This window comes from Oncorhynchus nerka, linkage group LG18 (assembly GCF_034236695.1).
Source record: "Oncorhynchus nerka isolate Pitt River linkage group LG18, Oner_Uvic_2.0, whole genome shotgun sequence".
NCBI lineage: Eukaryota > Metazoa > Chordata > Actinopteri > Salmoniformes > Salmonidae > Oncorhynchus > Oncorhynchus nerka.
In genome coordinates this window covers 26,212,539-26,284,627 of record NC_088413.1, presented here as the reverse complement: position 1 = coordinate 26,284,627, position 72,089 = coordinate 26,212,539, and the positions used below count along the sequence as shown (strand labels likewise).

The 72,089-nt window shown below is 44.4% G+C and overlaps 3 protein-coding genes across 3 annotated transcripts in view; 1 reads left to right on the top strand and 2 right to left on the bottom strand.

The window, feature by feature from the left end:
• The window catches only part of znf827 (zinc finger protein 827), a 110,004-nt gene extending 97,209 nt beyond the window's left edge, over positions 1 to 12,795 (top strand). Inside the window, exons 12-14 of the mRNA XM_065003325.1 lie at positions 4,701 to 4,910; positions 5,813 to 5,990; positions 8,404 to 12,795. Of these exons, the coding sequence (XP_064859397.1) occupies positions 4,701 to 4,910; positions 5,813 to 5,990; positions 8,404 to 9,364 (1,349 nt within the window). The 3' untranslated portion in view covers positions 9,365 to 12,795. The remainder of the gene's footprint in view (positions 1 to 4,700; positions 4,911 to 5,812; positions 5,991 to 8,403) is intronic.
• Positions 12,796 to 30,242: 17,447 nt separating this feature from the next.
• Positions 30,243 to 39,897, bottom strand: LOC115145585 (methylmalonic aciduria type A homolog, mitochondrial). The gene is made up of 7 exons (XM_029687075.2): positions 39,497 to 39,897; positions 38,767 to 39,216; positions 38,380 to 38,502; positions 36,609 to 36,779; positions 36,232 to 36,317; positions 32,689 to 32,838; positions 30,243 to 30,863 (listed from the first exon to the last, which is right to left on the bottom strand). The coding sequence occupies exons 2-7, from the start codon at positions 39,176 to 39,178 to the stop codon at positions 30,558 to 30,560; spliced, it is 1,248 nt and encodes a 415-aa protein (XP_029542935.1). The 5' UTR covers positions 39,179 to 39,216; positions 39,497 to 39,897; the 3' UTR covers positions 30,243 to 30,557.
• A 3,386-nt stretch (positions 39,898 to 43,283) lies between these two features.
• On the bottom strand, positions 43,284 to 70,164 carry LOC115145583 (mothers against decapentaplegic homolog 1). The gene is given in 8 exon segments (XM_065003904.1): positions 43,284 to 45,792; positions 45,795 to 45,909; positions 46,092 to 46,348; positions 47,038 to 47,259; positions 49,397 to 49,513; positions 50,602 to 50,907; positions 53,418 to 54,033; positions 70,064 to 70,164. Coding segments are annotated over 7 exon segments (1,443 nt in total). The 5' UTR covers positions 53,818 to 54,033; positions 70,064 to 70,164; the 3' UTR covers positions 43,284 to 45,766.
• Positions 70,165 to 72,089: the final 1,925 nt, after the last annotated feature.

Sequence of the window (72,089 nt, the reverse complement as noted above, 5' to 3'; positions counted from 1 at the left end):
ACAGAGATACTGTGTGTGTGGTGGTACAGTAGGAACAGGACAGAGATACTGTGGTGGTACAGTAGGAACAGGACAGATACTGTGGTGGCACAGTAGGAACAGGACAGATACTGTGGTGGCACAGTAGGAACAGGACAGAGATACTGTGGTGGTACAGTAGGAACAGGACAGAGATACTGTGTGTGTGGTGGTACAGTAGGAACAGGACAGAGATACTGTGTGTGTGGTGGTACAGTAGGAACAGGACAGATACTGTGGTGGCACAGTAGGAACAGGACAGAGATACTGTGGTGGCACAGTAGGAACAGGACAGAGATACTGTGGTGGCACAGTAGGAACAGGACAGAGATACTGTGGTGGTACAGTAGGAACAGGACAGAGATACTGTGTGTGTGGTCGTACAGTAGGAACAGGACAGAGATACTGTGTGTGTGGTGGTATAGTAGGAACAGGACAGAGATACTGTGTGGTGGTATAGTAGGAACAGGACAGAGATACTGTGTGGTGGTATAGTAGGAACAGGACAGAGATACTGTGTGGTGGCACAGTAGGAACAGGACAGAGATACTGTGGTGGCACAGTAGGAACAGGACAGAGATACTGTGGTGGTACAGTAGGAACAGGACAGAGATACTGTGGTGGTACAGTAGGAACAGGACAGATACTGTGGTGGCACAGTAAGAACAGGACAGAGATGCTGTGTGTGTGGTGGTACAGTAGGAACAGGACAGAGATACTGTGGTGGCACAGTAGGAACAGGACAGAGATACTGTGGTGGCACAGTAGGAACAGGACAGAGATACTGTGGTGGTACAGTAGGAACAGGACAGAGATACTGTGGTGGCACAGTAGGAACAGGACAGAGATACTGTGGTGGCACAGTAGGAACAGGACAGAGATAACTGTGGTGGCACAGTAGGAACAGGACAGAGATACTGTGTGCGGTGGTACAGTAGGAACAGGACAGAGATACTGTGTGCGGTGGTACAGTAGGAACAGGACAGAGATACTGTGTGTGTGGTGGTATAGTAGGGACAGGGCAGAGATACTGTGTGTGTGGTGGTATAGTAGGGACAGGGCATAGATACTGTGGTGGTACAGTAGGAACAGGACAGAGATACTGTGTGGTGGTATAGTAGGAACAGGACAGAGATACTGTGTGTTGTGGTACAGTAGGAACAGGACAGAGATACTGTGTGTGTGGTGGTACAGTAGGAACAGGACAGAGATACTGTGTGTGTGGTGGTACAGTAGGAACAGGACAGAGATACTGTGTGTGTGGTGGTACAGTAGGAACAGGACAGAGATACTGTGTGTGTGGTGGTACAGTAGGAACAGGACAGAGATACTGTGGTGGTACAGTAGGAACAGGACAGAGATACTGTGTGGTGGTACAGTAGGGACAGGACAGAGATACTGTGTGGTGGTACAGTAGGGACAGGACAGAGATACTGTGTGTGGTGGTACAGTATGAACAGGACAGAGATACTGTGTGTGTGGTGGTATAGTAGGAACAGGACAGAGATACTGTGTGTGTGGTGGTATAGTAGGAACAGGACAGAGATACTGTGTGTGGTGGTACAGTAGGAACAGGGCAGAGATACTGTGTGGTGGTATAGTAGGAACAGGACAGAGATACTGTGTGGTGGCACAGTAGGAACAGGACAGAGATACTGTGGTGGCACAGTAGGAACAGGACAGAGATACTGTGGTGGTACAGTAGGAACAGGACAGAGATACTGTGGTGGTACAGTAGGAACAGGACAGATACTGTGGTGGCACAGTAAGAACAGGACAGAGATGCTGTGTGTGTGGTGGTACAGTAGGAACAGGACAGATACTGTGGTGGCACAGTAGGAACAGGACAGAGATACTGTGGTTGCACAGTAGGAACAGGACAGAGATACTGTGGTGGTACAGTAGGAACAGGACAGAGATACTGTGGTGGTACAGTAGGAACAGGACAGAGATACTGTGGTGGCACAGTAGGAACAGGACAGAGATACTGTGGTGGCACAGTAGGAAAAGGACAGAGATACTGTGGTGGCACAGTAGGAACAGGACAGAGATACTGTGGTGGCACAGTAGGAACAGGACAGAGATACTGTGGTGGCACAGTAGGAACAGGACAGAGATACTGTGGTGGTACAGTAGGAACAGGACAGAGATACTGTGTGCGGTGGTACAGTAGGAACAGGACAGAGATACTGTGTGCGGTGGTACAGTAGGAACAGGACAGAGATACTGTGTGCGGTGGTACAGTAGGAACAGGACAGAGATACTGTGTGTGTGGTGGTATAGTAGGGACAGGGCAGAGATACTGTGTGTGTGGTGGTATAGTAGGGACAGGGCAGAGATACTGTGGTGGTACAGTAGGAACAGGACAGAGATACTGTGTGGTGGTATAGTAGGAACAGGACAGAGATACTGTGTGTTGTGGTACAGTAGGAACAGGACAGAGATACTGTGTGTGTGGTGGTACAGTAGGAACAGGACAGAGATACTGTGTGTGTGGTGGTACAGTAGGAACAGGACAGAGATACTGTGTGTGTGGTGGTACAGTAGGAACAGGACAGAGATACTGTGTGTGTGGTGGTACAGTAGGAACAGGACAGAGATACTGTGGTGGTACAGTAGGAACAGGACAGAGATACTGTGTGGTGGTACAGTAGGGACAGGACAGAGATACTGTGTGTGGTGGTACAGTATGAACAGGACAGAGATACTGTGTGTGTGGTGGTATAGTAGGAACAGGACAGAGATACTGTGTGTGTGGTGGTATAGTAGGAACAGGACAGAGATACTGTGTGTGGTGGTACAGTAGGAACAGGACAGAGATACTGTGTGGTGGTATAGTAGGAACAGGACAGAGATACTGTGTGGTGGTATAGTAGGAACAGGACAGAGATACTGTGGTGGTACAGTAGGAACAGGACAGAGATACTGTGTGGTGGTACAGTAGGGACAGGACAGAGATACTGTGTGTGGTGGTACAGTATGAACAGGACAGAGATACTGTGTGTGTGGTGGTACAGTAGGAACAGGACAGAGATACTGTGTGTGTGGTGGTACAGTAGGAACAGGGCAGAGATCCATTCAATCTCCCAGATTCTCCCAGATATTTATGCATATGTAACTTTTGTCATTCATCATTTTTCATGATTCGTTCATGATTATCTGTAATTATAGGGTCCACATTAATGTAGAAGTGTTCAGAAACATATTCTTTTTCTTCTTTTTTTTTTACAATAAAACTGCCTCTAATGACACAATATATTATGTACCATTCATTTTTATTGGGCACAACAATCTTATACACAAACAAAACAATCTGCAAATACACCCAACAAGTTTCTAGAGTCACCTGTAGTCATTGCATGCTAGGAATATGGGACCAAATACTAAACTTTGAACTACTTTAATACACGTAAGTGAATTTGTCCAAATACATATGACTGCTTCAAATTGGGAGACTAGATACATTAGGTGCTTTCATTTCTGAACGGTGAAACATGTATAAAATACCCTCAAATATGAGGTGACATTCTGTACTGTCACATCATATTAAACACATTTAAATCCATTACGGTGGAGTATAGAGCCACCTTTTAAAGTTTTCACTTCACTGTCCAATCCGTAGGGGAGTGTAACACAGGTTTACAACGTTTTCAATAGCTTCAATAGCATCTTGGACCTTGTAAAAAGTGCTAACAAGGAATATGCCAACAGGGATGATAAATGATGTGGTTTCCCACATGGGACAAGTACTCTTTGAATGTTTACTCTATAGCTCCCTTAGATAGTGGAGTGGTGAGCCTCGTTTGGTCTTTAATCTACCTCTAGAGGTCTTCGGCGTTGAGAGAGATGGATACAATGGTATTTCACTCTCTGCTTTCTGCGTTTCTATACCTGTATTCTATACCTGCATTTCTATACCTCTCATTCTCAAGGATGAAAGTGTGTATGCCATGCACAATATGTGTCTTTGTGTGTGTGTGTGTGTGTGTGTGTGTGTGTGTGTGTGTGTGTGTGCGCACATACAAATGTGTGTGAGGTAGCTGGCGTCGGCCATTTCACAATCCATGGCAGCCAGCAGCCCTATACTCCTTCACCTCCCTCCCTCCCTCTCCTTCTCTGAATGCCCTTTGTTGAGCTGTGCCCTGAGTTGCTCCCGCCATCTTAGCTCCCTTAGCCGTGACCCTCCTCCTCCCCTCTTTTCTCTCTCTCTCTCATACTCTCTCTCTCTATCCCAGAGAAGTTCAGTCAAACAGAGAGGGGGAAAAAAAGAGAGAGATCAATAAAAGCATACTGGCTGTTGATTGGACTGGCAGCAGGGCTCCAGTCAGAGGACATGGCCCTGAAGCTGAGTCTGCCTGCCTGCAGTGTGTGTGATTTTCATTTTGTATTCGTATGTGTGTGTGTGTGTGTGTGTGTGTGTGTGTGGTTTTGACTGTACTGTAGTTTAGTGCTTTTCCTCCTTTTATTGGGTTGAGGTACCCTGTCTAATGTTGAGAAAGCACTTATGATGACGGTGGCAGTGCTGGTAGTGACAGAATTGGGGTGTATTACTTAATCATTCAGGAAGTAAAGTGAAATGTAATTTCAATGGTACATTTTCTGAGTTCGATGATGATGATGGTCACGATAATGACTGCTGATGATGTTGATGATGATTGACTCTTGACCCCTCTTCTTCATAGGTCTGAACTCGCGGAGCCCCCTCAGTGAGACGAAGAGCACCTCCTCCTCCCTGTCGGCCCTCAGCGATTCACTGAACAGCTCAGAGGGTGGAGAACTTACCCATGCCAATGAGGAGCTCAAGAACCTGCTGGCCCCTCCCTCCTCTGCAGGCAGCCAATCCAGCTCCAGCAGCCACTCGGGATCAGGAACTGAAGAGAAGTCTGAGAAAGGCAAGGAGTTCTGGGATGTATAGGCTGGAACATTATGTAGAACTACAGTTAATTTAATCTACTTACAATTCTGTATCCTTAAAGGCCCAATGCAGCCGTTTTTATCTCAATATCAAATCATTTCTGGGTAACAATAAGTACCTTATGATGAAATAACACTAACATTTTTTCACACTTTTACAGTGTTAGATTCCATTAAAAATGTGCAAAAAACTACTTCTCAAGCAAGATTTTTGCTAGGACTGTCTGGGAGGGGTCTGAGTGGAGAGGGGAAAACTGAAAACTAGCTGTTATTGGCAGAGAGGTTCGGAACTCTATTTGTTATTGGTCTATTAACTAATTTACCGCCTGGTGATGTCACCATGAAAATCTGAAACTCCCGCTCATGCAAACCTGATGATTAGAAGGTCCTGTGTAGGTTGTATTTTCAACCAGCAGCTATCAGGAAATAACACTGATCACATTTACAGTGTTAGTTTCATCAGCTGTTGTACAATATGATATTAAACACAGAAAACAGAATTTTGACTGCACTGGGCTTTTAAAGAGAGAGTGTGAGCCCACCCCTTAATCTACTTCCCCAGAGTCAGATGAACTCATGGATACCATGTTTATGTCTCTGTGTCCATTATGCAGGAAGTTAGATGTAGTTTTGCACGCTATTGCTAACTAGCGTAAGCGCAATGACTGAATATCTCCTCGAACAGCTAGCATGCAAAAGCACAGACTTTTTTCACGTAAATTATGCAGTGACGTAAATGTGTGTGTGATGTGTCCACAATATGCGAGGTAAAATACGAGCAGTAATTTGAGCCACACACAAGGATTTTACGGGGGTGATGTTTAATTAAGAGGACGAGGAGCACTGCAGTCATGCTAACTCCCTCTCTCCCCCCCACCAGGCTTCGAGTGCGTCTTCTGCAACTTTGTGTGCAAGACGCGGACCATGTACGAGCGCCACCTCCAGATCCACCTGATCACGCGCATGTTCGAGTGCGACGTGTGCCACAAGTTCCTGAAGACGCCCGAGCAGCTGCTGGAGCACAAGAAGTGCCACACCGTCCCCACCGGAGGGCTCAAGTAAGGAAAGCAAGTACAGACAGAGGTTCCTACTCCACCACCCTCCCACCCTACCCTACCCCGACTCCTCCCTCACACAGGCAGAGGGTAACCCACTGACCGACTGACTATAGCATGCACATTAAGTCGAAAACATGCGTGTAAGACCACATGCATAAACATAATACACACGCAGTCTGAACTGTAAATGTGTGCATGCATTCAGCCACACTTTCAAACTAGATGACGTCAACACACAGACACTGTCCAACATACACATTTACGTGCATAGGACATCTAGCTCACTGAAGCTATTAAGACATTCACAGAGTATATATAAACCGTGTTACACTCACAGCCCTTGATACCAAACACTGTCCCCCGCTGACCCAACACTCCTATACCCCTATAGGAGCCTCTGTTGTACTGTGTGATGTACACACACACAGTAAACCATACATAGCCATTTAGCCCGTCTGTTCATGTTAAATCAACGCTGCCAGTACATGAAGCTCCTTCAACACACACGCAACAACATGCTAATGACATTAGCCTAGCCATGAAGCTCCTCCAACACACACGCAACAACATGCTAATGACATTAGCCTAGCCATGAAGCTTCTCCAACACACATGCAACAACATGCTAATGACATTAGCCTAGCCATGAAGATCCTCCAACACACACGCAACAACATGCTAATGACATTAGCCTAGCGCTATGCTTTTAAAGCCTGCACACACAGATGCATATTTTATACCAGATAGATGTTCTATTTTCCCAGATTGCATTTGAAACCATCTGGAATGAAAGTAGTACCTGCATTCACATGCAATCACTAAACAGGAAATCTGAACAGAAAATATTTAAGCGCAGTAGGAACAGATTGTTAACACACAACAGTCACTGTCATTTTTATGTTTCTTTTTTTTGTTTGTATCTATTTGTCAAACTTGTTTGCCATGATACGCAGTCAGTCAATGCACGTGTAGAGCCATCGATATCAATCAGACGCCATTGAACTCATCTCGCCATTAACTGATCGGCCGACACGGTCACTTGACCATGTTTAATGTCAAGCTGTCACCACTATTCACCACTAGCCATCGGTAGCATTAGATCAGTAGTTGGTTTGGTGTTTGGAGTGAGAGAGTCAGGGTCGTAGTTTACTGAGGTATCTGTTAGTGTCTCGTCTTGTTACAAGGAGTAGAGGCACGGTTAAGGTCTCAATACACCACCACCAATTCTCTCCACGTTCATTGGTCAGTACAGGAACACACACACACACACACACCATCAACACTGCTAACAGTACTAGTCCATTTTAGGTACATGGGCATGTATTTATTTCACATTTCAAATGTTCAAGGGTGCAATTAGTTCAGTCATTATAGTAGAGTGTTTTAATGTTTGTTAGAAATCCATCCTCTATCCTGACTTTAAAACCAGACAGACAGTCCACATTAGCTGTGCAGGTAAGGTTTGAGAGGTCAGAATTAAAAGCAGGTTGCCCAAACACAGCTGCCCCCTCAGTCCAGTTCAAGAGGGTATCTCTAGTCTAGACTCTAGAGTAGTGTGTCCAGGCAGGGTTGTGTACTAAGTAGTGTGTGCTCAGCAGTGGACGGTGGGGTGACGGAGTGGTGGTTATCCACTGCAATGGAGAACACTTTCAAATCAAACTGAATAAGCTGATCAAAAGACAGACGAGAAGTTGTAGACAATGGAGAAAAAAGACTTTTTATAAGAGAGAGAGACGAGGCTGTAGTGTGTACCGAAGAGGAGAGTGTACTGAAGACTGTGCACTCTGAGTGTGGCGTGAGGCGTGTCTAGGACAGAGAAGGGCCTCCCCAGTGCATCCTTAGTGTACTCAGAAGTGTTCATTCAGGAGTGTATGTCCAGGAGTGTATGGGAGAGAGAAGGTGTGTGTTGGGTCTTCACCACGTGGCTGGTTGTATTCTGAGGTGATTCTGTTCTGCAGGGTTTGTGAAGCGCTTTGGGGCCCAGAGCAGATGAATGGTGCTATTTAAATGTAAGTGCCACATTTCCATTTATTTCAGTTATCCTTCCATTCCTAATTCCGTCCAATCCTGTTCTCTTCCCACAACCTGTCTCTGCCCAGTTCTACATGCCCCACCCACCTACCACCAACTCACTCCAAACACACTTTCAACCCCAACCCACCCTACACACTTTAAAATTTCAACAACACACACACACACACCAATCATTCCTTTAGGGTCAAATATTCAGGACACATCACACACACCTTTCCTCCTTCACCTTCCCCCTCTTCATCCTCCCTTGTGTTGTAGTCTTAAGGTGTGTGTTTTGGTCATTGTGTATTTAAGTCCTCTCTTCGTTAAACCTCCCCTCGCTATTGTGTGTGTATTTCCCATGTCCTGCCCCCTTCCACTTCCTCCTTCCTGTTTCCCAGGTGCCCCGTCTGCATTTATTCCACCAATCGACCGGTGGCCATGGAGTGCCACCTGAAGACCCATTACAAGATGGAGTACAAGTGTCGCATCTGCCAGTCGGTGTGGTGCGACCAGCCCGCGCTGGAGAGGCACATGCGCGAGCATCGCCTCGGCAACCACTACAAGTGTGAGCAGTGTGGCTACCTGTCCAAGACGGCCAACAAGCTGATCGAGCACGTGCGCGTGCACACGGGCGAGCGGCCCTTCCACTGCGACCGCTGCGGCTACAGCTGCAAGCGCAAGGACAACCTGAACCTGCACAAGAAGCTGAAGCACGCCCCGCGCCAGACCTTCGGCTGCACGGAGTGCCCCTTCACCACCACCCACCCCTTCATCTTCAGCCGCCACCTCAAGAAGCACCAGGGTGGAGGGGAAGGGGAGGAGGCCGGCGAGGAGGAGTTCCAGGCCCAGCTAGGGGGCTCTCTGGTGGGGTCTCTGCGGGGCGGGGAGCCCTTCCTCCTGGGGGTAGGTGGAGGTGGGAGTAGCGGGGGGAGCGGTAGCAGCAGCCCCCTCATGATTCTCTCTGCCTCCCAGGCCCTGCAGTCTGTCGCCCTGTCACTCATCACAGGGAAACAACACCACCGTCAACAGGAGCTCCCGCCCCCAGCCCAGCGTTACCTGACAGCGACCACAACCAATGGCGGAGGCCCCTCCCTCTTCTTCCCCTCCCCACGCCATGTCTACGAGCAGTTGGGAAACTGCGAGCGGGCGCACCTGATCCCCCTCACAACCCTGTTCACCCACCGCCACCGCTCCACATTCCACTCGCCCCTCTCCAGACTCCAGAGGCCGCCCTCCTCCGCCCCCCTTTTCCTCTCCTCCACCGCCTCCTCCCCCTCTCCTCCCTCGCCCACCTCACTCAAACACTCCTTCCTGGCTTACCTAGGACTGGGACTGACGGAGAGAGCCAAGACTGTGTGACTGTTCTCCTCTCCTCCTTCTCATCCCTATCTCTTCCCTCCTCCCTCTCGTTCCCCTTTCTCTCCATCCCTCTCTCCCTGGACAGTGGTGTGAATGATCGTTATCCACTGCGATGGGGAAAACTTTCCAATCAAGCCAGCTGAATAAGCTGGACAGAGACAGACAAGTAGTTATTGTAGACAATGAAAAGAAAAAAAGAATTTATCAGAGAAAAGGCTGTATGTGCTAAAAAATGCATTTATATCAAAAGCTGCTTTTCTTATCTGTTATATCGATTGAATTATTACTCTCTCTCTCTACTTTTTATTTTCTAATGTTTGTTTTTTGGACTTTTGAATGACCAGGACCCAACTGCATTACCTGTAAAAACGGATCCGTGTTTTCTTTTTGTTTTTGTTAGAAAAGTCGAAAAAGAAGAAGAAACAAAACAATTGCTCTGACATTTTTTGTGCATTTTTGTCTTTTGGCTACTACGCATCAGAATAGCATGCCTGCCTCTTTGTTTCTGCTCGCTTTGATGCACGTCATTTAATAGGGTATGATGAACCAATCCCCAGGTTGTTAAATTGTGATGCGCCGCGAACAAGAACCAATGAAACGGAACGCTTTTTCTCAAGTCTCGTTTCCAAAGCAACGCCTCAAACCACGCACTTAATGAATTATTTAACAAATGTGTACTGTACATAGTTTTGTATCTCCCCCACAACTAAGCTTTGACTTTATCTGTTTGGCTTTGTGTAATGCTGAAACCATATGCATCAAACGTCGACTTGAACTCACCTTTGTCTCAGGTGGCGGTCGTCTTGGCAACCCATACACACCGGTGACATCTTGTACGTTGTTTGAAGTTGTGCGGTGGGGTGGACAGAACAAGTGACATTCTCTACTCAAGGCCCTTTGCCAATTCAAACGGTTTTCAAATCAATGTATCACACGTTATAGCCTCATGCTATATTCTTTGCTTTCCCCAACTTAGCCCTTGTGTAACCGTAGCCTAGTCCCAGGTCTGTTTGTGCTGTCGTGACAATGACCGTAGGAATTGGCAAGACACCACAAACAGATCTGGGACCAGATTGGTTTTACCCCACCAGCCCACATCAAAGGATCCATGAGGACACCTGTAACCCCTGAGACCAGGGTCCTATTCATTAGGCACCAAACGGAAGAAAAAGGACTGAATCACCAGAACTTGTCGTTATGCTACGTTGTGCCCTAATGAATACGACCCAGGTGTTGTTCGGTCCAGCATCGTGTGTAGAACTATGTATGGACTGGCGCACCATTACGTTAGATAAGCTGTAAGAGAGAACTGTTTTGTGGAGGCGACCAGCTAACGGGGTGTTAAAACCCCCAGCGGCTCCGGTCACCACAGGCCGATTCAATGGTGCTTTTTCGAGCTCTTTTGTAATTTTGTGTAAAAGAAAAAACAGAAAGAAACTGTTCCAAAATGACTTGAATGAATGTATTTTTCTTTGTTGATGTACGTGATGCGAACATGATGCAGATGTCCGGTGTAGTTGCAGGCAGGGACTGTTGGGTACCATTGCCTATATGACAGAAAGCAAGGGGTTTTGGTTTTTGTAGGTCCGTGGCCTTCTGTGTCTTTTTAGGTTGTTCATTCGGTTTTTTTCCCTCTCTCTTTCTCTTTTTTACTGAGCCTTTTAAACGTAGGACGATGAGCGTTTTCTACTAACGTGCATCGCTATTATGAAGCCATTTTGATGAAGGCTCCGATAGGTCCAATGTTGTTGACGAGGAAGCAGCCATTGGTTTGGTTTTGGTGGTGTCGCTTCTATCTCAGTGAGAAGACATGGTACTGCTTTCTATTCCCCCTTCGCTCCATCTCTCAGTTGTAATTGCACTTAGCTTAGTCCCATTTCAAAACCAAAAGCACTTAGCTAGTTCATATTGTTATAGTGTAAACGTTTGAGCGGTCGGTCCAATAGGATATCACCGGAAACAGACTTATTACCTTTTTAAGATGTTTGCTGTGAACGATCTGAATCAAACCGTGATTTCCTGATTTTTGTTGTGTAGACATTTTGTGGTTTTAGTGCGGAGGGTTTTTCCCTCTGTAAAATTGCAGAGTGCAGATGAACAACAAATTGCATGAATTAGGCAGTCGAGGTTGAACTATACTACGCTGGGAGACCCAAAGGGCCCAGGCTAAATTGTCAAAGCCAATTTTGCACAGTGCTGCACTTTTTGAACATGAAAAATGTATTTATCTGTACAGACGGAGATGCTCAACATGGAGAGTGTACATTTTGGTTTCTTTTATGCAAAAGCATTACCCATTTAATTGACCTTGCTCCCATTCCCAAGTGGTCTTTAAGCCAAAATGGTTTCTTATTTGTAAAGGGATTTTTTTTTTTACCTTAATTGTTTTGCTTGTTTATTGTACTTTTCATTTTCTTGTGATTTTTTTTTTTATATATATATATTTTATTTCTTTGTAATGACAACAACAAAAATTGAGAGAACAATGCATTGTTAAGACCAAATGAAACTTAAAAACGAGGTTGTGATGCTAGGATTAAATCCGTCACTTCCTGGTAACAGAGGGGTGTAACAGTTAAATCTCTCTCCCGTGGTTGGCTTTCTTTTAGTTCCCTTTGACAACATAGCAATGTTCAGCATGCTGTCCGCTGGTCGCTGCTACATTATAGGAGTACAAGGAGCCCCCACCCCTGCCACACACACACTCCTAGGTCAGCTCCAGCTCCTTATCTATCCTCTAATATGTAATACTCTAGTGCCACTTGGTGGAAGGGAACCGCCTGAGACCACTGAGAATGAGTCAAACTGATTTTCAGGGTCCAAATCTAAAAACAAAAAATAAGAGGAACAAAAAAAAGAATGTGCCCGTCTTTTTACGACTGACTGTATGCCTTTTTTATATATATATATATAGCTACCGCATAATCATTATGTAATCAAGAATGGCTGCAGTTGTTTCTTCTTATAGAACGGCCCCTTGGTCTGGTTGGTGTGTCTAAGGAGAAGAAAAGGCCGACAGGGATCGCTTCTCTGTCCTTTCCAAACCCAGTATTTTTAAGCACTTATCGTTTGCTTATCATTTTTTGCCGAAAGGTGTTTTTTTTTTTTTAAATGGTATGTTGAGTGACTTCGGAGTATGCATGACATCTCTCTCTCTCTATTTTATGACTCGACAAGACAACTATCTTCTTTTTTGTGTGTTTTCGTTCATATTTTTGGCACTCAGTAAAAATTGGTATGTGCTGTATAAAGCTTTCTGATTAGTTCATTGTTAAGGCTGTACAGGGTTGTTTGTGACAATAACTGGTAAATAGATCATTTGTACTTTTTTGGTTTTTGTATTCGTTTTTTCTTTGTTTTGGCATTATTTTATGTTCAAAAGTTGCCAGATCTAAATGTAACAGGATTTGAAAGTAAAGCTTACAACAAGATGTTCCACCTCAGGTCTGGTTTTTCTTTCGACTCTATAATGTCATTTTCAATGTCAGGTTGTCTTGATTGTATATAGTTGATACGGCCTCTCTCCAGGTACAGCTGCTACACCGGTGGAGACGTTGACAACGGGAAAGAAAACAGCAGCAACGGATCCTCCCAAAAGTCTAATTATGGAATACCTCCAACCGGCCAACACTCAAGCCTTATGAGAGACGGCGGAGGACTGATGCGACGCAGCTCTCTATAAGTTTCATAGGCTGTGACATCTGAAATGGCACCCTATTTCCTATATAGTGCACTACTTTTGACCCCTGTTCCCTATAAAGTGAACAACTTTTGACCAGGGCCCGACAGGGTTAACTGACAACGACGAAAACGGTGCATGCGCTCCAATGGGGCAGAAGGCCGTGAGTTGTTATGATTCTGGACGGCCAGATAGCTAGCAACAGTAACAACAAGCTGCCATGTAGTGAATCGCAAGTGGCTCATTTCAGCTAGTTTGTTCTTGATACCATGTCTTGTTTTGACTCATGTCACGTCTTATGCTAATATGGCTAAAATTAGCTAGCTAGCTAACCAACAACAGTAACCATGTATTTGAGAAACAAGTACTCATTGTGAAAATGTATTTATTATTTATGATTTCAAAAAACATTAGAGACTAAGTATAGTTTACATGTTGTCAACAATCTAAGGCAACACCGTCCGTTTTGCCCCATAGTTGCGCACGCCTCGGTTTTGTTGCTAAACAACCAACCTGTCTTGGGGCCCTGGTCAAAAGCAGTGCGCTACATAGGGAATAGGGTGCGATTTGGGGCGTGTCCACAGTGCTGTAATGGAGGCAGCAGACAGCAGCAGCACGTTCTCACCCAGCCAGAGGTTGGGGCCAGCCTAATGAAAACAGATGAAGCAGAGATAAAGTGTTTGCAGAAATTAAGGGACTCGTTTATCACCGTTAGGCCCCGAGCTATAGAACACCTTGGTCTAAAGTTCTCCTTTAACAGGCCTATAGTCAGTATCCCAAACACACACACTCTCTCCCTCTGTCTACCACCCTTCTCTCTTTCCCCCTCTCTCCTTCTCTCTTTCCCCCTCTCTCCTTCTCTCTTCCCCCCTCTCTCCTTCTCTCTTTCCCCCTCTCTCCTTCTCTCTTTCCCCCTCTCTCCTTCTCTCTTCCCCCTCTCTCCTTCTCTCTTTCCCCCTCTCTCCTTCTCTCTTTCCCCCTCTCTCCTTCTCTCTTCCCCCTCTCTCCTTCTCTCTTTCCCCCTCTCTCCTCTCTTTCCCCCTCTCTCCTTCTCTTTCCCCCTCTATCCTTCTCTCTTTCCCCCTCTCTCCTTATCTCTTCCCCCTCTCTCCTTCTCTCTTCCCCCTCTCTCCTTCTCTCTTCCCCCTCTCTCCTTCTCTCTTTCCCCCTCTCTCCTTCTCTCTTCCCCCCTCTCTCTCCTTCTCTCTTCCCCCTCTCTCCTTCTCTCTTCTCTCCTTCTCTCTTCCCCCTCTCTCCTTCTCTCTTCCCCCTCTCTCCTTCTCTCTTCCCCCTCTCTCCTTCTCTCTTTCCCCCTCTCTCCTTCTCTCTTCCCCCTCTCTCCTTCTCTCTTTCCCCCTCTCTCCTTCTCTCTTCCCCCTCTCTCCTTCTCTCTTTCCCCCTCTCTCCTTCTCTCTTCCCCCTCTCTCCTTCTCTCTTTCCCCCCTCTCTCTTTCCCCCTCTCTCCTTCTCTCTCCCCCTCTCTTCCTCCCTCAATTCAATGGCTTTATTGGAATGGGAAACATATGTTTATATAAAGTAGATAATAAACAAAAGGAAAATAAACAAAGACATGTCTAATTCAAACTGAAATAGTGCATATTGTATAAACAGCCAATACTTTGAAGGGGTGAGAGAGAGAGATCTCCCTCCCCCCTTAAGTATTGACAGTTGCATATGGCTGTTTATATGATATGCACTATTTCAGTGTGTATTATGCAGTAATGTTATCTGTTCATATTAGCCAATGATCTGTATATACAGTACCTCATCCACAGGATTTCAGTGTTGCTCAGAGTAAAGTATGGAGCTTCGGCGATGCTAGACCAAATGGTCACCTCACTGCCCTGGACCTTAACCTTTACAGAGTTCACCCGTGTTCAAGTCTGAAACTCCTCTCCTTCTCTATGTAGTTCAGATGTTGGCGTCTAGATCCGGTCTGGCCGTTTGCCATACCGTGGTATTAATGAGTCTCCTCTCCAGTGTGTTGAAAGCGGCTTAATTAAGTTCAAAGCAGTGCCAGGGTCACTAGAGGCCTGCTCAGCTGACCTCCCTATGAGTGGAAGTGTTGATTAGGAAGTGGAGATGGAGACACTCGCGCGGGTACATACACACTAGTGGAGACACACTCCTACACACACACACACACACGGCAGGACCTGTATTGATTTGAGGGTATATAGACGTCTAAAGATTGACTTCCATTCATATTTAGCTCATGCCAATAACACCTTAATTACTATACAATGCTATTGTCCAAAATGGAGAATTTCTCCCTCACAAAAAAGGTGTATATATATTTATAATAATATCCCTCCACCCCTGGGCTCAAGCTGTCTGCACAGCGAAGACCTTTCGACACCACCTCGTGAAAGTTGGCCGGCACCGATCGATAGCGTGTTAGCTTTTTGTTTGTAGGTTCAGGCTGCCTTGGCTTTATTACAGCTGGTTCGAGTCACGGGGGAGTCGCAGCGGCGCGGATTTGCAGGCCGAGGGAGAGAGAAAGAGCGGGAAAGAGACAGAGAGGGAGAGCGAGAGGAGCTCCCTCTTGTTTGCCAAAAGTGTAATCCCACTGTGACCTGGGCTGACCCCGCCCTGAGAGGAAAGCTGCTTAGACAGAAGTGTGTCGGCAGGAGGGAGCTGCCACCCAGCGGCCTGCCTCCCTCTGTCTTTCCACTTCTCCCTCTCTTTCCCTAGTATGGTGATTCTCTCCGTCTACTCTTTTTCTTTCTCACTCTACCCCTCTACCTTTCTCTCTCTCTCCACTCCTTTCTCTCTTCCCCTTTTATTTCTACCGCTCACTTCCTCCCCTGCCCTCTTCTCTCACTTCCTCCCCTACCCTCTTCTCTCATGCCTCCCCTACCCTCCTTTTCTCTCCCTCCACCTCGCTCTCCCTCCATCTCTCTCCACCTCCCTCTTATTCCCCCTTTCTCTCCTCCTTCTACTCTCATGTCTTCCCTGAAGCATCAATACTTACCAGGATCCTTCTCTTCACCCGTCTGTCCATGGTGGGTTTGAGGTCTTAGCATGTGAAGGAGGAGGAGCTGAGGCAGAGCTAAGTAAAGACAGATCCTCTCTCCCCTCCATAGAGAAAACAAACTGAAGGGGGCAAAAAAAGAGTCCAAAATGGCACCCTATTCCCTATATATATATATATATAGTGCACTGCTTTTGACCAGGGTCCATAGTGCTTTGGTCAAAAGTAGTGTGCACTATAAAGGAGATAGGGGTGCCATTTCGTACGTAACCAGAGAGACAAAGAGAAGGCCTGCAACAGGGGATCGTTGGTGCAGAGAACAATAAGGGGGAAACTAACTGTGGAATTTATTTAGCATGGGGTATACCAGCACTAATGCAACTTTTCAGAAATGACTAGTTTCCAGACCAAACTTATTTTATAAAATTCATGTAATTTCAGAACGAGTTCAATGAAATCCAAAGTGCTACAACCTTATCCATTTGTTGATAATCGCATCCTTCTATTACGTCTGGACAGCTTCCACCTCAGGTGAGAAAAACACCTCTTATCCAATCAAGAGCTGGGATCTAGCCAAATAAAAAATGGACAGGGGGACGATCTGTAGTCTGGGTTAGGTCCCAAGTGCACTACTTTCGACCAGAGCTCTATGGATCCTGGTATAAAGTAGTGCACTTCATAGAGAACAGGGTTCCATGTGGGAGCCCTGCAGTCTCCTGTGGTGTATCACTCATTTGCCCATCCAGAATAGGCAACAGAGAGGACATGCATTTACTTGCTTGTCCTTCTGCAGCCAATCCCACCAACCAGGACCAGACGCCACCATCACTAGCCAACCACCCCATGCGGTGTGAGCTCCTAATCGCAGGGGTGAGACATCGCTCGGCAGAGGCGGGGGGGTCCGCGACAATCTGATTCAGGAAGCTCCACAGGAGGTACCTTCGCCACCGAGGAAGAGGGATTACCAAGAAGCCACCGGGCTCTGGCGTATCCAGACTTGGGGCCGCCCCGGAACATTATAGGGGGATGGATCGTATAGCCACACACACACTGCCTCACTACAACAACCTCAAACATAAGCTGGGTGATTTTGATTGGACAAGGAAGGCATGTTTACTGTACTGTATATGAGGAGGAGGGATATACTGTAACTTGGGGGGGGGGGGGGGGGTCATACCCCTTAGCCTGGAAGAGTCATCTGAAATGGAGACCCCAGTAAATCTCACGACTGTTGTCAGGGCTAGACTGTTACCATGGCACTACGGGACACTGACTTGGTTTCTATGGATATGAGCTCTTCGAACATAACACAATTGCATGAATAGGTCTTTTCATTTTCCTATTGGACATCACGCTCAGTGATACTGGCATCATCTTCTGTTTTGTTTTTGTTGACATTTAGAACATGATAGTATGTGCAGTCTTTTAAAATGTGGTAATTTACAGCATCTTGCCAGCATCAATCAGTTGCCATCAAATGCCATCTAAAATGTATCTCTTCTAATTATGTCATTCTACTCTATTCTATCTCTACATGTATTACTGCTTTATATTTATATTCCTCACCATTTCTGTCTTTTACAAGACCAGCACTGATTTCAATGATTCAGGTCCGTAGAGGTCTGAGGCTGGCAGGTTTTTGTGTGTCTGGCTTTTTAAGAGCAGATCCAAGGTCAGAGACAAGCTAATCCTGCTCCTCGTTCCCCTGGTGAAGTAATGAAGTGTAACACTGACCCCAGTCTCACCCCCAACGATCTGCTCCGGCTGGCCAGGTGAAAAACTGATGTGGAGACAGTTGTACTTTATTCTTGGTTTGGAAATACAGTAAAACCAGGTACAGTGGTTGTTTACTGAGGAAACCACACAGAGAAACATAAGGATATCGTTCTCGTTTTCAAATCCACCACAATATCCAATGTGACATTGAACCAGTGGCGTGTATTCATGGATGCCAAGGGAAACCAGTCTTTCTCAAAACATTTCTAAGTAAAAAACACAAAATAATGTTTCATAATTGTCCTTCGCAAGAGGTTGAATGTATCTAACCGGAGAAAGCACTCGAGCAAGCGAAACAGCACCCATCTATCTGATGCTGTCTGGTCTAAAAGAGTATGACATCGTGCCGCCCATAGCATTGAATGCATGGGAAGCCAGTGAACATTTGGGCTCCCTTGATTTAAAAAAAGCATCAAATAATAGCCAATCAGCATTGAGCTAAACTGAGTGAGCTCAACTGTGAATGGTCTTGGCACACCAAAACAAAAAGTGTCATGGGAAGCCCGTTTGGATTTGTCGTCTCTCCTGTCAAATCGCATTGAGAGCACATGTCATTGACAGGATGTTTTTCTACTTACACCAACACGCACACACAGACACAAATCAGAACCACGAACAGCCGCATTTTATTTAGCTTACGTAGATTGGACTAAATAGCTTTTGGTATCTTTTAGTTGTCATTGTATTAGACTAAGCAGAGGTGATTAGATGATTTTGAAATGTTGAAGTTGAAGCAAACAACACAATTATCACAACACACAGGTTGTAATGTGGCTTTTTCTTCTGGATTGGCTTCCCCTGTGATTTTACCCACGTACCACTACTGACACCCAGGGGTCCCCACGTACCACTACTGACACCCAGGGGTCCCCACGTACCACTACTGACACCCAGGGGTCCCCACGTACCACTACTGACACCCAGGGGTCCCCACGTACCACTACTGACACCCAGGGGTCCCCACGTACCACTACTGACACCCAGGGGTCCCCACGAACCACTACTGACACCCAGGGGTCCCCACGTACCACTACTGACACCCAGGGGTCCCCACGTACCACTACTGACACCCAGGGGTCCCCACGTACCACTACTGACACCCAGGGGTCCCCACGTACCACTACTGACACCCAGGGGTCCCCACGTACCACTACTGACACCCAGGGGTCCCCACGTACCACTACTGACACCCAGGGGTCCCCACGTACCACTACTGACACCCAGGGGTCCCCACGTACCACTACTGACACCCAGGGGTCCCCACGAACCACTACTGACACCCAGGGGTCCCCACGTACCACTACTGACACCCAGGGGTCCCCACGTACCACTACTGACACCCAGGGGTCCCCACGTACCACTACTGACACCCAGGGGTCCCCACGTACCACTACTGACACCCAGGGGTCCCCACGTACCACTACTGACACCCAGGGGTCCCCACGTACCACTACTGATACCCAGGGGTCCCCACGTACCACTACTGACACCCAGGGGTCCCCACGTACCACTACTGACACCCAGGGGTCCCCACGTACCACTACTGACACCCAGGGGTCCCCACGTACCACTACTGACACCCAGGGGTCCCCACGTACCACTACTGACACCCAGGGGTCCCCACGTACCACTACTGACACCCAGGGGTCCCCACGAACCACTACTGACACCCAGGGGTCCCCACGTACCACTACTGACACCCAGGGGTCCCCACGTACCACTACTGACACCCAGGGGTCCCCACGTACCACTACTGCGTTGAACAGACATGTTTAGAAACAGAAACCACCATCTTTAATAGAATCCTTCCTATTTGTGTTGAGACCTGATCACTGCCTGGTTAGTAGTGTTTTAAATGATTCCATGTACTTGAGCATCTAACGATTTCTACAATGCATTTCAATTAGCCTAATCCAATTGCGGTCTTCAATCAATTACGGGACCGCCCCCTACTCGTTTGTCTTCCAATCAAGACATTGGGAATCCTACCATCAATTCTCATTTAAGAGGAGAGCGGGTCAAACAAATTCACTTGGATCGCATCCATCCAGATGTCTGGTCTAGTCGTTGTACGTGGCTACAACTACACGATAAAACACATTTTTGGGCAAGTCGGACATCTTGCCTTCCCATCTTGGAATAAACGACTTATATATCATATAAAACTGCTGTGGAATGTGGAGATATCATCAATTAGAATTTCATGTCCACCATCCGGATCATCATACAGTAGCTTACAAGGCAAGTTAGCATTGTTCTGGAGGCAGTTATGCAAAGTGGTCACTAGCTAGCACAGCCACAATATAAACCTAACCTTAACCACACCGCTAACCCTAATCTTAAATTAAGACAAAAAAATACTTTTCATGTATTTTTTTTACAATAAACCCAATTTTGGACATCTAAGTTCTGCCTCCAGGCAAGACTCAGGACAATAACACTGGGTGAATCAACGTTGTTTCCACATCATTTCAGTGAAACGATGTTGAACACACGTGAAATAGACGTTGAATTGACGTCTGTGCCCAGTTGGAAACGTCAACCTGAATACAAGCTTACTGTACGGAATACATATTAGAAACTTCCTCATTCCTCCTCAGACCTACTCTAGTCAAGTATCAACCCTGCACAAGTCAAGCGTTAACCCTCCCCTAGTCAAGTGTCATCCCTCCTCCTCAACCCTCCCCTAGTCAGGTGTCATCCCTCCTCCTCAACCCTCCCCTAGTCAGATGTCATCCTTCTCCTCAACCCTCCCCTAGTCAGATGTCATCCTTCTCCTCAACCCTCCCCTAGTCAGGTGTCATCCCTCCTCCTCAACCCTCCCCTAGTCAGGTGTCATCCTTCTCCTCAACCCTCCCCTAGTCAGGTGTTATCCTCCTCTTCAACCCTCCCCTAGTCAGGTGTCATCCCTCCTCTTCAACCCTCCCCTAGTCAGGTGTCATCCCTCCTCTTCAACCCTCCCCTAGTCAGGTGTCATCCCTCCTCTTCAACCCTCCCCTAGTCAGGTGTCATCCTTCCTCCTCAACCCTCCCCTAGTCAGATGTCATCCCTCCTCCTCAACCCTCCCCTAGTCAGATGTCATCCCTCCTCCTCAACCCTCCCCTAGTCAGGTGTCATCCTCCTCCTCAACCCTCCCCTAGTCAGATGTCATCCCTCCTCCTCAACCCTCTCCCCCAGTCCAGGGTTTCCCAAACCCGGTCCTGGGTCCCCCCTGGGTGCACGTTTTGGTTTTCACCTTAGAACTACACAGCTGATTCAAATACCCAACTCATCATCAAGCTTTGATCATTTGAATCAGCTGTGTAGTGCCAGGGCAAAAACCAAAACGTGCACCCAGGGGGGACCCCAGGACCAAGTTTGGGAAAGCCTGAAGCGTCAACCCTGCATTGGTCAGTTATTACCTCTGCTGTAGTCAAGCATGTTATTACTCCAACCTTGTGACAGTGACAAACTGACGTGTTCATTTTCATCAAAAACAACTTCATATCTGGGATTTCTATTGGAGAAGCAGTTTCTGCCCATCTTCATACTGTACTGTCTTTGCCTCAAAGGCTTACATATCTTGGTTAATAAGATTCTCAATTACACTCACATCACCATGACTACAGTAACAGAACATGATTATAACAGCATTTGTTCTGAAAATACAATGTACCAATGTCAGATAACACATCAGTTTCTTTACCAAAACAGACAGATCGGCAGAGGCGGCACTGGCACAGTACAACTAACAAACAAAAGCTTACTCTACAGTCTTGAGTTCAGCCAGTCCAGATGTAGGTAGCGACTCAGGAGCAGCACAGCGATGGTTGCCAAGGTGCCCAGATAGTAATTTAACCCTCATTGGTGGAGAGGCACACAAGCTGAAGGGCAAATTCGTTTTTTCAAACTGAGCTCTTTCCATTCCCAATATCTCCCCTGTCGTATAACAGATAAATACAGATTTTTAAGAGGGATTTCTGTAATCTGCAAATGCCAGCCATGCTCTTTCATTTCAGTAAGAAGACTGCATTCTGCCTTTGGGTGAGATTTAGGCTAATTGCGAGAAACAACGATAATGACTTCTATTGGAAACATAATAGAGCAAGTTACACCACTAAGGTCAATAGCAGGAATGGCTGGACTTCAAAACTCTAATCTCATTCGTTTCTCACTGCAGTCCACCACGAAATCGAGGCAGAATTATACAAGTAGGGGGAATATACGATCTGAAAAGGTCATCCTATAGGGAGACCTTCCTCCACCACACAAGAGTGCTCTCTCAGTCAGTTCTCAGGGCCATAGCATGTTTGGATGGTGATGAGCATTCCATGGTACTGACTTCCAACAGATGCCCTGAGAACCACAGGAATGGTTATCACAACAATTAGACTGACAGCTCTTTTCTACACCAATCTTGATTTATTGTGTTTCCCTAAGATTAATGTCCTGCCTGTACAGTAAAGTTGGCTTTGGTTTGCAGTATAAAATGGGGCAATCTCTCTCCCTCTCTCATAAACACACACACTGCTAGCATGGATTCATTTAGGTGGTCATGTTAAATGATGCATACTAGCACATTCCTCTCCTTCTCTCTGACACACACACACACACAGCTTGCTGCTGGAGCGAGACACCTGGCGCATATCCTCGTGCCAGAAAAACGCCACGTCCGGCTGTCCAGTCAGTCTGTGTCCAGTTGCCAGACCAGTGGTCCAGTGTGGCTGGCACCGGTTACCCTGCCCATCTGCCACCAGGCGCTAACTCGCCCCGTCGCCCGCTCTACCTGCTCCCACGCAACTTGTCCGGGGAGAGCGGGAAGTGGCGGGAACAATGAGTCACGGCGGTGCCCAATGCCCTGGCACGGCTCCCTGACATGTCAACGTGATGTGATGAAGCCAGCTTCGCCAGCCACGGCCACAGCTTCCTGCCCACCTCACAGGCCTTTTACTGTGGGCCGTGTCCGCTTTGCCCCCGGAGCAGAGAGAGGAGCCAGGAACATGCCAGGGCAGTAAAACGGCCAGTGATCAACTACCAGGGAGCAGAGCTCAGCTGCCATCTTGTTACCTCAGTGGGCAGAACAGGGTCGTGTTCATTAGGCATCAAACGGAACAAAAATGGACTGAAACAGGGATGGACCAGTTGAACCATGTCCAATAGGAAGCACTAGTTCCTATTTTCTGTTGTAAAACGTTTTGATATGGTATACCCTGATGAATACGACCCTGGTAGGCTTAGAGCAGGGTGGAGAATGGGCTGTATCCATTACCGGCCATTAGTGAACCAAATCAAAACACACCCCTTTATATCGCATATTATCGAGAGCATCCTGGCGGGCTGTATCACCGCCTGGTACGGCAACTGCTCCGCCCACAACCGTAAGGCTCTCCAGAGGGTAGTGAGGTCTGCACAACGCATCACCGGGGGCAAACTACCTGCCCTCCAGGACACCTACACCACCCGATGTTACAGGAAGGCCATAAAGATCATCAAGGACAACAACCACCCGAGCCACTGCCTGCTCACCCCGCTATCATCCAGAAGGCGAGGTCAGTACAGGTGCATCAAAGCTGGGACGGAGAGACTGAAAACAGCTTCTATCTCAAGGCCATCAGACTGTTAAACAGCCACCACTAACATTGAGTGGCTGCTGCCAACACACTGACTCAACTCCAGCCACTTTAATAATGGGAATTGATGGGAAAAGATGTAAAATATATCACTAGCCACTTTAAACAATGCTACCTAATATAATGTTTACATACCCTACATTATTCATCTCATATGTATATACTGTACTCTATATCATCTACTGCATCCTTATGTAATACATGTATCACTAGCCACTTTAACTATGCCACTTTGTTTACATACTCATCTCATATGTATATACTGCACTCGATACCATCTACTGTATCTTGCCTATGCCGCTCTGTACCATCACTCATTCATATATATTTATGTACATATTCTTTATCCCCCTACACTTGTGTGTATAAGACAGTAGTTTTGGAATTGTTAGTTAGATTACTTGTTGGTTATTACTGCATTGTCGGAACTAGAAGCACAAGCATTTCGCTACACTCGCATTAACATCTGCTAACCATGTGTATGTGACAAATCAAATTTGATTTGATATTAAAAGGTGCATTTTTAGGAATACAAATATTTGTTTATCATTTCATATAGCCCAATTTTCAGATTATGTTAATCAAAAATCCAGGCAAACAAGCGTGTGCAGTTATTTTAACCAGGTTTGAGTGGTAGCCTAGTCATTTGGAGGGTCTGGTGCTTGGCTGACCCAGTCAGCAGTGGGCAGGGTTACCCCAGGGCAGAAGCACTGAGTGGTCATTAACATATGGCCAAGGAGAGGGCAAGGCAGAGTGCAGTCTATCGGTAGTTAATAGCAACTATCCAATATAAACCTCCTCCGCTCCAGAAAGTAAAAACTAGATTGCATCCCAAATGGCACCATATTCCCTATATAATGCACTACTTTTGATCCAGAGCCCCTGGTCAAAGGTAGTACACTATGTAGGAAATGGGGTGCCATTTGGGACGCGGCCTAGAACACTTTTTACTGGTTGCCAAGGCTTTAAGTGCTGTAGCATTAATTCCTCCATCATAAAAGACACTGGGCTCAAAGCACAGTGGAATAAAATACAAGATTGTACCGTTCATCTTCTGTCTCTCCACATGAGTCTGGGATTGTGGCGTGCAGGGAGCTGGCTGGTAGTTTTCCCTACACAGCAGAGAGAGAGAGTGTGTATGTAGCTGTGGACAGGTGTGACAGGTTGACCTCCGTATGCAGCCAAGGAGGAGTGAAGGAGTGTAGTCCAGCACTGCCTCTCAAAACATGGTCTGTCTGGAGCACAGCCTGGAGAGACCACTAGTTGCCCAGCCTGGAGAGACCACTGGTTTCCCAGCCTGGAGAGACCACTGGTTGCCCAGCCTGGAGAGACCACTGGTTTCCCAGCCTGGAGAGACCACTGGAAAGACTCTGATAATAGAGACTGGCAAGAGGGCAGCAGGACCAGGAGACAGGGACGGGTGGAGAGAGAGAGAGAGAACAGGGGATATTCACTTTAGTATATTATCTGCTTCACTTGCTTTGGCAATGTTGACATATGTTTCCCATGCCAATAAAGCCCCTTGAATTGAATTGAGAGGAGCGAGAAGGGCCAGGAGTGAGAGATGGGAAGAGAGAGGGGGAGTGAGGAATGAGTAGAGATAGAGAGAGGGGGAGTGAGGAATGGGTAGAGATAGAGAGAGAAGGGTATAGAGATGAGAGGGGGATGAGGGCTAGTGAGAGAGTACAGCCAGAGATAATAAGGGGGAGTAGCTTAATTTTCACCCTACATATCACTGATCTAGGACACAGCCTCTCAAGGCAGAGAGCTGAGGCAGAGAGAGAAGAGATAGGAGGGGAGAGGCAGAGAGGGGAGAGGCAGAGAGGGGAGGGGGAGAGAGAAGAGAGGGGAGGCAGAGCGTTGCCAAGCCAGGACCTCTCTGCCTGGGTTGATGTCTCTGTCTCTGCCAGAGAACACTGAGTACTAACAGACACACACACCAGAGGGAGGAGACCGGGTCCAAGACGTCCAGCCACCTTTTGAAAGATGCACTGTGTCCGCCGGGTCTCGTCGGACATCCTTTTGTTTAAACAAGACGTCTCAGTCAGTCAGATGTTATTCCAGACATTCCAGATTATTGGCCCGCAGTAATCGAACAGCTGAATTCACTTAGGCCCAGAGGAGGCACAGCCAGGCCAATTAGACTGTGGATTAAGAGTGATTGCCTTCTGTGTCCTGAGGTGGCGTGGACTGGCGCTGGCTGCCATCTTGAGAATCGCTTTCATTAGGTTCTATTATCATGGTGGCTGCTGGCTGTGCTAAGATAAGCTAACACGCACGCGCAAACGCTAAGCACCACCGGCTTTAAAAAAAATAATGGACCCTCCCTATAATGTATTTTACCTGGAGTCTGGAGTGGGGGCGGATTTTAAGATTTTAACAACGCAATGCAGGTGGGTGATGGGTAGTTTGTAGTTTGGGCTGGGAAGGGACAGCGTGAGAGAACCCTTTTTCCTGACCAGACCAGCCAGGGCGTTTTTGTTTTTATCAGGCAGTGCGCGCAGGGAGCCTAAGCAGCTGGATTTCATTAATTGAGTGCTGGCAGCAACATCTCTCTCTCCATCTCCCTCTTTTACAGCAGTGGTGACTCACACACTGGGATTCATCCTTCTCCACACACTGGGATTCATCCTTCTCCACACACTGGGATTCATCCTTCTCTCCCGCTCCCTCCGATATCATCTTCCAACCATAACTACAAATAATTATTCACTCAAATCCATTACCAGAGGTCAACCAAGTTCCCCCAATCGGCTTCTAAAGTCCAATTACTGGGCGCCAAGGAAGGCTCCTTCTCTCTCTCCCTCTCCATATGTAGATCATCGTCCATAGGCAGCAGGCAGGCGAGAAAATTACACACAGCAAACACAGGTCTGTGTGTGAAAGAGGAAGAGAACATTAGTGTGCGGATGAGAATGAGTTTTCCTCAGGTGCTTTAATAAAGGGAGAGACTCACACTAGCTGACCACCTGAGAGGCCCTGTCATACTATGTACCACCATGATCTGCCTACTAGGTTTAATAGAATGACCAGACCCCCCTACCACCATGATCTGCCTACTAGGTTCTGTAGAATGACTAGACCCCACTCTACCACCATGATCTGCCTACTAGGTTATGTAGAATGACTAGACCCCACTACCACCATGATCTGCCTACTAGGTTCTGTAGAATGACTAGACCCCACTCTACCATGATATGCCTACTAGGTTCTGTAGAATGACTAGACCCCACTACCACCATGATCTGCCTACTAGGTTCTGTAGAATGACTAGACCCCACTCTACCACCATGATCTGCCTACTAGGTTCAGTAGAATGACTAGACCCCACTACCACCATGATCTGCCTACTAGGTTCAGTAGAATGACTAGACCCCACTCTACCACCATGATCTGCCTACTAGGTTCAGTAGAATGACTAGACCCCACTCTACCACCATGATCTGCCTACTAGGTTCAGTAGAATGACTAGACCCCACTCTACCACCATGATCTGCCTACTAGGTTCAGTAGAATGACTAGACCCCACTCTACCACCATGATCTGCCTACTAGATTCAGTAGAATGACTCGACCCCACTCTACCGCCATGATCTGCCTACTAGGTTCAGTAGAATGACTAGACCCCACTCTACCACCATGATCTGCCTACTAGGTTCAGTAGAATGACTAGACCCCACTCTACTGCCATGATCTGCCTACTAGGTTCTGTAGAATGACTAGACCTCACTACCACCATGATCTGCCTACTAGGTTTAATAGAATGACTAGACCCCACTTCCACCATGATCTGCCTACTAGGTTCTGTAGAATGACTAGACCCCACTGAAACTGGTAGTGAGACGCAATAAAAACTAGCCAATCAGTGCCTCATCGTCCGTATGAAGACACCCTATAGATAGATTATCCCTACGTTCCATCCTACACCCCTTATAATATCACATGTCCTCCAGCCACTAGGGCTCTACTGCTAGAGCAGATAGAGAGATGCTATGGTGTTATGAGGTGGGCTGCTTAGAGGGTGAGCACACAAACAACAAAAAGCACAAATCTCACCTCCCCCCATCCTCTCTGCTCTCTCCAGTCCACTCCATCCCTACTAGTGACTGTGGGTGCTTAGATCGTTTTGCAGCAGTCTTGAAACTGAGCCGTGAGCCTGAATGAAATGCTTCACACACACTCATCTGTCACGTGAGAGAGACGGCAGAGCAGCCAGCCGAGTCGGTGCGACCCGGGCGGGAGGAGTGTGTGTGTGGCATGGAAGGAGGAGGGCAGTGTGTGTGAGGGAGGTATGTGTGTGTGGAGGGTTTGTGTGTATGAAAGAGGGAGGTGGGGATGGTGTGTGTGTATGTGTGTGTGAGCAGGGGGGACTGTGGGGAGACGAAGAGAGCCAACACAGCAGGGAGGGAGCGGCTTTGTGGATCGGCAGACCATGACCAGCGGCCACACTACACACACACACACACACACACACACACACACACACACACACACACACACACACACACACACACACACACACACACACACACACACACACACACAGAGAAAGAGCCCAGCGTTAGCGTGGTGGGAGGGCCCAGGTGACATTTCATTCAGTGTCACGCATCCCACTCTCTCTGATCAGAGCAGACAACATGCCCAAAAACAACACCAGCAGAACCCACAACAAAACCACCACCACCTAGGGGTTATTCTCAATCCTTACCACTGAAGCACTACAGATTTCCAGAGAGAAATGGAAAGGTAATTTAGGATTGAGCCGACATATGTAGCGTTTACCGTCTCCGCCAACTTGGGAACATTACCTTTCAATTTCAAATTGGGCCTTAGTGATGAATTTCCCCCGATACGGATTGATTAGAGCCCTAGGTCTCTGTCTGGTGCTACACACGACAAGTTACCACGACAACGCTTTATACTAACCATTCATCATTCTAAGACATGGTTCTGTACACCAGCAACAGACTGCATTTCTAACAATAAGACTTGGTTGTCTTTATTTATAGAAACAATACTCATAGGAATGTGACTGTCATGTCGCTACGACAACGCTCTATACTACTAACCATTCATAATGAGTACATTGTCATGTAATTAGTCATCATTTGCAGATGTTGTCAAGTGGAGCTGGGTTTGGACTGCAATTAAACACAATTTCAAATAAAGAGACGCTTGTGTGTTGGATGAAAATGTGGGGATGGACCACCGCTCTGACGGACACACAAAGCATCAATCGAAGTCTTGAGAAATGGAAAATCCCCCTCCGACCCCATCAAAGACCGTGTCCATGCCCTGTGCTTACATTAAAGAAATGTCTCTAAATGGTAAACACATGTGGACTGGTCTGTGTTTGGGATAAAATGGCTGAACATTGAACATGATACGACAGCATTTGAGTTCATCTTTCCACTGAGAAACCGCATCAGGGTGTTTACACTGAAGTCTAGTGTACGCTGTGTGTGTGTGTATGTCCAGAGATTAAGCTAGAACTGACTGTTCCCTAGAGCAGTACAGTGTGTGTGTGTGTGAGAGAGAGACAGTGTGATGAAGGGGAAGGGTGTTACTCAAGCCTAATGAATCCATCTGCATTCAGGGGGCAGTCTTCCTCCAGGCGCAGACAGGAGCAAACGACCGCCAACCTGCGAGCAGAGAGACTCTGGAGGCTGGGGCTCACTTCTCCGGGACAGACAGATGTAAACGATCAAGGAAAGATGGAAGTGGATGGAATAATCGGGGGGGACTGGGACTGATTTGACTAAGAATCTAGGGATTCTTTCCTAACAACAAACATAGGTTTGTGGCTTTGGACTGCAGCATAGAAGCAGTTTTCTCCCCACTATGTACAGACTGTCCTTTACAAACTTTTTACTGGTGCTGTACAATGAGGGCAATTCCCACTGTTTTTTTATTTATTTGATTTATTTACAGAGGTTGATGCCTACTGCGCCCTGTGCTGGTGTAATGGACGCTTTATGATAATACTACTGTCTCTTTGATCATTCCTCTGCCCAGCGGTAGGTAGGTAGCCTAGTATCTGCTTGAAGCCAGGCTCTGACTGGCATGGAGGATGGATGTGAACGATTACCATGGTGTCCTCAGAGCTCCAGGGAAGAAGGATCTGGTGTCCTAGCAGCCTCTCTGTGACCTGTCACCCAGCACATCCTGAGGGGAGGAGCGGTGGAGGGGTGGAGGCTGGCTCTCAGGCCAGTCATCATGATAATGGTTTAGATGAGTTTAGATGTAAAGTTAGGGGGACATCTGGTGGTCAAGAGGCATTATTGCAAAAATGTGGTAATTTTGTCTGGATTAAATGTAAAACTTTACCAGGACAACGGGAATGATATGACGCTTGTATTAAAAGTTGTCAAGCTTCCTTGGTTCAGTAGCTATGTCCCCACACAAAGCTTCCTAGCCCTGGTTCAGTAGCTACGTCCCCACACAATGCTTCCTAGCCATGGTTCAGTATCTACGTCCCCACACAAAGCTTCCTAGCCCTGGATCAGTAGCTACGTTCCCAAACAAAGCTTCCTAGCCCTGGTTCAGTAGCTACGTCCCCACACAAAGCTTCCTAGCCCTGGTTCAGTAGCTATGTTCCCACACAAAGCTTCCTAGCCCTGGTTCAGTAGCTACGTCCCCACATAAAGCTTCCTAGCCCTGGTTCAGTAGCTATGTCCCCACACAAAGCTTCCTAGCCCTGGTTCAGTAGCTACGTCCCCACACAAAGCTTCCTAGCCCTGGTTCAGTAGCTATGTTCCCACACAAAGCTTCCTAGCCCTGGTTCAGCAGCTACGTCCCCACACAAACATTTCAGCAACAGAAAACACCCACAACTATCTAATTAATTTCATAATTTATTCAACTCATTGATTATGATCAAATCTATAAAACTGCATCCATTGAAACTCTTCAAGTATAAACCAATAAACGGCAATGTCAAGTCTCTTGTATGAGGAAGTAGGTCAGTGTTTCAATTTGAAGGCAGTGTGTTGTGTGTGGGATTGGGAGGGGGACCAAGACCTAGAATTCCTTCCCTTCTCTCATCAACAATCAATCGTCCTTACAGAGCAGTGACCTGAGAGACAAGGCGAGAAGAGTAATCAATATTACAGTATATGGATAATGCTGTTGGTATTAGATCTCCACTTCAGCTAGGTCACTGTGAGGAGGAGGATGATGAAGAAGAGGTGAAGGCCTTCAGTAACAGATCAGCCGCCAGGCCCGGTGATATAGCTCCCCTGGTGACCCTGTCCTCTAGCTGGGGTAGCTCCCCCCTGACGGCAGGGTGTTCCTGGAAGTGCCTCAGGACATTCTCCTGGATCAGGCTCCACATCCACACCTTGTGCTGGGCCCTACGTCTGTCCTGGAAGTCCCCGCTGGACAGGGTGGCTGAGCGGAAGGCCTCCATCTTACCCCACAGCTCTGCTACACCCTCGCCTGTCTGGGATGACACACGCACTACCTGGTGGGGGGGGGGGGGGACCCCACATACACACACACACACGGTTAAGGACCAGTGAGCACACATACACACACACTATGTTCTACTATCCTTGTGGGGACCTAAAATGTATTTCAATGGAAAATCCTAATTGTCCCGAACCTTAACCCCTAAACTTAAAATAGCCTTTGTCCAAGTGGGAATGTGGGAAATGGCCCCACAAGGGAGAATTTTTCCTTGCTTAACTATCATTGTGTGAACTTTGCGGATTTTCAGTACACACAAGGATAGTAATACAAGCCCCCCACCACACCCAGTGGGGTGTCTGTATTCCCCATATTCACCTCAGGCCTGTTCAGACAACCTTTATTTAACTGGGCATGTCAGTTAAGAACAAATTCTTATGTTCAATGACGGCCTAGGAACAGTGGGTTAACTGCCTGTTCAGGGGCAGAACAACAGATTTGTACCTTGATTTAAGGGCTAAACAACTCATTATTGACCAGTGCTTGAATGAGAGTGACGGCACTACAAAAAGGGAACTGTGTGAAGTCATATCTCAATGGTACAACACACTATCAAGCTGTATTCTATCTAGTCATTTATAAATTGGTCTGTTCACAATTCAAGTGTGCCAATAGAAATGTGTTTCTGACATGGGGAAATACTGTAGAAATGTCTTACAAAGCTACAGTCAAAATGATTAATCTCCTAGAAGGGAGCCTTCCAAAGTCCCCTCCCCTGAACCTAATATTGAGAGGCAGAGGAATCATGTGGAGACCCATTAAAATCACTGTGGTGGATATCTCCTGTCCTGAAGTCAGTGTTGCTGCCTCTGGTACTAGTGGAAAGAGGAACAGGGCCAGAGAGCGAGAGAGACAAATGGAGACAGCAAAACAGAGAGAGATGAGATAGATGGAGATGAAGAGAGAGGGGTGGAGAGAAATAGAAACAGAAAAACAGAGAGTGCAAGAAAGAGAGATGGAGATGAAGAGAGAGAGGGATGGAGAGACAGAGAACCAGAGAGCGAGACAGGTCTGGGAGTCTTTCATCTGAGTGGGTGGGCTGCTAATCAGGAAAATACATGACACAGCAGCTCTCTATTCAGAGTGGGGAGGGAGGGAGGGAGGGAGGGAGAAGGGTGGGTGGGTGGCGGTAGGGGACTTTGGCAGGGTGCCAGGTGAGCAGATGCTCCATTGGGCCGCGCGCGGTCGGTCTGAGACAAAGAGACAACGCTCGGCCCAGGGCGGGGAGACATGCAGAGAGCACCCCCTCCCCACCCCGGGAACACTGCGACAGACTAGAGTGCCCTGATGATGACATCACATTATCCCCTCCCTCAGGTCAGCTGACCTCGCTGTGCAGTGGGACGGCCTGTCGGCTCTGGTGATGTGTGGAGAGTTGAGGGCGGCAAAAAATAATTTTCAGGGGAAATGTAACACAGCTCTCCAATAGAGGATATGAAGAAGAATATCAGGTTCCAACCCGCAGTTACCTGGAGTTTGAGGCAATATGATCTTTTTCATGTTTTACTATTTTTTGTCACATGTTTTATTTTATTTTTACCTTTATTTAACTAGGCAAGAACAAATTCTTATTTTCAATGACGGCCTAGGAACAGTGGGTTAACTGCCTGTTCAGGCATTCATTTATTTCTCATTTTCTTTTTTTACTTCTTAATTCTGTGCATATGAAAGTATGAGCACAAACTCCCATAACCCAACACTAACCACGTTCCAGGTCTTTGGACTTTTTCCTGAGCAGCTATTTGAAGCACATTTATATATACGTTTAACCCCTTCGCACTACCACTCAGACAAAAAACATTCAACCCAATACAACCCACCTTAGGGTTCCAGGACTTTGATTTCTTCCTGAGCAGTTTCAGAGCGCTGGTATACTCTGCCTGGATTCTCCTGGCTGGTACTAACAGGTCTCCGTCTGCTTTAGTGACCACCACCAGGTCTGCCTTCTCTATGATGCCTCGCTTAATGCCCTGGCAATGGAGAACACACACAGATTCAGTACTGTGCCCTGAACTTTACAAAATGTCCCTAGACGGCTACCACCCGGTTACTCAACCCTGCACCTTAGAGGCTGCTTGCCCTATGTACATAGTCATGGAACACTGGTCACTTTAATAATGTTTGCATACCGTTTTACTCAGCCTCACAGCCTACTATTTAATTAAGCTGCCAGTTGAGGACTTGTGAGGCGTCTGTTTCTCAAACTAGACACGAATGTACTTGTCCTCTTGCTCAGTTGTGCACCGGGGCCTCCCACTCCTTCTATTCTGGTTAGAGCCAGTTTGCGCTGTTCTGTGAAGGGAGTAGTACACAGCTTTGTACGAGATCTTCAGTTTCTTGGCCATTTCTCGCATGGAATAGCCTTCATTTGTCAGAACAAATAGACTGACGAGTTTCAGATGAAAGTTGTTTCTGGCCATTTTGAGCCTGTAATCAAACCCCCAAACCCCTCCAGGTACTCAACTAGTCTAAAGGTGAGTTTTAATACTTCTTTAATCAAAACAACAGTTTTCAGCTGTGCTAACGTAATTGCACAATTATTTTCTAATGATCAATTAGCCTTTTAAAATGATAAACTTGGATTAGCTAACACAACGTGCCATTGGAACGAGTGATGGTTGTTGATAATGGGCCCCTGTATGCCTATGTAGATATTACATAAAAAATCTGCCATTTCCAGCTACAATAGTGCTAAAATAATGTATATGTTGAAAGATAATGCTAAAATAATTCCACTCTGAAACCTTATAACTGTATGAAATTGATTAGAATCATAAAATTATAATCTGATGATGTGTGTAGTTTATTCAGAATTAGGTTAAACAATGTATCTGTATAGTGGAAAAACACAGACTGTCTGAGCAAGGCGTAGCGTAGGATTTGAACTTGTATGTGGGTGCCTAAGAAAATACCGAAGAACAGTTAAACTGTGTTTGAACTAACCTGGCTAGGCCTCTGAGGAACCTATGAGAGCATAGGGAGTACTTCTCAAAGTTTCCCTAATCTCAGGGGAATGGAACTGTCGGCTGGGTAGTGATACACAGTGGTGAGAACTATAGAGATAAAACTCACCTACTGTTTTTTTTTTACCTAGGCAAGTCAGTTAAGAACAAATTCTTATTTTCAATGACGGCCTTGGAACAGTGGGTTAACTGCTTGTTCAGGGGCAGAACGACAGATTTTGTACCTTGTCAGCTCGGGGATTTGAACTTGCAACCTTTCGGTTACTAGTCCAATGCTCTAACCACTAGGCTACCCTGCCATTTGTGTAAAAGTATGTACGTAGGATACCTACTGTTTGTGTGGAAGTATGTGCGCAGCTATAAAATGGATGTCTTTGTATAATGGACTTCAGAACGTTCTCTGAATAAACTGTACTATCTTTTTGCATAAGAGTCTGACTAATTATTATTAAACCCATGGTCTTACAGATCTCAGGGATTGGTCAGAGCTATTGATTGTCAGTTATTATCATTGGAATTGAAAATTCTTGTGACAAATAGTCATTTACAACATTAACAATGTCTACACTGTATTTCGGATCAATTTGATGTTATTTTAAGACAACAAAAAAAATGGCTTTTCTTTCAAAAACAAGGACATTTCTAAGTAACCCCAAACTTTTGAACGGTAGTGTATATGAGATTCTTCAACGTAGGCACCCTTTGCATTGATGACAGCTCTGCACACTCTTGACATTCTCTCAACCAGCTTCATGAGGTAGTCACCTGGAATGCATTTCAATTAACAGGTGTGCCTTGTTAAAAGTACATGTGGAATTTCTTTCCTTCTTAATGCGTTTGAGCCAATCCGTTGTGTTGTGACAAGGCAGGGGTGGTATACAGACGATGGTCTTAACCAAGTCCATATTATGGCAAGAACAGCTCAAATAAGCAAAGAGAAACAACAGTCCATCATTACTTTAAGACATGAAGGTCAGTCAATCTGGAAACTTTCAAGAACTTTGAACGTTTCTCCATGTTCAGTCGCAAAAACCATCAAGAGCTATGATGAAACTGGCTCTCATGAGGAAAGAAAGACCCAGAATTACCTCTGCTGCAGAGGATAAGTTCATAAATTGCAGCCCAAATAAATGCTTCACAGAGTTCAAGTAACAGACACATCTCAACATCAACTTCATGGTCGAATTGCAGCAAAGAAACCACTACTAAAGGACACCAATAAGAAGAAGAGACTTGCTTGAAAGACAGTAACACGAGCAATGGACAATAGACCGGTGGAAATCTGTCTTTGGTCTGATGAATTCAAATTTGAGATTTATGGTTCCAACCGCCATGTCTTTGTGAGACGCAGAGCAGGTGAAGGGATAATTTCCGCATGTGTAGTTCCCCCCGTGAAGCATGGAGGAGGTGGTGTGATGATGCTTTGCTGGTGACGCGGAGCGATTTATTTAGAATTCAAGGCACACTTAACCAGCATGGCTACCACAGCATTCTGCAGCGATACGCCATCCCACCTGGTTTGTGCAACAGGACAATGACCCAAACACACCTCCTATCTGTGTACGGGCTATTTGACCAAGACGTAGAGTGATGGAGTGCTGCATCAGATGACCTGGCCTCCACAAACACCTGACTTCAACCCAGTTGAGATGGTTTGGTATGAGTTGGACCGCAGAGTGAAGGAAAAGCAGCCAACAAGTGCTCAGCATATGTGGGAACTCTTTCAAGACTGTTCAAAAAGCATTCCAGGTGAAGCTCGTTGAGAGAATGCCAAATGTGCAAAGCTGTCATCAAGGCAAAGGGTGGCTACTTTGTAGAATCTCAAATATATTTAGATTTCTTTAACACTTTGTTGGTTACTACATGATTCCATGTGTTATATCATTTGTTTTGATGTCTTCACTATTATTCTACAATGTAGAAAATAGTACAAATAAAGGGAAAAAAACATTTAAAAATGTAATGAGTAGGTGTGTCCACAGAAATGACTAAATATGTGTATGTGACCAACATGATGTGCTTTGAATCAACTTTATTGATCTCCAGAGGAGAAATTGGATGTAAATCTTATGTCTATACGTCTAAGCTGATTGATGGACTGTGATCCTGTTTGAATACTTAAGTGCATCCTGAGACAGGATAAGTGAAGACAACAGGGTGGAAAGAAACCATTTTGTTTCTTTTCCAAATATGAAAGGAGTGAGGAATCAGGGATGTACTTTAAAGCCAGTTGAACTAAGCTCATGAGACATTTATATACATCAAGAATCAATGGATATAATTTTCATTTAAATGATCAAAAATGTCTGTAAATATCAGAAGATATTCATTGTCACAAGATATTCACAGGTTCTTTAATGGCATTGTAACAGGGGAGTGTGATGGTGATGGAGGTCTGACCTGTAGTTCATCGCCCCCTGCTGGTGGGATCAGCAACACAAACATGTCCACCATGTCAGCCACCGCAAACTCTGACTGGCCTACGCCTGAGGACACAACACACAATGAAACCAAGTATTTATGAAACGCTAGATACCTTAGGAATTTTATTAATAAACTATGAGCTATGTTATATCATTTCATCATTTCATCCTTCATGTCATTTAGACTTTATAAACCACGTAATGCTCTTGATGGTAATGTGGTAGATGCAAAGCATGAATCACAATGAGATTAAATCTGGTTCAATAAAAACTGTGCAGGTGGCCTATCCCAGGTGAAGATTTGTCCCTTCTGAGGCTTTTAAAAACAGTCGACTCAACCATTGAGTTCCTCACCTACAGTTTCTACCAGAACGATGTCGTAGCCACCCCCCTCACACAGTACTATGGCCTCATTGGTGGTCCGGGTGACTCCTCCCAGTGTTCCAGAGGTGGGGGAGGGTCTGATGAAAGCACTCATGTCTCTGGAGAGCTCAGTCATACGAGTCTTGTCACCCATCAGAGACCCTGGGGAGAGGGGGAGGATTTATGCGTAACACCAACATAAAGTGTAAGTGGTAGTATATCAGTATAGCTATCAATATTTAATAATAATCCTTTGCCTAGCTTGAAGAAGATATATGTGAGGAACGCAGGAGGCTGCTGAGGGGAGGACGGCTCGTAATAAACGTCCAGAACAGAGCAAATGGAACGGCATCAAACACCTGGAAACCATGTGTGATACCATTCCACTGATTCCTCTCCAGTCATTAACACGAGCCTGTCCTCCCCAATGAAGGTGCCACCAACCTCCTATGGTGAGGAAATTATGTTTAACAACATTGAACAAGGAGGAATGGTTATGTCAATGTTCACAAAATCCCACTTGTTACGGTGCATGAGTCTGTCTGGCATTACGAGGCATTCTAACAGACCCATTTAAACCAATACATATACCCCACAACACTGATGAAATACCATGCACAAACACAGCAATGAAACACTCCTTCCATGGCCTCCAACTGCTCTTAAACGCTAGTAAAACCAAATACATGCTTTTCAACCGTTCGCTGCCTGCACCCGCACACCCGACTAGCATCACCATCCTGGATGGTTCCGACCTAGAATATGTGGACATCTATAAGTACCTAGGTGTCTGGCTAGACTGTAAACTCTTCTTCCAGACTCATATCAAACATCTCCAATCTAAAATAAAATCTAGAGTCGGCTTTCTATTCCGCAACAAAGCCTCCTTCACTCACGCCGCCAAGCTTACCCTAGTAAAACTGACTATCCTACCGATCCTCGACTTCGGCGATGTCATCTACAAAATAGCTTCCAATACTCTACTCAGCAAACTGGATGCAGTTTATCACAGTGCCATCCATTTTGTTACTAAAGCACCTTATACCACCCACCACTGCGACCTGTATGCTCTAGTCGGCTGGTCCTCACTACATATTCGTCGCCAGACCCACTGGCTCCAGGTCATCTACAAGTCCATGCTAGGTAAAGCTCCACCTTATCTCAGTTCACTGGTCACAATGGCAACACCCACCCGTAGCACGCGCTCCAGCAGGTGTATCTCACTGATCATCCCTAAAGCTAACACCTCATTTGGCAACCTTTCGTTCCAGTTCTCTGCTGCCTGTGACTGGAACGAATTGCAAAAATCACTGAAGTTGGAGACTTTTATCCTCACCAACTTTAAACATCTGCTATCTGAGCAGCTAACCGATCGCTGCAAATAGCCCACCCAATTTACCTACCTCATCCCCATACTATTTATATTTATTTACTTTTCTGCTCTTTTGCACACCAGTATCTCTACCTGTACATGACCATCTGATCATTTATCACTCCAGTGTTAATCTGCTAAATTGTAATTATTCGCCTCCTCATGCCTTTTGCACACGATGTATATAGACCCTTTTTTTCTTTTTTTTCTACTGTGTTATTGACTTGTTTATTGTTTACTCCATGTGTAACTCTGTGTTGTTGTCTGTTCACACTGCTATGCTGTATCTTGGCCAGGTCGCAGTTGTAAATGAGAACTTGTTCTCAACTAGCCTACCTGGTTAAATAAAAACATTAAAAAAAAAAAAAGTAGAATGATGTGGAAACATACCTCCTGTAGTGCATGATGAGGGGTCAACAGCCAGAACAGAGACTTTATGTCCTTGTCCTGTGAGCATCTTCCCCACCACCTCAATGAAGGTGGACTTCCCAGCTCCGGGTGGGCCAGACAGACCTACAGACAGACGTCACCTCACAGAGAACAAACATGCACGTACACCAAGCCCACACTCTTCCCCATATGGTAGTTTAGACTTAGCTACCTCAAGTGTAGGAGTACAAAAATCTCCAATAAAAATCCCACATTGCAGCCACCAATTCAAGCGTTCCAACTCTAAGGACTCTGCAAGCCACTAGTTCAAATATTATTGGGTCTGCGTGCATTCTATGTACTGGGCATAGACACAACAATGTTGAACATAACAATCCACATACTAACCCACTCTGAAGGCCAGGGGTTTCCCTCCGTTCTGTTTCTCCTGCTCCTTCCTGTGGGCCAGTACTCTCTGTAGCAGGACCTGGGCCAGCTCTTTCTTTCTGGGATGCTGGGTCTCCACCAGGGTAATGGACTCAGCCAGACTGGCCCGCTGACCTGAGATCAGTCCTTCATACAGCTTATTCAACAGCCTCTGCTCTGGTGGACTCAGCTCCTTGATGTGGCTGAGGGTGGATTCCACACACATACCACGGATGTGTTGGGAGTTAAGCCCAGGGAATGAGGGGGTACAAGGGGTACGAGTGCAGGATGGTGGGTGTAACTGGCGGAGGAGGCATCGGCCCAATGTTGGGGTGACAGTTTGTAAGGGGGAGGACAAGCCGTGGAGAAGCGGAAAGAGTACTGAGGGTCCCATGATTGCCTGGCACTGGTCCCTTCTCTAGGGGAGAGAGTCTGATAATGATGTAACGTTAGACAACAGGCATTCAGTAGAGGTTTGTGACACATTTCAGTTCATTCAACAAGACAGAACCAAAACAAAGCTGATGCTGATTACTCTATGACACTCACTTTGGGCTATTTAGACTGTTTGAGGTTGTGGCATTCGGGAGTAAATTATTCCAGTAGAAACGAATGGACATATGCATACATACAGTACATACACCGGTAACTGACTGACAAGTAGCCTATAGCTGAACAGTTACAAAACGTGTACATACAATGGAGAACTCACCTTGATAGCTAGCTATTTGAAAATAAATCTGCTTCGTTCAGCTTTGCTGTTGTCCTCTAATATTGCTCCATACACTTTCATAACTGAGTATTAATTTTTGGAATAAAGAAAATAAGGATAATTCTGTCATTAGATACTCCAAAGCAACCACACGTTGACCTACCAGTGTTTTGGTCTTCACTAGCTACCACAGTCACAAAGTCAGAAACTCTGCCCATTTCTATCTTCTTAAAATGTGATATTAAACCTAACATTGACCCTAACTTTAACCACACTGCTAACCTTATGCCTAGACATAACCTTAAAGTAAGACCAAAAAGCACATTTTTATTTTCATAAATATTTTGACTTCGTGGCTGTGCTATCTGGTGAAACCCAGTGGGTATTGTTTTTTTTGCTTCGTTCACTTCCTACTTCCTGTGACGTTGGACACCGCCCCTTTCTAGAAAAGTAGTACTAATCAAAGCCACACGGTGGTAGCAGTTAGTCGTGGTTGAGCTCTTGTCTTCACAATTCACTCAAATTGAAATTCAAGGGAATCATTTTAGAAGGCATTTATCTAGGGATGGATAACTCTGGCACAATTTTGCATATGTATTTTGCAAGATTTTTCCATTTTCAGCCATTGTGGCCATACAATTTCATGTTAGTGTCTTGAGTTGTAATATTTTTGTGGGTGCTTCTGCAGTTCATGTCCTATTTCACACAGGTACACATGTATTAAAATCAAATAAAATCTAAGTTTATTTGTCATGCGCGCCGAATAAAACCTTACAGTGAAATGCTTACTTACAGGCTCTAACCAATAGCGCAAAAAAAGGTGTTAAGTGAACAATAGGTAAGTAAAGAAATAAAACAACAGTAAAAAAAAACAGGCTATATACAGTAGCGAGGCTATAAAAGTAGCAACGCTACATACAGACACTGGTTACTCAGGCTGATTGAGGTAGTATGTACATGTAGTTATGGTAAAAGTGACTATGCATATATGATGAACAGAGAGTAGCAGTAGCGTAAAAGAGGGTGTGGTGGGTGGTGGTTGTCACGTTCTGACCTTAGTTCCTTTTTTATGTGTTTGTGTTAGGTTAGTCAGGGCGTGGTTTGGGTGGGTAGTCTATGTTATTTTTTCTATGTTGTTATATTTCTATGTGTTTGGCCGAGTATGGTTCTCAATCAGAGGCAGGTGTCGTTCGTTGTCTCTGATTGAGAATCATACTTAGGTAGCCTGTTTTCCCCATTTTGGTTGTGGGTGTTTAATTTCTGTTTAGTGTCTGTTCACCTGGCAGAACTGTTTCGTTTTCTCTTCGTTGTTATTTTGTGTGGTGTTCAGTTTTTCAATTAAAATATGATGAACACTTGCCACACTGCATTTTGGTCCTCCTCTCATTCCACCAACGAGAATCGTTACAGTGGGTGGCGGGACACAATGCAGATAACCCAGTTATCCAATGTGCGGGAGCACTGGTTGGTCGGTCCAATTTTAATCTATTAAAAAATATATATATTTCACCTTTATTTAACCAGATAGGCTAGTTGAGAACAAGTTCTCATTTGCAACTGCGACCTGGCCAAGATAAAGCATAGCAATTCGACACATACAACAACACAGAGTTACACATGGAATAAACAAAACATACAGTCAATAATACAGTAGAAAAAAATAAAATAAAATGTCTATATACAGTGAGTGTAAATGAGGTAAGATAAGGGAGTTAAGACAATAAATAGGCCATGGTGGCGAAGTAATTACAATACAGCAATTAAACACTGGAATGGTAGATGTGCAGAAGATGAATGTGCAAGTAGAGATACTGGGGTGCAAAGGAGCAAGATAAATAAATACAGTATGGGGATGAGGTAGTTGGATGGGCTATATTACAGATGAGCTATGTACAGGTGCAGTGATCTGTGAGCTGCTCTGACAGCTGGTGCTTAAAGCTAGTGAGGGAGATATGAGTTTCCAGCTTCAGTGATTTTTGCAGTTCGTTCCAGTCATTGGCAGCAGAGAACTGGAAGGAAAGGCGGCCAAAGGAGGAATTTGCTTTGGGGGTGACCAGTGAGATATACCTGCTGGAGCACATGCTACGAGTGGGTGCTGCTATGGTGACCAGTGAGCTGAGATAAGGCAGGGCTTTACCTAACAGAGACTTGTAGATGACCTGGAGCCAGTGGGTTTGGCGATGAGTATGAAGCGATGGCCAGCCAACGAGAGAGTACAGGTCGCAGTGGTGGGTGGTATATGGGGCTTTGGTGACAAAACGGATGGCACTGTGATAGACTGCATCCAATTTGTTCAGTAGAGTGTTGGAGGCTATTTTATAAATGACATTGCCGAAGTCGAGGGTCGGTAGGATGGTCAGTTTTATGAGGGTATGTTTGGCAGCATGAGTGAAGGATGCTTTGTTGCGAAATAGGAAGCCAATTCTAGATTTAATTTTGGATTGGAGATGCTTAATGTGAGTCTGGAAGGAGAGTTTACAGTCTAACCAGACACCTAGGTATTTGTAGTTGTCCACATATTCTAAGTCAGAACCGTCCAGAGTAGTGACGGGCGGGCAGGTGCGGACAGCGATCGGTTGAAAAGCATGTATTTGGTTTTACTTGCATTTAAGAGCAGTTGGAGGCCACGAAAGGAGTGTTGTATGGCATTGAAGCTCATCTTGTGGGTTAGTTAACACAGTGTCCAAAGAAGGGCCAGAAGTATACAGAATGGTGTCATTGAGGTTTGTTGAGGTAGTATGTACATGAATGTATAGTTGAAGTGACTATGCCTATATGATAAACAGAGAGTAGCAGCAGCGTAAAAAGAGGGGTTGGGGAGGCACACAATGCAAATAGTCTGGGTAGCCATTTGATTACCTGTTCAGGAGTCTTATGGCTGTGTCAATTGTGTGTGTCAATTTCATGTCCCAACTCCCCAAGGGTGATCTGAAGGTTTTTATACCTACGGGCCTTGCAACAGGTGTGCTTCCAATACCATGGCCTCAGTCTATATCAGAGGAGGCTGGTGGGAGGAGCTGTTTGATGTGTTTGATTCCGTTCCATTCATTTCATTCCAGCCAGTACAATTTGAGCCCGTCCTCCTATAGCTCCTCCCATCAGCTTCCACTATATCTGGTCACACCACTCTTCTATCCACACTCATTCTCCTCATATGAGAACTCACCCTTCAAAGAATCATACTTGCAAAATATGCGTTCTTGACTAAATATGAATGATTTTGTGATTTATTTTATTTGAGGTTAAATATCATCATGGTGTATTCTTCTGTTTGCTTAAAGGCGCTACATGGCCATTAGGACGTCTGCATTGGCCATGCAGCATTTATGGTGATACAGCCTCTGCAGAAGTCAGGGCATTCTTGGTCTTCACCAAGCAGCGCAGAGCAGTTGTGAATTAAGTTTTCAAGGAAGTGAGTTTGTGTTTCAACAGGACCTCTCGCCCCCACCTACCATTAACCAATCATGTCAATGCGGAGCTATACAGAGCCCTCCCTCCGCATTTGTTATAAAATTTGAGAGGCGCATAGCGATGCGGTAGAGTTCAATTTGGTCTCTGCGTGCCTCTAGAGGATCCGGGATTGCGCCACTCCATAAGGCGCATCCGATCACATTTCAGATCAAGCCTAAATTGGCTCTTAATGCAATATTTATACTGAACTTTCTAGAGCGTCAACTTGAAACTGTTATGTAGCTTATGATACCAACATTACACGTGTTGACATCCGTGGACATTGACATTAACGTTCTTTTATTCTTAAAAAATGAAAACAATATAAGGCCACAGGTAATGAAACAACTTTATTTATTGAATCTTCCAGTAGAGACTTGATATTCATGGAATAAAACTGCTTTCTGGGAGTACTACTCAGCAAAAACAGCACAAAGAAAAAAAAGAAAGAAAAAAAAGAAGAGGCAACAATCCGTGAAAGTGCAGATAACAAGAAACAAGAAAACATATTCAAAAAATACAAAAATCAATACAACTTGTAATAGCAGATGGGGTTTTCTAAGCCTACAATAATTGAAAGACAAAAACAGTCTGCATTTTTTTTTTAAATGATCAAATCATGTATTAGGGCCATCAGTAATTTACTCACCAGTGAAACTACTATTTTTTTTTTTTGGTCAATAAGTTCTGAAGGATGCCATTGTTTTACGTGTCATAATATCCATAAACCCTGGCGGTCAAACAGAGAAATGGTTCCAATCGTTATTCTGCCATTCATTTTTCCCATAGGGGATTTTAGAAACATTTCAAATGAGGGCTGTATTTCATGAATGCTTACCCTGGCGTGGCGTTTTGACAACCGTGTAAATTTCTCTAGGACAAGGTGACTTAGTAATATATTCACCCCCAAAAATGAAACGCTAATTAGCTGCTAATGTGGCTATCATAAAGAACTATTAATGCCATGATGATCTGGACGAGCCTGCCGAATCGAGGCAAAGGTAAAAATCTCTGGATTAACTATCTAATGTTGGCTAAATGTAGTAATGAATAAATTGGTTATATTTCTTTAAATTAACAATTCTGTTATCTGTCTTGTGCAAGTTCTAAATGCACAATACCTGTTAGCAAAGGTATCAGCTAGTGATGACCTGCAGGAGCTTGAAAGGATTTGTAGTTTTGCATGATGTCTACTTTGATGTTAATTGGCATTGTCAAATCTCAGAGTAAATAGCATAATATAGTAAAAATCATAATCAAGAATAGAATAAGTGACTGTCGCCGGTTTCAGAGGCTTAAGTTAGTGACATTGAGGGCAGCGGTAAGTTTTGAGAGTAGGTCTAAGGCAACACTGGTAAGCACCACATCTCTGGATGATATCTGGGGCAAGATATCGGGATAAGTCACCTTGTCCAAGAGCGATTTACATAGTTATCAAAAACGTCACGCCAGGGTAAGCTTCAAAACACAGTCCTTATTTGAAGTGTTTCTAAAATCCCCTATGGGAAAAATGATTGGAACCATTTCCCTGTTTGACCACTAGGTTTTATGGGTATTATGACACCTCCACTGTGGGGCTCTATGTGACTCTACAATTGATTATTTTCTTTTTTTGCTGTACCATGCACAGCTAGGGTCAAACTGAACTATCATACGCTTGTGCCCGTCTCTGTCTCTGTCTCTGTCTCATGTCATTCTTCAGTCACAACCTAAACAAGCCAAACGGTGATTTGCTACACTAAACCAAACTACGCGTTTGCAAAACCGACTGCACAGCACTTTGATCTAATGTTGAGTATGACTAAAACACGATTCAAGTCGTTAAGTTCAGTTGTAACACAAGAGAAGTATTTATTTATGTACAATTTTTAAAATCTTATGTCCTGTGAGCACAATCCCACAATGCCCACCTCACTCTCCCACCCCGCTCCCACGGACGCCCTCTCCTGATTTCTCCTCATGACAGGGTTTGTAAATAATCTAAAGGGATTTTATGTAGGGGTCTTTTTCTTCAACTCTTTTTAATTTGCCAAAACCTAAAAAAAACAAAAAAATGTAGGGTTCTGGAGAGACATTTGTATTTACTGACCTCAGTATCTTCCTACGTTCTAAATATGTTCATAAGAAACATAATATTTCTACATTTTTTCATCCATATTGGTTGTCTTCCAATCCTTCCAATTCTGTACACATTTTTCATTGTAGCAACACATGAAACTGGCTTTATGGGTTTCCAATGTTAACCCAAAAAACAGGGGAAGGGGAAAGAAAGAGGGAAAAACTGCCAGAACAAGATCAGGGACCCATATTCACGTATTAGAGTGCTGATCTATGTTCAGGTCCCCCCAGTCCATATACATTTATTCATTCTGATCTAAAAGGCCAAACTGATCCTCGTTCAGACTCTTTCTGAATATGGGCCCCATATGAGGAGGATACTTTGCGTAATGCTAAATTGATGATTAGTTTATAATGATTCGAGTCTGATTGATAATTATTACAGTTGGTCACAAAGATCAAGTATCTTCCAGATGCTTCTATCTCACCCCCCCCCCCCACGTCCCAGTCTGCAATGTGCCCAATTTCAGACATAATCCCTCAAGTACAAACCCACCAGGGTTGGGGTCAATTCCATTTCAATTCAGTCAATACAGTAAATAAACCGAATTTCCAATTTTAATTTAGATTCTCTTAAAATTCCAGTTTACTTCCTGAATTGACTGATTTCAATTAGAATTGACCCCCAACCTGAAACCCACCCATCCCACTGGAACCTAAATGCTGGGTTTGGACAGCCCTGGGGCCTGGGGAAAGTTTTGTCTAGGACACGGAGGAGATGGGGTTGTGGGGGAGCCCATCTGGGTTAGCACCTTGTCCAGCCACTGCAGAGGACCGTGCAGGTGGATCTCAATCCAGCAGGGGGTGCTGGTCACGTCCTGGCGGTGGTACTCTGCACCCCAGCCCTGGGAGAGCAAGAGGAAGAGCGATATACTCTTTAGGGACAGGTATTATCATCATGGTTCTTTCAATCGTATTTCCTTTATTCTTTGAATTTTCTCGTCTTCATCTCATGACCCCATCATTCATTCTGAACCATTTAACATTATATTCTCTATATTATGGGATGTATGTCTATGACGGTTACCTTGACGAAGCTCATGCGGATGGTGCACATCTTGGTCAGCTCGTAGACAGCCTCAAACCCGTGGTTGACGGACTGGGCCAGCAGCTCAGCAAACTCCTGGTTGTTAAAGATCTTGAGGCTGCAGCCGCTGGGGATCTTACAGACGGTGGTGGGGTGGAAGCCATGGTGGTAGTTACAGTTCCGACTCTGGACGAAGATGCTGCTGTCACTCAGACATTCAGCATACACTTCACCACCCACATAGTACAGGTGGACTCCTGGGGAGAGGGGAAGAGAGGGTTACATGGGACTAGAATGGAGTAGAGTACAGTAGATTAGAATGGAATATTCTTGCCCTTGGCAACTTGCTTGGATTCTTAATTTGATCCATTAAAATGCTGATTGGACAGCACCACTCCTATTTAGCCACAGCCCATAACACACTGTATCTGAGCAGCTTACCGATCACTGCAGCTGTACATAGCCCATCTGTAAATAGCCCATCCAATCTACCTACCTCATCCCCATATTGTTTTTATTTACTTTTTTGCTCTTTTGCACACCAGCATTTCTACTTGCACATCATCATCTGCACATCTATCACTCCAGTGTTAATTTGCTAAATTGTAATTACTTTGCTACTATGGTCTATTTATTGCCTTACCTCCTTACTCCATTTGCACACACTGTATATAGATTTTTCAATTCTGTTATTGACTGTACTTTTGTTTATTCCATGTGTAACTCTGTGTTGTTGTTTTGTCGCACTGGTTTGCTTTATCTTGGCCAGGTTGCCGTTGTAAATGAGAACTTGTTCTCAACTAGCCTACCTGGTTAAATAAAGGTTAAATTAAAAAATAAACACTGACACTAACAATTGAACCAGTCCTGTGGACAGTGTGTCCATGGCCTTATATTTGGGATAATATAAGGCAATATAAGTGTTCCCTTCCATGGCCATTTTTACCTTTGCCAATGTGTCGCCGGGTGTTCTCTATGGTTGAGTTGCGGTTGACGTTGGAGAGGAGGCCCAGGCAGAAACGGTTGCGGTTGTTGGATGGGTCGGTGAAGCCGTCGACCAGAACGCTGGTAGAGTTGGCCTGGAACGCCTCGCCCACCCGGTTGTTCAACTCGTAGTACACTATAGAGCACCAGTGTTTAGGTTCCTCGTAGGCCACCGGCTGAACATCTAGGACAAAGGGAGGAGAGGAGACAGGGATGAGAGGGAGGTTGTTCAGCTTGTCGTACACTATGAAGCACCAGTGTTTGTCCTCCTCGTAGGCCACTGGCTGAACATCTGTACAGGATGTCAAACACACACAGAAAGGGTGAGATGTGTGTATAATCAGACACACACACTCAGGCACACACACACACAGGCACACACACACACACACACACACACACACACACACACACACACACACACACACACACACACACACAGTGAGACATTTAAGCACACATGCACGTGCAGATTGACTGGAGTGGCTCATGAGCATCAAGCATTCTGTTCTGATAAAGTTCAAGTCTGTCTGTATAGTCTGACTTTGAGCTGCAGTCTGATATAGCAGATGTTCATCTTTCATCTCCTTCTTCCTTTACTAGGATTAGAGAAAAAAAATGGTGATTTGTATGTCGATGACAAAACGTGGGAAAGGTGTATGAAATGTGTGGTATGTGACGTTAAGTCTCACACAGAGAGCTATAGGTCATGTTTGCATACAACAGAAACAGAAAATCAATGCTGACAAATCCATCCAACCCCAGTAGACTGACTGAGGTCAGTCTGGACAGGGCCAGTCTTGATCAAATACTGTCCACTGACTGCGGGCAGTCTAGTCTGGTCTGGAATCAGTATTTATTGAGTCAAGCAGTCAGTCAATAGACCAAGCCGGTGCCCGCCTGGTGCCGTCTCTCTCTGCCCGATATCTTGGGTGAGCTTTATGCCAGCTGGCCCCCTCTCTCTAAGGGAGGGAGGGAGAGTTTATCCAAGCGGCATACTCCTCCCTAACATCCTCTGCTGAGAGTAGCGGCCATCAGGTGTATTTGGTCTATGCTTTTCCTAGATCCATCGGCCCGGCCCACAATGGAAACGGCCCGGACCTCTAGAACACTACATAGGATGCAGCTTGGGGAAGGACAGACAATTCCCCAATCGCCACTTCCAGGGAGTATTTCTCCACACCCATTGCAATATCCATCTGTGTGGGTGGGGATACTACTGTGACTGGATGCGTAACAATTATATAGGGAGATTGGTAAGGAGATTGCAATACTGGTTTTAGCGAGCGTAAAACAGTTTGTACAATTCTGCCCAATACCTTGGCTGCTGAAAGTATCCACAGACTGTGTACTGTAGACACTTCAAAATTGCTTCAACTTCAAAAGTCAAACCCCTTTGACACATTATCTTTTGCCATGTAAACAGCCTGCATGACTGGTGGCATACATGACTTTTGCGTATGGACTGGCTGTTCAGATGTGTGATGTGTAGGAATGCCAGATCTCCACAGCAACTAACGATTGACTGAACCACAGTTGAGGTAGGTGGTAGCAAACAAGGGTTCTCAACAAGGTTTTTAAAATTTGAAACAAGTGTTTCAGATATAAAAGTTGGATGTAATTAGTGAGGCCAATTCTTAACGAGCTTTCAGTTAATTACCACCGGCAGAGATGATGTCAGCCAGAAGCTTTTAAAGGCCTCGTAAAAACTGCTCTGAGACCATACTTAATTGGCAGACTCTCTGATCTTTCCTAAGGGTTGCATGTATAGACTGACGCTTTTGTGTTCATCATACTAAAATCTAAAACCTAATGCCTCAAAATGGTGTGAGATACTCTGCTTTTCTGAACATGGATACGCATTCATGTTATTTTCCATTTACCCTGCATTAATGATCATATAAAATTCCCTTTTAATTGAATATATTAATATTATATTAATATATGAAGGAAATTGTTTTTTAGCTAATCTTTTCCAACTCATGATGTGCAATTTTGAAGGTCATCACATGAATCACCCCTTATTTTAACAGAGGGATAAAGCACTTAGGAGGGATAAAGCACTTAGATCCGTTTTTCTTACTAGCTTTACAGCATGCATGAGAACTTTAATGAACACTGCCACAAACCCCAACAACCACGACTACTTTTCAAGTGTTACTTTCAACTACATAGCCTATTAAAACTGAGTTTGATTCACCACGACAAATAAAAAGCAGTGTGTCATGGTTGCGTACTTGTACCCAGAAAACCCCTTGCACCTGTAGTACGAGCTGGTGGGGCGCTGACAGCTCTAAGAGGGTGATGTCACAGCTGATTACCTGGCCTGTTACTGATCTCCAGGGGCAACGCGGGGACCATCAGGTTGGTGTCCATGGGCTGAGGGCAGTCCTGAGTCATCCGCTCCTCTGGGGGCAAGTAGGCTGGAGGGGGGGTCTCTGGAGGAGGGCAGGGAGAGGGGTGAGAAGGGGTTTAAACCAGAGAGAAAGAAGTCTTCCAACTGTCACTGTATACTGAACATTGACTTACCAGCTTTATCTGTTTTAGAGCCTTTGGTTTAGTCCAACATGCTGACAAAAACACCTTTACCTACACCAGAGTTTCCCAAAGTCCTCGGGACCCCAAGGGGTGTACGTTTTGGGTTTTGCCCTAACACTACACAGCTGATTCAAATAGCCAACAGACTTTGATCATTTGAATCAGCCCTGTAGGGTTAGGGCAAAAACTAAAACGTGCACTCATTGGAGGACCGAGGACCGAGTTTGGGAAACGCTGACCTACACAGTACAGCTACCTGAATATTCCTGTCATACATCCTTTACTTACTGTCATCGCCTACAGTAAGTCTATTGCTGCTTAGCCTATTCCATTGTTTATATTGGATCAGCCATTTGCCAAGCACACACATATATACACTGAGTGTCCAAAACATTATGAACACCTGCTCTTTCCATGACACAGACTGACCAGGTGAATCCAGGTGAAAGCTATGACCCATTATTGATGTCACTTGTTAAATCCACTTCAGTCAGTGTAGATGAAGGAGAGGAGATGGGTTAAAGAAGAATTTTTAAGCCTGGAGACAATTGAGACATGGATTGTGTATGTGTGCCATTCAGAGGGTGAATGGGCAAGACACAAGATTGAAGTGCCTTTGAACGGGGTATAGTAGTAGGTGCCAGGTCAAACATTTTTGAGTGTGTCAAGAACTGCAATGCTGCTGGGTTTTCAAGCTCAACAGTTTCCCGTGTGTATCAAGAATGACCCACTACCCAAAGGACATTCAGCCAACTTGACACAACTGTGGGAAGCATTGGAGTCAACATGGGCCAGCATCCCTGTGGAAAGCTTTTGACACCTTGTAGAGTCCATGCCCTGACCAATTGAGGCTGTTCTGATGAGAAGGGTCTCATTAGAAAGGTGTTCATAATGTTTTGGACACAGTGTAGATACCCAAGAGGGGGATGGCATAATTCAACACATTGTTACCACACTAACCGTTATAAAAGTTATTAGTGAATTGTACCTGGCATCTGACCTGGCGGCTCACCTGGCATCTGAAATGGGCTGCCTGGGTCAGAGCTGGTGGGGGAGTGGGGGAAGGTTGCACTGCTACCACTACCAGGGGAGCCGGGGTAGCTGTTCCCCCCAGGGGAGTGTGTCTGTGTCTGGGGAAAGTTCATCTGGGTGTTCGCCTGGGAGAAGGACTCTGGGAAGGTGGCGTTCTGGGGCATGTGGGGCTCGTTCTGGTGCAGAGGGTTGCGGAAGCGTGGTAGCATGCTGTGTTTGGCATTGAACTCGCTATTCCGCGGGACCAACACCGGGGGCAGCACTGAGACAGAGGGGAAGGAGAGAGGACATCAGGGTCATGTTCAGTTGGCATGAAACTGAAGAAAACAGACAGAAACATGGAGGAACAACCTGGACTTGCCCAATAAGAAATACATTTTGTTTTCTGCTGTTAAATGTTTTCTGTTGTGTACTCTAATGAACACGACCCAAGGTTAGTTACAGGAGCAGTTTCTGTATCTCTATACTGCTTTGAATGGTAAGTTATGGCCCGATTCTGCACAAAATGTCTACAGGGTCTGTTGCACCATTGCATAGATAGACACTATATAACACATTCATAATAGGTGAGGCCAGTTTACGTTTCAAATGAAAGGCACATCCAAATACACTCTGCTCTATAATCAATATTCCAATCATTAAATATTCTAGCCTTTACAACTCTCAGCAGACCTATTATTATTCCCCATTTAGTTTCATTGAGATGTTCAGAGCCTTTTTAGTTGAATACCTGCTATGATGCAAAGGCTGACCCTGCTAGCAAGGGTATTGTGGGTAGCGAGGGTAGGGGGTTAGCCCTCTCTTTGTGTCCCTAAGCCCCATGAGTCCAGTTAGCGCACACACACACACACACACACACACACACACACACACACAGAGCCAGGAAGGACAGAGTTCTTTAATTATAGCATCATAAAATGCCTCTCTCTTTCTCTCTTTCCCTCCTCCCTCTCTCTCTATTCGCTGTGCACATTTGCAGATGCCCCTGCATTTTTGGAATTGCAGCTTGCAGCGTGTTGGTTTAGCCAGCAGTATTTGGCCTCTGTACCAGACATCCTGTTCAGAGAAAACATCTCTGAGGTGAGTGAGTCCATTTATGAAGAATCTATCACATGGAGAAAAATATGATTGTGGCTGGATGGTGATGTGAGGTCCATTCAGAGGTATGAGATCAGATATAAACCACTAGAGATCTGTTCCATGAATATCCACAAATAGGTAATTAATATATCATTAAATAATACTGAAACTAAGAGTTTTGTCAATGGAGGCAGATAGGCTAGTGGTTAAGAGCGTTGGGCTTGTAATCTGAAAAGTCGCTAGTTCAAAGCTCCAAGCTGGCAAGGTGAAAAATCTGCCGTTCTGCCCTTGAGTAAGGCAGTTAGTTAAACCCCAACAACAACTGCTCCCCAGTTGCCAATTATGTCCATTAAGGCAGCCCCCCACACCTCTCTGATTGGGTTAAATGCAAAAGACACATATCGGTTGAAATCATTCAGTTGTGCAACTGACTAGGTATCCGCTATCCCAATAAAATGCTACAATGAGAAAGATTACTGGTCAAAAGTTGTGTTTTAAATTCTAATTACAGCATATTCTGTTGACAAATTTAGTTTGAACGTAATTTTTTTTCCTATTGAATACTATTGCATAACCAAATCCCAAGGTCGAGTTCGAACCCTGGCTATTGTTCTATATAAAACTAGTGTCAGGGCGTTTCATGTTATCTGTTCTATCCTGGTGTTACTGCTTTGGGACTAGCTCTGTGTGTGTGTGTGTGTGTGTGTGTGTGTGTGTGTGTGTGTGTGTGTGTGTGGGGGAGGTGTGGACGGACAGGTGCTACAGCCCAGTTGTTAAAACAAGTGTGTGAGGCGGGCATCCGCTCCTCCCTCCCATTGTGTGTGGCTTCCTGTCCCCGTCTTCCTCAGAGAAACAACACGTGCGGTGTGTGTGTGTGTGTTCCCCGTCCCGACCGGCCGCACAGAGCATGCCAAAAACAAAGCCCTCATTCTCCCCCGGCTGGAATTTCCTGCTACACACACTACACACACACACACTCGCTCCCGTTCCTGTAGCACCCTGTGGACAGCTGTTTCTGTCTAGTCAGCTGGGCCTCATCTATTGCTTAGCAGACAGACAAAAGAGGACATTTGATGTCCCCTGTCCATTAGGGAAACAAATATCTTACGGTTTCACATACACACGTACATACACACGTGCATGCGTATAGGCACACACACACACATGCATAAATACAGTACACGCATGTAAGCACACACAGCTGATATTTCTGAGGCATATCTATAGTGTGTGGTGGTGTTTTGTTTCTCCTGACTCTCAGTTCAGACAGATTAGAACACCTGGCTGACATGGGGAGGATATGAAAGGGGGGGAGAACATCTGCAGAAACCATGGGAAGGGGAAAGCCACGAGCAGAGACGAGATAACATACGGCTGATGATAGGGGAGGAACAGGCTGCTGGGGTGGGTATGTTATGGGGTTATGTGTATGGTTCACCATTAATGTTTCATGTTCAAGAGTGATGTGAAGGATCATAGGAAATGTAGGAACTATCAAAACACATTTCGAAAGGGGTCATAAATCAAACTGGGGAATTGGGCTGGAAAGATCTAGTGGAGAAACTTTTGATATATTTACACAAAACTTAATTAAAAAGCATATCATCCTTGATGATAATTTTACGTTGACTTTTCACCACAACATAAACACTCTAATGCTATAACCCCCCCCACCACCACCACCCCACTCACCTGGACTATCCACTCTCTTGTAGTGGTACGGGTTGATGCAGACATCCTTCTGCTTGGAGCCAAATGGGTACTCACAGCACTCCAGAGCCTTGAGCTCATGATGAGACTGCAGGTCAGGCCACCTCCACACCCTACAGTAGATAACATGGGGTAAGCCCTTCCTGTGGGACACCTGGAGTCTTCCATCCAGAGAGCGAGGGATGGTGACACAGTTACTGGGCTGACCCGGGCAGCTCAGAGCCCTCTCCAACTCCTCCATTGCTCCCTTCTTCTTCTTCAGTTTCTTCACCAGCGCATCCACGGCTTTCTCCGCCCATTTTTCCTCTTCGTCTCCTTGTTTCCAGCCGAGGAGGCGCTTGACGGCCGGGCTGGTGAAGGAGAACAGGGAGGTGACGTTCATAGTGACGTTCGTGTCTGTCGCCTCTTGCGACCGTGGCGTTGTCGGGACGCTACACGTGAGTATGCGGGGTTGGGTTTTACAATGGAGAGATAGTCCACTTGGTGAGGGAAAATGTTGGAGGTTAAAAGCTGCTGTTGTATTTTTTTAGGTGCCACTGAGATGGCTGGGTAGTCCTTGGTGTTCAAAGCTTCAGGACAGAACTTCTGAACAGGACACCTAGGAGGAAGATGGAGGAGATTAAACCAATGCTAACGAAATCCATAACACTTCTAACATAGACAAACAGAGTTCAACAGATTCCCTTCAAGTGGACAGTTGAAGGAAGAGATATCAGTGTTTCCACTAATCTTGCCTGGAAAGCAACTAGCGACCCTCCAAAGGAAACAGAGTGATTCTCTCTATTGGCAGAACAACATTGGCCGGGCGAGGAGAGAGGGCCAATGATGTCACTGTGTTATGACTTCTGGGAATTGACAGCAGTGGGGTCACAATGAACACCGTCCCATTACAGTCAGCAGCCATTCTCCAGATAACTTCCTGTACACACGGCCCTGTTACCGTCACATAACCACTCTCAAATGTCACTCAGAGAGACCTCTGTTTCAATATCAACACAATATCAGCAAACTAAGTAGAATGAAGTCATGTATTGGGCATGCATTTTGGGAAGTATGCTAGAAAGGACATTAGATCATAGAACTCTGCCATATCAATGGGGCAGTTACATACAATTAGCTGCATTATCTAATAACATTCATTATCCAAATGATTTAGTTGAATAAGAAAATACACATAAAACATCAATTTAATTAGACCAACAAAGCAGAATTGTTGAGGTAGGATTTGGCCTACCTTGAAAGGAAACAGAACTTTATTGACTACACTGGGTTTTTATATTATCAAAAGAATGTTCTATAAAACACTCAGCAACAAACAGCTTTAAGTGCAGGAATCAGCTAGCGACATCCAGGCCAATAAAAGAGGAAATGCATGGTGAAATTCAGGACAAATGTGCCCCATTCACTGAGGTCCCCTGACACCAATTCACCAGGAGAAACAAGCCCACTCTCTCCTTCTGGAGGGGAAATAAGAGACCAGGGACTCAATAGTTATTTTTCCTTTTGTGGAATTCAGCAGTGGTGGAAGCCAGTAGCATTTTGGTTGAAGGATAGTATAGCCTACCCACTTTTCAGGTACCCACATAAATCTCACATTTATTGTGCATCCATTTCATTGTAAACATTATATACTGTATCTATCCACCACAACAGAAATACACACATGCACAAGTACGCACACACACATATTATATTTTTACACCCACTGAGTCAGGTACTGCTACTATTCCTACTACTACTACTATTACCACTGCTACTGCTACTACTAATACTTCTAATGCTACTACTACTACTACTGCTACTATTACTACTGCTGCTGCTACTATTACTACTACCACTACTATTATTACTACTACTACTACTATTACTACTGCTGCTACTACTACTACTACTATAACTACTGCTACTACTACTACTGCTGCTGCTACTATTATTACTGCTGCTAATACTGCTACTACTATTACTACTGATATCACTACTATTACTACTGCTACTACTACTACTGCTGCTGCTGCTACTATTACTACTACTGCTAATACTACGATTACGGCTGCTACTACTACTACTGCAACTATTATTACTGCTACAATTACTACTACTACTGCTGCTAATACTACGATTACTGCTGTTACTACTACTACTGCAACTATTATTACTGCTACAATTACTACTACTACTGCTGCTACTACTGCTATTAATACTGCTGCTACTACCACTATTGCTGCTACTTCTACTACTACTACTATTACTGCTACTGCTACTACTACTACTAATATTACTACTGCTGCTGCTACTATTACTACTACTTCTGCTACTATTACTACTACTACTACTACTATTACTACTACTGCTACTATTACCACTACTGCTGCTACTACTACTACTACTACTGCTACTACTACTATTCTTACTGCTACTATTACTAATAATACTACTACTAATATTATTACCACTACTACTACTACTATTAATACTGATACTACTATTAGTAGTAGTAGCAGTAATAGTAGCAGTAGTATTAGTAGCAGTAGGAATAGTAGTAGTAGCAGCAGTAGTGGTAATAGTAGCAGTAGTAGTAATAGTAATAGTACTACTACTACTACTACTACTACTGCTGCTACTACTGCTGCTACTACTACTGCTACTACAACTACTACTGCTACTAATAATACTAACACCACTGCTACTGCTATTACTACTACTACTACTATTATTACTGCAAATACTACTAATACTACTGCTGCTACTTTACTATTACTACTACCTCTAATATTACTACGATTGCTGCTACTACTGCTACTATTACTACTACTACTACTATGATTACTGCTGCTACTACTTCTACTGCTACTATTACTACTACTACTGCTACTACTACGATTACTGCTGCTACTACTACTACTGCTACTAATACTGCTGCTACTACCACTACTGCTACTACTTCTACTACAACTACTACTGCTACTATTTATACTATTACCATTGCTACTGCTTTACTACTACTACTACTACTGCAACTAATACTACTGCTGCTGCTACTATTACTACTGCTGCTGCTACTATTACTACTAGTATTACCTCTACTACTATTACTACTACTACTACTGCTACTACTACTAATACTACTGCTGCTACAATTACTACTACTATTGCCACTACTGCTGCTACTACTATTATTACTACTACTATTACAATTGCTACTACTACTATTACTACTGCTGCTGCTACTATTACTACTACTACTCTTACTACTGCTACTATTAACACTACTACTACAACTGCTACTACTACGATTACTACTGCTGCTGCTATTATTACTACTACTACTACTATTACTACTGCTACTACTATTACTACTACTACTGCTACTATTACTACCACTACTATTATTACAACTGCTGCTTCTGCTACTATTACTACTACTACTATAACTACTACTACTATTACCACTACTGCTGCTACTACTACTATTACCATGACTACTATTACTACTGCTGCTGCTACTATTACTACTGCTACTACTACTATTGCTACCATTACTACTACTTCTACTACTATTACTTCTGCTACTACTATTATCACTGCTACTACTACTACTACTACTGCTAGTACTACAGACTACTACTACAGACTAACAGGCAGTGATGGTTTCTGTGAGAACAGGTGCTGTTTACAACAGGGTTGTAGGCCTCCTTGCTCGCACACGCTTTTTCATTTCATCCCACAAATTGTCTATAAATCAAATAAAATTTTATTTGTCACATACACATGGTTAGCAGATGTTAATGCGAGTGTAGCGAAATGCTTGTGCTTCTAGTTCCGACAATGCAGTAATAACCAACAAGTAACCTAACTAACAATTCCAAAACTACTGTCTTATACACAGTGTAAGGGGATAAAGAATATGTACATAAATATATATGAATGAGTGATGGTACAGAGCAGCATAGGCAAGATACAGTAGATGGTATTGAGTACAGTATATACATATGAGATGAGTATGTAAACAAAGTGGCATAGTTAAAGTGGCTAGTGATACATGTATTACATAAGGATGCAGTAGATGGTATCGAGTACAGTATATACATATGAGATGTGTATGTAAACAAAGTGGCATAGTTAAAGTGGCTAGTGATACATGTATTACATAAGGATGCAGTAGATGATATATAGGATTGAGGTCAGGGCTTTCTGATGACCACTCCAATACCTTGACTTTGTTGTCCTTAAGCCATTACGTCACAACTTTAGAAGTATGCTTGGGGTCATTGTCCATTTGGAAGACCCATTTGCGACCAAGCTTTAACTTCCTGACTGATGTCTTGAGATGTTGCTTCAATATATCCACATCATTTTCCTGACTTATGATGCCATCTATTTTGTGAAGTGCACCAGTCCCTCCTGCAGCAAAGCACCCCCACAACATGATGCTGCCACCCCCGTGCTTCACAGTTGAGATGGTGTTCTTCGGCTTGCAAGCCTCCCCCTTTTTCCTCCAAACATAACTATGGTCATTATGGCCAAACAGTTATATTTTTGTTTCATCAGACCAGAGAACATTTCTCCAAAAAGTACGATCTTTGTCCCCATGTGCAGTTGCAAACCGTAGTCTGGATTTTTTTTATGGCGGTTTTGGAGCAGTGGCTTCTTCTTTGCTGAGCGGAATTTCAGGTTATGTCGATATAGAACACGTTTTACTGTGGATAGAGATACTTTTGTACCTGTTTCCTCCAGCATCTTCACATGGTTCTTTACTGTTGTTCTGGGATTGATTTGTACTTTTCGCACCAAAGTACGCTCATCTCTAGGAGACAGAACGCTTCTCCTTCCTGAGCAGTATGATGGCTGCGTGGTCCCATGGTGTTTATACTTGCGTAGTATTGTTTGTACAGATGAACGTGGTACCTTCAGGCATTTAGAAATTGCTCCCAAGGATGAACCAGACTTGTGAGGTCTACAAAAAAATATCTGAGGTCTTGGCTGATTTCTTTTCATTTTCCCATGATGTCAAGCAAAGAAGCAATGAGTTTGAAGGTAGGCCTTGAAATACATCCACAGGTACACTTCCAATGGACTCAAATGATGTATATTAGCCTATCAGACGCTTCTAAAACCATGACATCCTTTTCTGTCATTTTCCAAGCTGTTTAAAGGCACAGTCAACTTAGTGTGTGTAAACTTCTGACCCACTGCAAATGTGATACAGTGAATTATATGTGAAATAATCTGTCTGTAAACAATTGTTGGAAAAAGTATTGTCATGCACAAAGTAGATGTCCTAACCAACTTGCCAAAACTATAGTTTGTTAACAAGAAATTTGTGGAGTGGTTGAAAAACTAGCTTTAATGACTCCAACCTAAGTGTATGTAAACTTCCGACTTCAACTGTAGCTATGGGATCTTTCTCTCTGTCATCACCACCGCCTGCATAGCAGCGACATCACTTCCAGTTTAGGCCTGCAGGTCTCTCCACAGGTAGAGAGGGAGAACATTCAGAGGACTGAAGAAGAGAGGACAGATGTTTCTGTCTCTCATGGTGGGCAGCACATTTCCTATTGGGTTGACGACCTCTCCATGGGTGGACAGGGGGATGGGAAAGGTTATGATGGGAAAGGGATGGTAAAAACGTTGTCTCAGTGTTGTTATGTGATCTTTAACTGACCTTTACATGTATTCTGTATACCAGTGGAGGCTGCTGAGGGGAGGACAGCTCATAATAATAGCTGGAACGGCGCAGGTGGAATGGAATCAAACGCATAGTACCATTCCACTAATTCCACTCCCTCCATTACCACGAGCCCGTTGTCCCAAATTAATGTGCCACCAGCCTCATGTGCAGTATACATATACAGTACCAGTCAAAAGTTTGTACACCTACTCATTCAAGGGTTTTTCTTTTCTACATTGTAGAATAACAGTGAAGACATCAAAACTATGAAATAACACATAGAATCATGTAGTAACCAAAAAAGTGTTATATTTTAGATTCTTCAAAGTAGCCACGCTTTGCCTCGATGACAGCTTTGCACACTCTTGGCATTCTCTCAACCAGCTTCACCTGGAATGCTTTTCCAACAGTCTTGAAGGAGTTCCCACATATGCAGTTGGCTACTTTTCCTTCACTCTGCGGTCCAACACATCTAAAAAATAAAATTAAAATAATCAGACCATGGACTCATCAGACCAAAGGACATATTTCCACCGGTCTAATGTCCATTGCTCATGTTTCTTGGCCCAAGCAGGTCTCTTCTCTCTGAACTTATCCTCTGCAGCAGCGGTAACTCTGGGTCTTCCATTCCTGTGACGGTCCTCATGAAAGCCATTTTCATCACAGCGCTTGATGGTTTTTGCGACTGCACTTGAAGAAACTTTCAAACTTTCTAGAAATGTTCCAGATTGACTGACCTTCATGTCTTAAAGTATTGATGGATTGTCGTTTCTCTTTACTTATTTGAGCTGTTCTTGCCATTATATGGACTTCGTCTTTTACCAAATAGGGCTATCTTCTGTATACCACCCCTACTTTGTCACAACACACCTGTTAATTGAAATGCATTCCAGGTGACTACCTCATGAAGCTGGTTGAGAGAATGTCAAGAGTGTGCACGGCTGTCATCAAGGCCAAGTGTGGCTACTTTGAATAATCTGATTTGTTTAACCTTTTTGGGATAGGGGGCAGCATTTTCACTTTTGGATGAATAGCGTGCCCAGAGTGAACTGCCTCCTACTCTGTCACAGATGCTAATATATGCATATTATTATTAGTATTGGATAGAAAACACTCTGAAGTTTCTAAAACTGTTTGAATGATGTCTGTGAGTATAACAGAACTCATATGGCAGGCGAAAACCTGAGAAAAATCCAACCAGGAAGTGGGACATCTGAGGTTTTTAGTTTTTCAAAGCTTGGCCTACCAAATACACATTCAGATATGGATAAAGTTGCACTTCCTACGGCTTCCACTGGATGTCAACCGTCTTTAGAAACTTGAATGAGGATTCTACTATAAAGGAGTGGCTCATGAGACCTATTTGAGTCAGTGGTCTGGCAGAGTGCCTTGGTCTCATGACGCACGCTCCCGACAGAGTTACCTCTCGTTCCAGTGTTTTTCTGAAGACAAAGGAATTCTCCGGTTGGAACATTATTGATGTTTTATGTTAAAAACATCCTAAAGATTGATTCCATACATCATTTGACATATTTATAAAGGACTGTAATGGAACTTTTCAAGTTTTTGTCTGGATGAAGTGCCTGCGCCTCATGAAGATGGATTACTGGGCTGAACACGCTAACAACAAGTGGCTATTTGGACATAAATGATGGAACAAATCAGTAATTTATTGTTGAACCGGGATTCCTGGGCGTGCCTTCTGATGAATATCATCAAAGGTAAGTGAATATTTATGGTGTTGTTAATAACTTTGTTGATTCCAAAATGGCGGATATTCCTCTGGCTGTTTTGGGTTCTGAGCGCCGTTCTCAGATTATGCTTTTTCCGTAAAGTTTTTTTGAAATCTGACACCGCGGTTGCATTAAGGAGAAGTCTATCTTTAATTATGTGAATAACACTTGTATCTTTTATCAATGTTATTATGAGTATTTATGCAAAATCACTGGATGTTTTGGAATCAAAACATTACTGCACGTAAGGCGCCAATGTAAACTGAGATTTTTGGATATAAATATGCACATTATCGAACAAAACATACATGTATTGTGTAACATGATATCCTATGAGTGTCATCTGATGAAGCTCATCAAAGGTTAGTAATTAATTTTATCTATATTTCTGCTTTTTGTGACTCCTATCTTTGGCTGGGAAAATGGCTGTGTGTTTTTGTGACTTGGCTATGACCTAACATAATCATATGTTGTGCTTTAGCTGTAAAGCATTTTTTAAATCGGACACGATGGGTAGATTAGCAAGATAATTTATCTTTAATTTGCTGTATTGAAAATAGTAAAAAATAAAGAAAAACCCTTGAATGAGTACGTGTGTCCAAACTTTTGACTTGTACTGTATGTTACCCAGAGCATTTTTCCAGAAAATATGTATTTTTAAGTTGTAGATTTTATTGTGTATTTATTACTTTTGTAAATTGTGTCAAATAATTCAGCATTAGCTGCCATTGATACTGTGTCGCCTTACTGAATTTGAAATAAACCATTCTCTCTCTTACAGGTTTTCCCACCATTCTGGGATGAGATTCCCTTTTGTAACGGTCGTCGTTGCATGAAGGATCGGACCAAAGCGCAGCGTGGTAAGAGTTCATGATTTTTATTTTAACTGAACAATGAAACAAAATAACAAAGAGCAAAACGACAACGAACAGTTCTGTCAGGTGCAGAAACACAAAACAGAAAATAACTACCCACAAAACACAGGTGGGAAAAGGCTGCCTAAGTATGGTTCCCAATCAGAGACAACGATAGACAGCTGTCCCTGATTGAAAACCATACCCGGCCAAAACAAAGAAACACAAAACATAGAAAAATGAACATAGAATGCCCACCCAAATCACACCATGACCAAACCAAAATAGAGACATAAAAAGCTCTCTAAGGTCAGGGCGTGACACCTTTTTATGAACGGAACAGGAGAGAAAATTAAAAAGTAATGATACACAACTCAATACAAAAGACAGCTCTTGTCTGTCAATCTCAAACACAACCCTGCTTTGATGGGTCAGTCAGACAGTCAAACAGAGAGTCAGTCAGATAGTCAGACAGTCAGTCACTCAGACAGTTGGTCAGACAGTCGGTCAGACAGACAGTCAGTCAGTCAGTCAGATAGTCGGTCAGACAGTCAGTCACTCAGACAGTTGGTCAGACAGTCGATCAGATAGTCAGTCTGACAGTCGATCAAATAGTCAGTCTGACTACCTTTATTTAATCTGTATTTAACTTGGCAAGTCAGTTAAGAACACATTCTGATTTTCAATGACTGCCTAGGAACGGTGGGTTAACTGCCTTGTTCAGGGGCAGAATGACAGATTTTCACCTTGTCAGCTCGGGCGATCCAATCTTGCAAATTTACAGTTAACTAGTCCAACGCAATAACGACCTGCCTCTCTCTCGTTGCACATTCTTTGCGTTTTGCCAGCAGCTCTTCGTTGTGCGTCAAGCATTGCGCTGTTTATGACTTCAAGCCTATCAACTCCCGAGATGAGGCTGGTGTAACCGAAGTGAAATGGCTAGCTAGTTAGCACGCGCTATCTTCAAACTTCACTCGCTCTGAGCCGTGGGGTGGTTGTTTCCCTTGCTCTGCATGGGTAACGATGCTTTGAGGGTGCTGTTGTCGTTGTGTTGCTGGTTCGAGCCCAGGGAGGAGCGAGGAGAGGGACGGAAGCTATACTGTTACACACACTGGCAATACTAAAGTGCCTATAAGAACATCCAATAGTCAAAGGTATATGAAATACAAATGGTATAGAGAGAAATAGTCCTATAAATTCTATATCAACTACAACCTAAAACCTCTTACCTGGGAATATTGAAGTCTCATGTTAAAAGGAACCACCAACGTTCATATGTTCTCATGTTCTGAGCAAGGAACTTAAACGTTAGCTTTTTTACATGGCACATATTGCACTTTCACTTTCTTCTCCAACACTTTGTTTTTGCATTATTTAAGCCAAATTGAACATATTTCATTATTTATTTGAGGCTAAATGTATTGTATTGATGTATTATATTAAGTTAAAATAAGTGTTCATTCAGTATTGTTGTAATTGTCATTATTACAAATATACGTTTTTTTTGTAAATCGGGCCAAATGAATCGCTATCGGCTTTTTTGGTCCTCCAATAATCGGTATCGGCGTTGAAAAATCATAATCGGTCGACCTCTACTCCAGACCAGTTGCAAAAAAACAACTCATAATCCAATTCAGATGGAGGATTCCAGGAAAGTAGAGAGTGATAGACTGTAACAGGAACATCTGGACAGACAGGGCTCTCGACCCAGTCACCTACTGTCAACAACATCACACTTGGATGAGATCTTCTGGATTTCTCCAGTCCAGACCTTACTTGGGTATTTCCAAACCTGAGGAGCTGAAGGGAATAGGTGTGACTTTCGCACACAGTTAAAAACGGTATGATTTATTTAGCTATTTCAGTCCCCCAAAAAAACAGGACGTTTCTTCTGTCAATTACCATCATTAGAATCTACTAATCTCCAACCTGAGGAGGATCTATAATGTATGACCGATATATGATCAGAGTTTGATCATCATTACTGTATGAAAAAGGTCAAAATGGGATTGTATTCACGCTTGAAACAGACAATGCTCATATGGGGTTGTCTGTGGACCAGTCAAAATAGAATGGGGCCGGTGTTGTGCCCTACTCTGGACTGTATAGAATGGGGCCGGTGTTGTGCCCTACTCTGGACTGTATAGAATGGGGCCGGTGTTGTGCCCTACTCTGGACTGTATAGAATGGGGCCGGTGTTGTGCCCTACTCTGGACTGTATAGAATGGGGCCGGTGTTGTGCCCTACTCTGGACTGTATAGAATGGGGCCGGTGTTGTGCCCTACTCTGGACTGTATAGAATGGGGCCGGTGTTGTGCCCTACTCTGGACTGTATAGAATGGGGCCGGTTTTGTGTCCTACTCTGGACTGTATAGAATGGGGCCGGTGTTGTGCCCTACTCTGGACTGTATAGAATGGGGCCGGTGTTGTGCCCTACTCTGGACTGTATAGAATGGGGCCGGTGTTGTGTCCTACTCTGGACTGTATAGAATGGGGCCGGTGTTGTGTCCTACTCTGGACTGTATAGAATGGGGCCGGTGTTGTGCCCTACTCTGGACTGTATAGAATGGGGCCGGTGTTGTGCCCTACTCTGGACTGTATAGAATGGGGCCGGTGTTGTGCCCTACTCTGGACTGTATAGAATGGGGCCGGTGTTGTGCCCTACTCTGGACTGTATAGAATGGGTCCGGTGTTGTGCCCTACTCTGGACTGTATAGAATGGGGCCGGTGTTGTGCCCTACTCTGGACTGTATAGAATGGGTCCGGTGTTGTTGTGCCCTACTCTGGACTGTATAGAATGGGGCCGGTGTTGTGTCCTACTCTGGACTGTATAGAATGGGGCCGGTGTTGTGTCCTACTCTGGACTGTATAGAATGGGGCCGGTGTTGTGTCCTACTCTGGACTGTATAGAATGGGGAGGGTTTGGGCTACTCTGATAAACCTAGCTTAGCTTTATACAGAATGTTCTGAGAACAGGAGTGGTAAAAATGTAAATGAGAAACCAAAAGTAATGTGATGGGTAAGGTTTCAGTATCACCTTATTAGTCATCAGACACAAAAACTTGGTTGGTTACTACAGGCGACCCCGTAGATCTGTGATAATCTGATATCCGATCCCCCTCCTAAAGGTAAGGCTGACCTACACTTTTCTTTCTTCCCTAAATCACATTAACCTCCCAAACATCTTCCAGCCCAGCAGTCCCCTTCTCTAACCTCTCTTACCCAACACATACTTAGGGTGTGTCCCAAATGGCACCCTATTCCCTACACAGTGCACATAGTGCTATGGGCCCTATAGGTTGTGTAATATATAGAGAATAGGATGCCATTTGGGATGCAGAGTTACGCCTCTCCCTTACACAAGTAGGGCCCAATGAAGCATCACACAAATATCTGTAGCGGACAGGTTCCAATCTTATCCGCCCTCTGCCCATTTAAGCTGAAACACGCCGCCGTTTACACAAGAGCTCCATAAAAGTGCCCAGGCAGAGCTATCTATCTATCTTCCTTCCTTGCCTGCCATTCATCCAGCCTGTATTGGGTTAGTGCGCTAACTGCTGCTAACGCTAACCCTTTGGTGAGTAGTTAGCATAGCCAGGCAGAATTAATGGGAGTCAGAGGGATCTAATAGGTTATCCCATGATCACATGTCATTGACAAGGCCTGTTAGCCTGACCTGTGCCGTTCCAAGCCTGCGCTAGCTGCTAGCCACCAATCCCTACCAACCCCATTGATCATTTAGCGCTAGCTGCTTCAGTCACTGCTGTTAATCAATTTAGGGGCCGGGGCTGTAGGATGAGGAGCCAGTAATGATGCTCTCTGCTCTCTCCCCAGAGACGGGGCATTATAAAGAAGTTACATTATTTATCAGCAGGGCCTGGACGGGGCCTCCATTAGCCCCCACTCAATTGAGTCGCTGGCTATGAAGGGAGGAGTGGATGGAGAGAGGAATAAAGAGATGCAGAGAGATAAAGAGGAGAGGAGAGAGGAATGAAGAGAGGTAAAGAGGAGAGGAGAGAGGAATAAAGAGATGCAGAGAGATAAAGAGGAGAGGAGAGAGGGATGAAGAGAGGTACAGAGGAGAGGAGAGAGGGATAAAGAGATGGAGAGAGATAACAAATAGAGGAGAGAGGGATGGGAGAGGAGGGTGTGTGTGTGCGTGTGTGTGCAAGTGTGTCTGAGAGAGAGAAAAAGAGTGAACAGAGAGACCGAGGGAGGAAAGAGAGAGAGAGAGAGAGGGGGAAAGAGTGAGGAGAGAGAGAGAGGAACGAGGGAGGAGAGCGAAGGGGGATGCAAATTCTCGTTAATACACACACTGTCTAGCCTCTCGGCGTAAACCTTCCACTTCACACAAGAGTGTTCCCTCTAACTGTCAGCTCAGCAGCCCAACACAAATAGTGACAATACGGCTTCGTTGTGCTGTCTCCCTCTCACTCTGTGTGGCCTGACCCATCGCCTTTGAGGAGGTGTAATGTGTACACAGATAACAATCATCAAGTACCAAAACTGGATATCAAAATTCAATGAATGAGTATCGATGAATGATCTCCAAAAGGCAGCCGAGAGAATGTGTTTCGACAAGCAAGCCCTCACGAACTAGGCTTACCCACAACACCACAACACCCAAACAACCATTCCTCCCCAGCCTCTACAGTAGACAGAAATAACCAGACAGACAGACAGGAAGACAGAGAGGTGTTGCCCTTGGTGACTAGACACAGCATTGACCCAGGAGGTCTACACAAATCTAGGGTCAGTTATCACACACGCACATGTGAGCACACACACACATCCACCACACCTCATGTTCGCCACAAACATAACTCACCCACTGTAACCAACACATGGGCTATCAATCAGCTATCCCAACTAGAGGTCGACCGATTAATCGGACTGGCCGATTAATTAGGGCCGGTTTCACGTTTTCATAACAATCGGAAATCTGTATTTTTGGACACCGATTTAGACGATTTTTCTTCTTTTTTTTTACACCTTTATTTAATCTTTATTTAACCAGGCAAGACAGTTAAGAACACATTCTTATTTTCAATGACGGCCTAGGAACGGTGGGTTAACTGCCTTGTTCAGGGGCAGAATGATAGATTTTTACCTTGTCAGCTCGGGGATTCAATCTTACAACCTTACAGTTAACTAGTCCAACGCTCTAACCACCTGCCTCTCGTTGCACTCCACGAGGAGACTGCCTGTTACGCGAATGCAGTAAAAAGCCAAGGTAAGTTGCTGGCTAGCATTAAACTTATCTTATAAAAAACAATCAATCAATCATAATCACTAGTTAACTACACATGGTTGATGATATTACTAGTTTATCGAGCGTGTCCTGCGTTGCATATAATCGATGCGGTGCGTATTCGTGAAAAAAGACTGTCTTGCTCCAATGTGTACCTAATAGAGGTCGACCGATTAATCGGAATGGCCGATTAATTAGGGCCGATTTCAAGTTTCATAACATACGGAAATCTGTATTTTTGGGCGCCGATTTGCCGATGTTTAAAAAAACAAAAACATTTTACACCTTTATTTAATCTTTATTTAACTTGGTAGGTCCGTTAAGAACACATACTTATTTTCAATGACGGCCTAGAAACGGTGGGTTTAACTGCCTCTTTCAGGGGCAGAACGACAGATTTTCACCTTGTCAGCTCAGGGGATCCAATCTTGCAACCGTACAGTTAACTAGTCCAACGCAATAACGACCTGCCTCTCTCTCGTTGCACTCCACAAGGAGACTGCCTGTTACGCAAATGCAGTAAGCCAAGGTAAATTGCTAGCTAGCATTAAACTTATCTTATAAAAAACAATCAATCATAATCACTAGTTAACTACACATGGTTGATGATATTACTAGATATTATCTAGCGTGTCCTGCGTTGCATATAATCTGACTGCTCATACAAGTATCTAAGTATCTGACTGAGCGGTGGTAGGCACCAGCAGACTCGTAAGCATTCATTCAAACAGCACTTTTGTGCTTTTTGCCAGCAGCTCATCGCTGTGCTTCAAGCATTGAGCTGTTTATGACTTCAAGCCTATCAACTCCCGAGATTAGGCTGGTGTAGCCGATGTGAAATGGCTAGCTAGTTAGCGGGGTGCGCGCTAATAGCGTTTCAAACGTCACTCGCTCTGAGACTTGGAGTGGTTGTTCCAATGGCTCTACAAGGGCCGCGGCTTTTGTGGAGCGATGGGTAACGCTGCTTCGAGGGTGGCTGTTGTCGATGTGTTCCTGATTCGAGCCCAGGTAGGGGCGAGGAGAAGGACGGAAGCTATACTGTTACACTGGCAATACTAAAGTGCCTATAAGAACATCCAATAGTCAAAGGTATATGAAATACAAATAGTATAGAGAGAACTTGTCCTATAATTCCTATAATAACTACAACCTAAAATTTCTTACCTGGGAATATTGAAGACTCCTGTTAAAAGGAACCACCAGCTTTCATATGTTCTCATGTTCTGAGCAAGGAATTTAAACGTTAGCTTTTTTACATGGCACATATTGCACTTTTACTTTCTTCTCCAACACTTTGTTTTTGCATTATTTAAACCAAATTGAACATGTTTCATTTTATTTGAGGCTAAATTGATTTTATTGATGTATTATATTCATTATGTTAATTCAGTATTGTTGTAATTGTCATTATTACAAATTTTAAAAAATCGACCGATTAATTGGTATCGACTTTTTTTGGTCCTTCAATAATCGATATCGGCGTTGAAAAATCATAATCGGTCTACCTCTAATCCCAACCATCCCAGGCATTTGGGGTAAGTGTTGTGTTTGTGGTGGTTGGGATGGTCGGGAGGACACCTCAGGCCAACACATCATGAGGGGTCTGGGAGGGGTCGGACATATAGAGAAGGGCTATTCTGAGGATGCCTCTGTCTGAACTGAGAATGATGTTATGGCTGGAATGTGGTTAACTTGTTTATTCCTATAAGGGGGAAATGTCTCTCCAAGTCCACCATGTGCTGTACCAGACTGAATACAGGAGATGTCCACCTATAGATGAACAGAAGAGGAACTGAGAAACGTGCCATTTCCTCTGTATAAGATCTAGGTTAAATGTCTAAGCTAAGACTGGACTCATTTTACAGTGTTAACTACACAGAAGAATACCTCATTCTCTGAGATAATGCTGCATATGAATGATCAATATCACTATCAACACTGGGATTTAGAGATACAGTAGACGTGTCCCTTTCACTCCTTCTATTATCCTGTCTTTAGCGAACCCAACAGCTATCTGTTATCAGACCATTGCAGAAATATCACATCTTTATAACTATGTAACACATGCATTGCATCACAATCGTTATATCTATTTAAAAGTGTGAATAAAGCCAAACTGTCAGTCCACCACAACAACAACAAAAAACAGAAACAAATTGTTCATTTAACACAAACCTGAATTTGACAAGAATGCTGCAGGATTCAACAATTGTACTAAATCATGGACAAGGACAAATTCCAGTCCTTTGAGTAATCTGATATGTCATCTTCAATGATGTCAGGAGATCTGGCCCTGCTGCTCAGGGTCTCACAGTCACACAGGCTCGCTCTGCATCCATGAGACATGGAACACACACACACACAATGCACGCAGCACGCACGCACACTAACACATGCATGTGCACGCGCGCGCAAACACACGATGGAAAAGATAGATAGCCTATATTGATTATTTAAAGCAAGTCATTTAGCAATGAGACACAGCTTCCCTCCAAATGGACACTGACGTTGAGATGAAGATCACTGTTAATACCCAATTAAATATCGCAAATCTTGATTTTGCATCTTGGTTTTGCTGCTAAATGCATGATGCATGAACATAAATCAAATAATCTGCATGACATTTACAGATGGAAAGTAAACATGTGTGTCACAAATCTGATGTTGATACTATTTCTGAGTACAAGAGGCGTACATCAGTAGCATATTAGATTTAATCACAACAAATACAGATGGACAGACTGATATCAAACATCATACCAACACAATGCATCACAAAGGTTAACCATCAATGCAGACTGACACATTGAAATACACACATTGTGCACACTATGAATATTTTTTCACAAGTACGTGTTCCAACTGCAGGATACACGACAATACAATGTTACAAATATGAAATGAATCCCACATTCTACTAACGTTAATTGCCAATCAATCTCTGTTGCCAAATATGATAGACAGAAAAGTTTGAAGCCTCAAAATACACTTTCACTGTCTCTATCCCTTTTAAAAAGTTGCAAATATTATTTTCTTATAAGCAATAGATCTAGTCAACCGAACATACTCATTCCCCCGTGGTTGTTTATGTTTTGACGGGTGAGAAATAAAGTTTACAGTACCTTATAAACAGCTATCAAGCTCGCTCTCAACGCTCCCATACTATACCGCTGCCTGTCTCTGGTCTCCTCGCGCTGGCGTCAGGGAGTCGCAGGGCCGTCGCACCCTCCGCGGAGCGCCAGTATCATGCCGCGGGATACAGTTTGGGGCGGCCCATGAATAACAAGACCTACTTTTACACATCTAACATTTTCATGCACTGTGGAATGGATTATGTAACTATAAAACAATGTATTCTTTCGTGGAGTTTTTTTTATAGCTCTTTTGCTATTTTGGCAGTGGAGACTAGTGGAGCGCCAAGTTGATTGCCTGTAGAGGACTATATACTCATCGGACTCCTGTTTTGTCGTTAAAAGATAGTTATGTGCTGCATCTTTTATGTGCAAATTGCATGAATGAGAAAAGAAGTACAGTTAGCATATTTATTTTACGAAGCTGTGAACATTTTTGAGGGTTTGATTCACTGTGATTAGATAGCAGAACATTCTTGCAGATGGATTGGCACAGCTGTTTTTGATGAACAGTTGCATTTATTCAAAAAATACATTTATTGCCATTGATGTATTACTGATTCAACAAAATGGCCACACACATTCACACACTGTAAATAAAGATTGTGATCATTTCTTGTCGAAGGAATGCATAGAATAAATTATAAATTAATGCATATAACCAACATAAAAACATAGGTTTTTACTACGCTTTTGTTCAAAGTTACTTACAGTCAAGCATATATACATATACATTCTTATATTATACTGAAGAAAAATATAAACACAACATGCAACAATTTCAAAGATTTTACTGACTTACAGTTTATATAAGAATATCAGTCAATTGAAATAAATAAATGAGGCCCTAATCTATGGATTTTACATGACTGGGCAGGGCGCAGCCATGGGTGGGCCTGGAAGGGCATAGGCCAACCCACTCGGGAGCCAGGCCCAGGCAATCAGAATGAGTTTTTCCCCCAAATGGGGCCTTTTTATAGACAGAAATATATATGGTCTCAGACGATCCCTCAGGTGATGAAGCCGGATGTGGAGGTCCTGGGCTGGCGTGGTTACAATGTGGTCTGCGGTTGTGAGGCCGGTTGGACGTACTGCCAAATTCTCTAAAACGACGTTGGAGGTGACTTATGGTAGAGAAATTAACATGTAATTTTCTGCCAACAGCTCTGGTGGACATTCCTGCAGTCAGCATGCCAATTTCACGCTCCCTCAAAACTTGAGACATTTGTGGCATTGTGTTGTGTGACAAAACTGCACATTTTAGAGTGGCCTTTTATTTTCCCCAGCACAAGGTGCACCTGTGTAATGATCATGCTGTTTAATCAACCTATTCATATGCCACACGTGTCAGGTGGACGAATTATCTCGGCAAATGAGAAATGCTCACAAACAGGGATGTAATCAAATTTGTGCACAAAATTTAAGATAAATAATCTTTTTCTGCATATGGAACATTTCTGGGATCTTTTATTTCAGCTCATGAAACATGGGATCAGCACTTTACATGGTGCGTTTATATTTTTGTTCAGTATATATTCAATAACCAGAATATGCCAATTTACTGTAGACCTAATATAAGCTTATTTTCACCGCAAGTTAAAAATACACCTTCTGTCTCAGAACTGGATCAGTAATCTCTTGCAAATATGAGAGAAAGAGCGATAACACTGGTGTGGTTATCTGATGGAACGGATCTGTGCTAAGCTTGTTCTAGGTTCCCCTTCTTTGATTGTGGCGCGATAAGCACTATTTATGTAGTCGGGAGAACTAAAGTGTCTAAGGCAAGTGTCAACACAAAGGGCATGTTATGTCATGTCCTCATATAGGCTACCATCTCAAATGAACACCTTGCTCTAGGGGCTAGGCCTAAAGACAGTGTTTTAAAGTAAAGTGGAGAATGACAGCTGTGTTACAACTTAACAACAATGGGCCTGTGTTAAATGTGGGGAAAGACAGCTTAGTTTGTATCAACCCTCCTTTTGATAGTTGCACTGTCAAAAGAGAACGAAGCTGCAAC

Bases quoted from the DNA above. Each gene is read 5' to 3' on its own strand.
- LOC115145585 (XM_029687075.2), bottom strand. From the start codon at position 39,178: ATGGGACCCTCAGTACTCTTTCCGCTTCTCCACGGCTTGTCCTCCCCC. The intron at 36,780-38,379 runs GTATGTTTCCAC...CCCTCTCCCCAG, and splicing joins CTCATCATGCACTACAGGAG to GGTCTCTGATGGGTGACAAG. The intron at 36,318-36,608 runs GTGAGGAACTCA...TTGTGTCCTCAG, and splicing joins CGTTCTGGTAGAAACTGTAG to GCGTAGGCCAGTCAGAGTTT.